We start from the raw sequence: 70,338 nt of genomic DNA, 5'->3' as shown, positions 1-70,338 counted from the left end.
TACCACAACTATGGTTTATTTATTTCAGTAGCATTATTTTATCAAATTAATTGATGATCAGTCTAAAATTAATGGTCCACACCTAATAACCAGTGCACACAAGTATACGCATCTAAATAATTGTTGACCCACTAGATTTTACAGTTTTATCTAAACGGGGATGCTAGTAAATAGGACAATATGTAGAGCGTCAAAACATTAAGGCTAAAGTGTAGTCAGTGCACGCTAGTAGCAAGATGTAGAGAGTTTTTTATTTAATGGTGTGGGGTTTTTTTTTCTTCTAGGGAGTCCTTAAGGCTTCATTTGGATCCTGGAAAGTTAGAAGGAAAGTCCAAGGGAAAAGGATAGAGAAGAAAAATGGAAAGAAAGAAAAAGGTTTAAGCTCAATAAATTTTTCTCACATGCTTTTCTAATTTATTCTTTCTTTCTTATTCTATATGACAAATAAAGAATTTGAAAGCATACAAATTTTTAAATAATTTTATTATCTTCTATTTTTTTCTTAGTATTTTCCACAATAAACAAAACAAGAGGAATTGAAATTCCTTCCTACCTTTTTTTCCTTCCTTTAGTACTTTCTTGTGCTCTAAATGGAGCCTTTCATAAAGCCTATAAACAAGCCTCTTGGTGGAAACACTGATTAATGCCTAGATATGTATTTAAAAAGAGTGAAATCAAACCACCACCCAAAGGAAATAGGCAGGCAAGCAATGCATGGTTTAAATTACTTGCATTCCAATAATTGATGACCAGTATGTGTTTTGCAATTTCAGTCATCAAACTAAGATTAAGAAACCTAAACAGATGAAAAATTTACTAGGCAATATACCTTAAGAAGTACTCTGTCACTATTGTTAATGTATCCATGCCACTTCTCATCAGATGGATAACCATCTGCAAAATCTTCATTTACAGGAGTCCTGTACACAATAAAAAGAAACCATGAACCAAGCAATTATACCAGAAGCCAAAAGAGCTACTATGCAAATTCAACTTGGCTCTAACATAAAATCACAGGGATGCTAAAAATCGGATATCAAAAGATTTAAACAATAAAAATACAAAGTTCCAGATTTCACCATCAATTTTGAAAGCCCTAGATATATCAACTCCCTTGAAAATTCTCTATCTCAGAATACTAAACATTGCATAATTTTTCATAACGCCTGAGCACCCAAAAGTTGTGGAATTTGAATGGCATTCAATCTTGACCCTTAAGGGACCCTATTGATTTTTTATTTTTTATTTTTTTACCTCGATCGTTTTCTCATAACGTAGCGGAAAAAACTGTCAGTACATCATTCCTTCACAATTTCTCTCCGACGCCAAACAAGAGAAACAAAATCAAAACCGACTTTTTTTATATTCATAATCTTCACTTCTTCAATGATTTGTTTCGAAACAGAACGCAAACCCTGTAGAAGTGAAAGTTGTAATCTTTCTACACATCAATAAAATCCTTCTCAGAAACTCAATGAGTTAAATTATAGGATCGTCATTGAATCTTTGTGATACGTTCAAAAGGTTGAAGAATTTCCTGGAATCGTAGAGAAAACACAGAGTCTCTCTCCGTTTAAACAAGCAACAAGTCCTACAAAAATCATCACTGCCCGGAGCTAAAAACATAAAGCCCAAAAAAAGAAAAATCGAAAAACACCTGGCAAAAAGTAGAGGGAAGAAAATCACCTGCTCTTGAGACAAAAGGTAGAGGGAATTGCAACAGCGCCGTCGAATATATCAGTGATGTGAGGAATGTAGAACCGCTTCTCAAAATCCTTCTGAAACTTCGATTTCCACTCAGGATCACAGAAATCTATCCCAGGATTCTTAGCCAGTGCACGAACACGACCATTCTTTAACACACTGCTCGACCTCCTCCTCGGAACAGCAACGAACTGAGTGAAAAATGTACGAGCATGTCGAGAATTGAGCGCTGGTAGTTGGAGTTTGAGTCCGTTCGCCGGCGAGAGCGCGTCCATGAAAGAGAGATTTCTGTGATATCAATTCAATTGTGAAAAAGGAGAGTACGGAGACTTGGATAGATAGAGTCGAGAATCAGCGAACTGTAGGGATTGGAATTGGAGGGAGTGCAGTGTGAACCAGAGAGAAACAACCGGAACCGTAGTAGCTGTGCCGGGACGGCCTGTCTTTAAAAGTATCGAAGCTTTTCAATTTCAACGGAGTAGATGGTTCTATGACCAAAATAACCCTCAATTCATAGAATATTACCATGTGCCTCTTCCAGTCTGCTCTTCGTTTATTCTATTTATAGAAAATTAGGAGTCGTCCCAAGTCTAATTAGGCTTTATTTGGTTACTGTTTTTTAAAACAGTTCTAAAAATAATAATTTTTAAAAACAGCTTTTGAAAATCATTCTCTCATAAATTTATAAAATAAAAGTATGTTTGAAAACCTAAAATTATTTTTAACATATTTTTAATATTTTAAAATATGTTTTAAAAATAATTTTTATGTACATAATTTTATTTTTAATCATTATATATGTTTATATAATTATTTTTTAAAATAATTCTTAAAAAAACAACTAAAAAAAATTAAAGTATGTTTTCTAAAAACACCATATTTTCTATTTTTAATAAATAAATAAATAACTATAAAACAGTTTCTAATTATCAAACATGCTTTCCAATTTTTTGTTCTAAAAAAAACTATTCTTAAAAATAGTTATCAAATGGGATCTTAATATTTATTTTTTATCTTTCCCTTTTTTGATTCTCATGTGAAAGCAAATTAATAGTAAACCATAAGCAATTCTAATTCTTTATCCTTTGTGGTGCAATTCATTATGGTGGAAGATATTCATTCCATATCAAAATTTAAGCATTCAATGAAATAGACGACATCAATAATAATTAAGTAAAAGACGTATACCTAAATACATTATAATTATTAAATAGGTAATGCTCATTTTATAATTAGATCTTATTTAATAGTGAGATTAAGTTTGATTTTATTTGAATTAATATGATTAACCCATACATTTATGATTCAATTAACTTATTTATTCAAATTTTGAATAAGTGAATTATGAATCAAATAGACTATGGTTATAATCAAGCTAATTGCATCAATATTAAAAAAGTCTATAGCCATAAAAAAAAAAAATAGCAAATTAAATTATCTCTAAAATGGTCTTTAAAATTATGGTCTCTCAATTCAATAAAATTTGGGTTTGACAAATGATGGGTTATACGTATTTTACTCGTTACACGTATTCAAAAAGTGACATATAATAAAATTAACTATATTTTGAAGGCTACAAAATTTACTATTACAAAAAAAATCAAATTTTCCTATTGCAGTCATAAGAGAATTAAAATAATTAAATATTTTTTTATAAACTTTCAAAGGAAACTCATCTTCCTATTGAAGTCAAGAGAAAATTTAAAATAAATATTATTTTCTTAATGAATGAGACAAGTTACCAATATCAAATAACCAAGTTTTTTTAATTAAACAACTTACTTTTAGTGATTTCAAATTTAATTTTCTAATTTCACATATAAAATAATGGTGACTTCATTCAATGAAAAATCATTTGAATAGATAAAAACGACTTTACAAGGGAAAGAGGCAAAATCAACTAACAAATTTAAGAAATCATAAAAGACTTACACATGTGTTTAACCAACCCTCAATTGAACATCTTTGTTGTCATAACTTACCATTGCATTGCAAGACTTCACAAAATTTGTGAAAACAAATTCAATTTAGATAAAATTCATATTATACAAATAGACTAAAAAACAATTTGTTTATTAAATGAATTACATAGATCATTAAAAATTTCATCAAATGAGAGAATAAGTTAGATCATCACTTGTTTTGTGATAATAAATGAGATATATTATATAAATTTTTTTATATATATTAATTCCAAATTGAGATATGAGATATATATATCCTCTATATCATAAATTTATTATTTTTTAAAAATTCTTATATTATTTATAAATTTTATAGTGAATGATATAGTGTTACATTTTTTATTTATAAATTTTAAATATTTCAATTGTGAATATTATTAGCAAATAAAAAAAAATTATTTTATAAATTTTAAATTGTTGAATAATTTCCAAGATTTTATATTGCTATTTAAACCGCATCAATGTTGTAACGACCCGCACCCAACTATGTAGATATTGTCCGCTTTGGGCTCAAGGGGGCCCTCACGGCTTTAAAACACGTCTACTTGGTTAAGAAGAGTCTCTACATATATAGCGCCAGGAACTTTTTCCCCTATCCATGTGGGACATCACAAACACCCCCCATGCAGCCAACTATGTAGATATTGTCCACTTTGGGCTAAGGGGGCCCTCACGGCTTTAAAACGCGTCTACCTGGTTAACAAGAGTCTCTACATATATAGCGCCAGGAACTTTCTCCCCTATCCGATGTGGGACATCACAAATGTTGTATTCAGGCACTTCATTAGGATCAAACTAGCGAGATGGAGTTAGGTGTAGAAAACTGAATTTGAGGTGGTAGTTATGGAAACAAGCAGGCCGCCCCATGGGCCATGGCAAGTCCAGGCTCTCCAGGGTAGGTGGCTGACCTGTCTGTTCAAAATCTTCACCAACTCGTGGAATCATAAAGCGGAGTTTCGCTTCTTAGCTATAAAGCCATGTGATGTGCCTGATGGGGAAAGACTCTCACCATCTGTTTGGCTACCAATATTTAAATAGAACAATCCGAGTGCTACTGGCTTTGCGGATCTGTATTTATGTCGCCAATATTCGCAATACACCAACCACATCACGTGAGTCTCATGTCTTCATATTTCTATACCATGGTTATCCCCGTCTCGGGTTGTAAATTATTTCGGGGAAAAATATGTTTTCATACCTTACATTAAAAAATTATAAAATATAAATTTTAAATAATTATTTACAAATAATTAACATTTTGTATATATATATATATATATTTTTATCAAATGTAATATCTTGGTTGTCGATTTTTTTTCTCACTTGGGCTCGTCCTAAACGGACGGACCTTGTTGAATATAAGGTTATATTATTTACGTATTGAGAAGTGTCTCGTCCATAGAGGGTCTTCTGGGCTTTTCATGAACCATGACTCTTTTGGGCTGAGCAAGGCTGCGCCGGTCACTACTTGAGATTGGGCTGAGCTACCAGTCTACTGAGGTATGGAAAATATAAGAATAAAAGAAGTAGGTGCTCCTTCAACATTATTCGAGCAGGGTAAGTGTCCATGGCCGCACACATCACACATGTGGGTATGTACCCCCTATATGGATTGTGCTTTAAGGGCAACCAAAACCCCTTTATTCCTTCCAAGTAAAGCACTGCATAATCAAGGAAAATCCTCTCCTTTCTTCAACTTACTCTCTCACTTAAAATTCAATTTCCTCTACAGATATTTGGCGCCTAAATTCGAATAAGCTAACTAAAATAACGTCCCTAACGGTCATTCCCTCTCTAAGCACCCAACTTATGTCCACTTCCTTCCAACTGTACCATATGTCCCACCCCTCAGGTCCAAATCATTCTACTAGGATTTAAAAAGGTTATTGAAGATGGACACACCACCACAAGTGGAAACATACACTACAAGATGGGGCTGCAGTGCCTTGACTCCAATACTGATTTACTAGGTTTAATGATCAGTTTCTGGTTGCCACAACTTCTATTCTTCCAATTTTCATCATCAAACTTCAGTGATCATCTTACATTTTTGGTTTTGCAGATATGTCTGTCTCTCCATTGAAGGAGTCTCGGAGTAGATATTTTTATGGCAGTTCCTGGCATAACCCTATGGTGAGTATGCATCATTTTCATTGTGATTTCACTTAATAGATGATAATTGATTACAGACATTGTGGTGGTATGGTATTGTTATGAGACAGATTGGTTCCAGTGAAAGCAGCCTGATGAGGGACGCTATCATGTCGGTGGAGGAGATGAAGATCCGGGGAGAGCTTGAGGTGGATATAGAGAGAGACTTGGAGGAAGAGATCAAAGATGGTATATACCATCTTGCTCTTCGACTGCACCGCCTTTACCAGCACCAGAAGGAAAGAAATGCCAGAGAATTTCTACTACATGATGAATCAGGAGAAAAGGGGAAAATACTTTCTGAGGTTAACATAATTATTAGAATGGATGGAGGAACCAAAATCGAAATCAAAGAGACGAAGAAGGAAGCTCCAGAAAGGAGTAGAACTCGGGCTTCTGCAACACAAGTTACCCGAGGAATGCCGCTGCCTGCTGACACCAAGAAATTTGATTCGGCCAAGTCTTTCAGGCAGACGGGAGCTAGTCCTGGGGTTGCTACGAATAAGAAAATCAGTAACAGCTCATATCAGGCTAGAATGTCTTATGATCGTAACCTCAAACTTGAGAATGCCAAGAGAAATAAGGGGAATGGAAGTGGAGACCACAATTTACTTCAACTTGGATGGAGAATCTGAGTTGATCATTTGGGTTGGTGGCATGAAAATAATGCGTCTACTGATTGTGCTATGTGACCATAATAAGCCATCGTTAGCATATGCTGTCATGTGAGAGTGTTGTATGAAATGCTTTGTTAATAAAAGTGTGAAACAATCTGGAAAATAAGTTCAAATTTGGAGTATTTTTTATTTTTTATAAAATTTAAAAAAATTAATTTAATGAAATTTAAATTCGATATTTGTTTCTACATAACGGATGAGCCATAGAAAACTAGGTGAAGGGAAAGGGGTGTAGTGGCAAGCATGAGTTCATTATGGGCCGGGCTAATGCTTGAGCATACTTTGAGCCCATTGTCTGTTAGCTACATGAACCGTAATTGCACCCAAAGCTCGACCCACAGTATATGAGTAGTTTCACTTGCATTCCTCTCTGGTTAGGCCCAGTGAGGACAGTAGACCAACTCCCTTGTTTTAAAACTACCGACACGTGACATTCGGCTATAGGGTGTTACTACAGGATACGAGCCAGAGGATGCCTGTATCGAAAGTTGAACAGTGAGAACGGCCCAACAGCGAAAATGGACTAATTTAAAAAGCCTAGAGACAATAGAATGGTCCCATTTGGGGCGGCTACATAAAACATGATGATTGACTTTATATCATTTGGAAGGCGCCAGAAAGCAACACTTCGATAATGTTGGTTGATTGAATACATTTCATGATTCTCCCTTCGTCAATCGAAGTTAATCCATTATGCCGTTGAGAAATGAAATTATAAGGTAGAGGGTGGAATATATACATATATAGGACGAGGAATGAGTGGGTGAATAAAGGGTATAGCTGAGGAGTTTTAATGACCAAGACAAAGACCATGTTCCAATAGAATGAGGAAGTGGAGACAGTGGAGTCCCACAGCAATAAAATTGGAATCACATGAAAAGCTCATCTGGGGTTGTCTGGACTTTGGATTGAGTAGGGACAGGCAATCCAATGGTCAATTCTAAATTAACCATTGGCGAGCCATTGAATCGTCCGACTCCTTCAACTGTCAAAAAGGTGTTCGGACCTTTTCTTTCCAATGGCAAAGTTGGCTTTCAAAAAAGTCGATAATCCAAACGAATCTTTGGAGGCCCCCCTCTTTGGCTTCTCCTGCAATATCTTATATAATGTATTCCTTCATTCCTCTCACTAGGACTCAGATCAGCTCACACATATATATATAGCCAGCTACATAAAATAATAGTAATACATATTTATTGTTCTTGTAGCCATCACCTTTATTAATACAACAGCTAAACCATCAATTTTTGTTAGTTTTTATTCATCGTTATCTTCTTCAACATACTGTTTCTAGAACCTTTTACAGCAAGAAGACCACAAAGTTGGGGGCACAGTCGTTTGCGACCATCTTTTATATGTAAGGATAAAATTGTAATGGTTTGAATCAAAGAGTTTGGGTACATATTTTGGATACTTACAAGTTTACATGTTCCTCCAAAAATACCTCAGTCTGACCCATGCTTCATGATGACGGGACAGCAATGATCTTCTGTGTCTCACTAGTCTTCTAGGCGTTGAAGTTGAGCTTCATTTTTTGCTAATATTTTTGTAGAATCTTACTTCAACTTAATTAATTATTGGTTCCGACATGTTTCTCGGGATGATAATACAGGCTCAACACAAGGACAGTTTCTTCAAATTAGAGTATTGCAGTCTTTGAACAGGCAATGACATCATTGTCAGATTCCGCCAGGTGGTTCCAGTTCCACCAATGGACGGGCTATGGCCTTATTTTCCTAGGTTCTATATATATATATATATATATAGGGAACACATAGAAGTCCATTCGGGGTTCATCACACAAGAATCCAATGGTAATAGGATCTCAACACAGCTGAGAGAAGGTTCACTGAAAAAACTCACAACAAATAAAATTTTTTGTCATGAATTTGTTTCTCGCAGTGATGGACGAATCACCCTTTTTCCAACTTTAATGAAAAATAAGGCTCACTGAGGCCATTATAATTTAATCTCAACTACATACAACATTGATTTTGCTTCTGTTTTCTCTCCCATTCTCCAGGTTGTAGAGGTTTTTCTCTTTTTCCAAACAAGCAAGCTGAATCCTTTATAGCGTCAGGACATCACACACATGATACGCGTTGTTTAATTTACACACATGCAGCTGCTACTTTCATTTAAATGTCGGTTATTAGATCTCTTAACTTTGTATCCATCAGCTACCTACTAACTCAGTCGTGTTCCTTCTGATCGGGCAACTCATGCATGCATCAGCATCAGAATCGTAATAATGTTGATGTGTCATCCTTGTCCCAGGATTTGTACATTTGATTTGTAGTTTGCCTTTTTATGTGTTCTTGTTCTTATTTTAGAAATAAGGTTTTTTTTTTCCTTAAAATTGTTTAGCTAAAATAGGCAATACACTTCCTTTAGAATTTTTAGTTATTACCCTGAAGAAACACTCACAGGCGGTTTAGACAAAAAAGAAGTGACAAATCTAGCATGGTTTAGAATTGGTGACAGGTTAGGATGGATCACTTTCCTCAATACGATGTTAAAACTTGAAAGTGACCCATCAAAAGGAAAGACTAGCAATTTCCATTATTGAGCTTCATGTGGTCAGCTAGATGAAGGGGCAATTTCAATTATGCTGATTATAAATCAGAAGCAGCCTATTTCCATAAAATTGATGATAAGATTCAATTACGGGAATCCATTCATTGACCGTATGCTGTTGGGGACGATCAAGTAGAAAAAATATGCATGGGCTTGGTGGGTCGACCAACGAGTTAAGGCAAAGCATGGGAGAAATGAAGCAAAGGTTACGTCATGGGAGACAGTGGAATGGCAAAACAGATGATTTTTCCTGGAAAACGCCTCCAGATTGACTATCATCCTGATCTACAGAGTTCCCGTTGCGGTGTTGGCTGTAACTCACTCATAATTAAACTAGGACAGATGACCCCAGATGAACGTGAAACGTACGAGCTTATGGCGACCTTGACTATAAACTATGGAGATTTAAGGGATCTAGACTTTAATACGAGTCAATATGAGATCTCAAAACAATTAAATGCAATCCGTGCAAGTGGTTGGGTTATGGGCACTTAGTCTCCAAATGTGGAAAACTTAACTGAAAGTGCATTGCCTATGTCATAAAAACCTCAACTGCGAACGCAAGTAACTGAATTCACACATAGTGATGAATCATCTGTTTGAGATAATTACAATGATGATGAAAGAGATGAAATCACTGTGAAATAAAAAATAGCATTCGTTGTAGTTGAATCCAAGTTCATTCCCACTTTTTCTTTTCTTCCTGGCTAGCCAAGACTTGAAAAGAAGGTAGTTTATCAAGGAGGGTTATCCAGCATGTCCACCACAAAAGTCGATAACATGAAAACAAGAACAAGTAGGTGTTCAGATGTGTACAAATTAAGAGAATGGTAGAAGTGCAATGTATGAAACTTTGAGACTCCAAGTAGGAGATCCAAAAAGAGACAAATTTGAGAAGAAAACCGCCTTACCTAGTGCATAATATTTCACAAATCGTCTTTCAATTACTCTCAGACTGAAATCCCACAGTTGGGATTTCTTTAAATGACCAAAAGATAAAATAGAGACAGTGGATCAATTTGGATATATAGGTAGAAGAGGAATTGGATGATTACAACTGTTTGATCTGGCTTATCTTTGACCAAGATGCCCTTGTAGGTGGACCACATTTCCAGTGTGCAGCTTTAACTGCTACTGGGCTCGCCCGGAACAAGCAAAGCATCTTGAAGGGTATGTCTTGTAGGCAAGCCTGGAGTCCAGGAAAAGCAAAATCGTCAACAAAAGTGTATGTTGCCAGTATACTTGAAACATCAAATCTCATATATAGAACTAGTGAAAGGAAACCAAAATAAGCACACCTCTCTTAATCTTACCCTAACCGAACAAACCAGACCCCCTGCTGTATCAAGTTGAACCATGAATCCTTAATTACTAACTAATAGCAGTTTACAAACGGCTGCTTTTGCCTGTAGGAGGAGAATTGGAGAGAAATGATTGTAGAAGAGAAGGAAGAAGAAGATCAGTGAAAAGAGATTCTTGGGATCTTAATGGAATCCGTGCAACAAAGCTGAATCTCAAGTGAGGCCAGGTAGTAGTTGAAATTTTGCAGACAAAAGCAGCGTGTACCTCTAGTGTATATATAAAGATTTTTCTTGATGGATGAGTGCCCACATGTTTCCCTTGGAACATGTAGGGAAAAAGAAAAGGAAAAAAAGAAGAGAGATTGAATTTAAGGGCAAGCTTTGGATCTATCGACTTTGGGAAACATGGACTCAACCCACGTTTGGATTGGAGCTTCCATGAGACCATACTACTGTTGCAGATACATTCTCTTTCCCAAGAGAAAATAAAACAAATAAAATGGTATAAAATAATGTGAAAACAATTTGGTACAGCTCTTTCCTTCCCAAGGTACCCCCTATCAATGATCAGACATCTGGGTTCTACCTTTTCAATCATATGGCCATGTTGAAGTAATATAAGGTATATTATTTTTCTATAATTTTTTAATGGAAAACCTGTAACTCTCATAATTTTGAAACAACTAACAAATGTTAGAAAGAAAAAAGAAAAGATCGGAAACTGCACTTGAACTGCAAAAGTAAATGGAGAGCAAGGAAAAACAAAGACATTGCAACAGAAATAAGGCAGAGAAGGGGGGCTCTTCCATTCATCCTTGTTTTGTTTGTTTGGTGCAACATTTAATGTGGAAAGTACCTCTACCAAAAGAGATAAAAGAGAAAAGAAAAGAAGAGAAGAAGAAATGCAGGCAAGCAAAGGCTCTGAGAGCTAGCACGCGAGTAAAAAGCACACACTCTTAACACAGACAGCGCGCATCCACATTGAATGGAGGACGAGGGATCTGTGTTGAAATTTTGAAAAGAAAGCGAGAAAAAGAGGGAGTGCACTCATTCAATGCCATCCATAATGCTTCAAACATGAACCTCCAACTCCCTCTTGAAGAAAATCACAAGCACACGCACGCGTAGAAAGAGATAATGTGAATGGAAAATGCAGGTTCTCACACGTCTGTTCCAAAGTTTATAAGATGACACAAATTTACAAATGAAGGCTGAAATTGAACAAGGTGAAGGAAAAATGCTTGGGTTTCAAGCATATCCTCACACCTAGCTCCAACCAGTTATGACACAGAAAACCTTAAGACCCCCATTCACCATCTTTCCACTCATGTTACTCACTAGGTACTGCTATAAAGAAACATCTACTGAAACCAAGTAAAGATTTTCCATGCACGAAAAGAGAACAACACATCAACAATAACCTACTCTAGATTTTGGAACAAGTGGACATATCATATCCATCCAAACACCAGCACGACAGAAGTGGAAAACAAAGAAGATAACAAGAGAAGGAAAGAGAGATAAAAACCCTAAAAAGGAGAAAAAAGGAAAGAAAGAGAAAAACTAAATTCCCGAGAAAGTAGAGTGCTCAGCAACAACAACATTTCCCACTTGCAACTTTGTAACCGGTTGGGATGAGCTTCCATTGTTACACTCACTGCGCAGTAGGATGATATAGGTAGATACAATAGATATAGATGATTCTAGGGTTTCTTACCCAGGGTGTGCTTGTTGTTGTGCATCCAAACCTTGAGCACATGACGTTTCACGCCCGTTTCGCTACAGAACTGCTGCACCACTGCCTCGTCATGCTTCTGAATCCTCCACCCCAAACTCTCTGCCAAACCGAACATCTTATCCTTTTGCTCCTGCGTGAACTTGGTCCTGAACCTCTTCTTTGATGACCCAGCTCCGCTAGGGTTGGACACGTCCTCTTGGTCATCCCGGCTATGGGTTCCGCCTCCACCCGATGTCGACGGCAGAGCCAATGGCCTATGGTGAGCTGCGACGTGCAGGTACCCCGCCGGCGTCCTATAGTAGGGCGAAAATTGCGGCTGGTGGGGGTGGTGGTGATGGTGGAAGCCTTCCCCACCGCCTTCCATCTCTTTGCGGTGGAAGTTGCGGTGGCAGTTGCAGGCCGCGCATTTCAGCGCGTCCAGGGTGCCTTCAGCTCCTGCCGCCATGAACTCTCCGCAGCCATCGACGGCGTGCCCTCCGATGCTGACGGCATGGTTCTTCAGGCACTCCCTGTACCTGGGCTTTCTGGGGGCAGGAGAACCCTCGCCTCCAGAAGTGGCCATTTTGACTCTGGTCGAGTTTCCAAAGGAGTCGTAACTGGTCGGCAACCCAATCTCTTCCTCGTGCTCTTCTTGATCCTCAAACTCCATTAATTTGCCGCTAATCCGTAATTAAGAACAAAAAGGGAAATTAAATTAGGCAAAAGCTGCGGTTGAGCGGTGGCACCGTCACCGGAGACGAAAGTCGGCGTTTTTCTGCAATTCTTTTTTGGAAAGAAAAGAATAAATAAATCAAGAGAGAAGATAAGAGGAGAGAGAGAGTGTGGCCATCAATTTCTCTCCTGCAAAAAGGGCCTTCTTCCTTGAAAGCCCTTGATATACATATACTTTCCCGTTTCTGAAGCCCCTCTCTCTCTCTCTCTGTTTCTTTCTTTCCTTCTGTCTTTCTCCCTCTCTCTACCCCAATCTCACATGGTACCCTTCCCAGTTTGACCGGCTACACCCGGTTAACGGGTAACGTTATCACTTATCACTTTTTCACCTCATCGTCTTTATTTTTACTGCACCGTAAAAGGGACTCTGGCGTGAGGTGGAGTGGTCAGGACGATGAGGTGGTACTGCTGTACAGTTCATGCAGAAGCCACGCACATTCTCTGTTGCCACGCGCCATCCACCTTGAAACCCAGTTTCCCACTCACGGGGTCTCTAATCTTCTCGCATTTTAGGTATATGAGTCCGGGTGGCGCGTGGTGTGGTTTGGCAGCGGCTACAAACAAAGAAGGAGGGGACTCGGGGCACGGAATTACTTAGGAAAAATTAAATTGTCGGCATTTAAGGCTGCTGCCTTACGTGCGCTCATCTCCGACATGAGTGACGCCCTTTGGGCGTCAACATGCATTTAACATTGCCCCTCTCCATAAAGAGATCAAATATATCGATAGACTGGGATTCATCCCCCACCGATTTTCCCTTGCGTCCAAACCACGCGCTCCCAATCAACACCCTTCTTCGGCTCATCATTTTTCTGTTTTCTTATATATATTCCATTTTACTCCACTTTTCCACTCTTTTTTTCAATAATTCACACAAAAATATTATAAAATTTAAAATAAATATTCCAAACTTCAAAAAATTGAAATTATGGAAATAAAGTCGTATTCCCAGTGGCCACTCTTGACATCGACCTGTACGTGAAGTCTGGGACTTAATTACAATTTATAAGGATAGCGATTAAAGTTAAATGTCTATGAATATTTAAAAGTTTTGTCATAATTTTTTTAAAAAAAAGTTAATTAAATTAATTATAAATGGGTATTTGTAAGTCACCTCCCACTGTAAATGGCTGTCGAATCGAGCATCCTCAATATGTGGTCATATCATGAAATGAATGTAATGTCAGTCACTTAAAATGATTAAGTCGGTGTAATGAAGATAAGTCTAGTCACAATTCTTGCTCGATGTAATGTAAAGAATCATTCCAAGTGACAATTGTTAGGACAAAAATTAAGATTTCATCCGAGTTACATAATTAATGAAAATGATATAAAATATAAAGAGATTAATATACCTTTTATAATTATTTTAAGAATTTTTTATCACTTTTTATTTAAAATTTTTTTAATAATTATTTAAAAAAATTATTATTTTTAAAAAATATATCATTTAAAAAATATATTTTTAATTATTTTTTATATATAATTTAAAAAATATATATATTTCAAGATTATTGATTTTTAAATAATAATAATAATAATTTTTTTTAAAAGGGTTTATTTTTTTTCATATTACTAAATTAAATTAAATTTTATTGAGGTTTAAAAAATGAATAAAATTTAAATTAATGTTTTTTTATTTTTTTTTCATAGTCAATAAAAATCATTTTTGAAAAGATAAAAAATTTTATCATTTTTTTTCAATTTTCACACTTTCTCTAAGTCTTGGGCTTAAATAGTGAACTTATATGAATCTAATCTTAATTTTTGGGTCCAACTTGTTTCAAAACACTTATCCCATGAAAGTTTCTGAACTACGTCAAAAACCTCTTCAAAGCTTTTTCTTTTTCATTTTTATTTTTCATTTTTTAATTCATATTAAAAAAACTGAGAATAAAAAACGTTGCTAACCAAAAAATATTACAATTAAAAACATTCTAATCGGAATCCTTAAAAAAAAAAGAAAAAAAAACATATCTATAACAACATCGTATGTATCGAAGGATACCATAAAGAATGGAAATGTATTAGGCCCACTGAGTTGGGCCTATGGCATCAATTCCACCGCTGTTCACACCACCGCAGGGGTGGCGGGGCAGCTTCAATCGCTACCACAGCGACCGCCGGGAGCGCCACCTGGTCGTCGTCCAGCATGCACCCACTGTCCTGGCCACCCCCAACACCATTATCGCTTCAGCCATATCCACCAGCACCATTACCCACCAACCCCATTAATCTCCTCCAGTTACTATCACGTACCCGTCACCTCCAACCTAACAAATCCATGGATGATTGCCCCCCACTCCACCCACCACCACCACTGCTCGGCCATCGCTGCTCCTCCATTATTCCCACTACGTCTGCACCTCAGGCAACAACATCACACCACCTCCCACCGCCACCGCCACCGCCACTGCAATCCCTCTACAATGCCACCTCAGCATTCACAAAGAAGAGAGAAGAGGCCATGGTGGCACTTCCGTCCGGCTATATCATTAAAACTCAACTTAACGAATTGTTTGAACGAGAAAATATCCTTCATTTTATAAACAAGTCTACTTAAATCTGAAAATGTGATGGACTTTAGCGCAGGGTGGAAGACAAAAATAAAAAAGGAAAAGAAATTAAAAGTTGGTTAATTCAATCAAACTAAAAATAAAATAATAATAATTGAATAGAGGAGAAGGGTTGTGAGTCAAATATCTTTCAAGTCAAAAGCGTGACCTTTTTCCAGAAAAGGTTTTGTTGGAGTAGTGGAAAAAAAAGAAAAATGTGAATTGAATTTGTTGGGCATGAAAATCAGAAATTGGAGCAGAAAAAGATGCAAAATAATTAGAAGCGTGGAAAATTTGTCCAGCAGGGGGGAAGAGGTGTCAATCTAAAAATCTAATCACATCAAAATCAGAAAATGGAGGATGAAATGATGGTAATATTAGGGGAAGTGACGACATGCCCCACTGTGGGGGCCTCACGTGTTGCCTTACTACAATGTTAAACAAAATAGATTGACATGTAAACTGAGGTGACTCAAAATGCCTCTCCTTACAACCCTGGCCGTTGGATGGCCTTTAAGTCACTTCTTACCAAATAATCAGACATTGAGAGAAAATTTCAGTCACTTCTTTAACTGTCAATTGTCAGTTCATTATTATTATTTTATAAGAAAAATAACATGCGGAGGTTTATTCATTAATCTGAAGAAGGATATGAGATTTGACACCGTCTTAATCCTCTAAGCGCACGCTTATTGGCATATTAGCATCTTCTTTTCACGGGCGGTGCGGGGTGCCCGCTCTCCCAATCTCACCCGACAAAACGCTTTTCCCTTTTTCTTCTTTAATTTATTTATTTTTTAGATCGGGGAATACATTGTTCTATCCCATCCTCCTCGTATACATAATTAAATCAAATTTTATTTTTATTTTATTTTAATTTTTTTAAAAATAAAAAATAAAAAATATCTTTAAAAAAATATTTTCTTATATTTGATTTTATCATAAAAATACAAAATAAATAAATATATGAAATAATAATTAATTAATTAATTTTATTATTATTTTTCTTGTCCTTTTTTTTTTAAATGATAATATGTTAAAAAAGGTTTTATTAATTTTTGTTTTTTTAATCTTTATAAAAAATAATTAAAATAAATTAAATGAGTTTAAGTCACATATAAAACTATTTTATTGATTTTAATTTTTTTATTTTATTTTTTGTATAATTTGTATATTATCTGCATTATATATTTAACAAAATGTCTAAGTTTTGATAAAATATGAATGAGTCGTGTACATAATAAATCACGGGAATAAAAATAAAAAAAATAAAAATTACAGGAGTAGTGGATATCTTATGTAAAACAAAAATATATAAAATATTTAAAGGAAAAATAAAAATAAAAATAAAAGGGGGAATTGGATAGAGAGACATGGGGGGAGAAGGGAAGGAGGTCATGTGATCCCTAAAAACAGCCAAGCGGAAGGGGTGGAGGACTGACGGGACGTGCTGACAATAAGAGTACATGGTGTTTGTCTCTCTCTCTCTTTCCCCTTCCCGTCAGCTGGCGGGAAACCACTCTTGAAAGCAAATCACTGTTTGTTTCATCCTGTCACACGCTTCCTCTTCCACGGCTACTTCCCTATACAGCACACCACCCACCTCCATCATCACCTCTCCGTTCCGTTTGTGCATGCCTGAGGCTGAGGCTGAGAATTGAGCAATGGGTCATGTCCGTTCCGTTGAGCTTTCACTGTTCTGAGATTTATATGGAAATGAGGGAGAAGTGGGGAATTGAGGGAGAGAGAGTATTGCGGGGAAAAGGGAAGTGGATGGTGACAGGACGATAAAAGAGTGGGACGACCGTGATTTCCATTTCTAATTCTTTGGCAGCCTTTCTCTCTCCCTCTCTCTCTCTCTCTCTCTCCCCCTCTCAACAGTGGCCCCCAGCTTTGCCTCTCCCACCACCATCATCCCACCAACATACCCATCTCCTTTGTTTTCTTTTGCTTGTTATATGCTTCCCCTATTCCTTTGTTTTTCTTATCATTTTCTCATGCTTGGATTTTACACCCATTATAAAATCACTCCCTTTAATCCACTCCATTCCCTCTTTCTATCCTATTTTTTCAAACCCTTAATGAGAAAAAGTAAATATAAAAAATTGAAAATTATATTAGGATTGCAGAGAAGAAGGGGATAATCAAAGACATAATGAGGACCACTGTGGATGGGATATGGTTGATTTTGAAACAGTTGTGGGTGTACTAGAGATTAGATTAGAGAGATGGTTGAGGGGTAGAGTGCCTGACAATTCCTCCCCCACCACCACTGCTTGGGTTGACAATACTTGTAAGGATAAAAGGTGTCTTCCTTTTATCTCTAAAACTCCCTATATTCATCATCTCTTTTTCTTCAATCTTAAAAATGAATCTATACCCATTTGAGGCGATGATGATGGTGCATGTGGGAGGAGGGAGAGGAGGAGATGAAAGAGTTGAATGGGATTCAGGGGTGTTCTTTTGGGGGTTGATAAAGCCTAAAGCTAAGAAATCAGTGACTGCTATATTTGGGCTGACATTGTCAAATGCTTCCTCCACTACCATCCAGCTTGCATCTAAACGGAAGATATTCCCTTCTCAATGACTATTCACAAATTCTTGCGTGCAATTGAAAACCTAACCCACCCCATCCCTCCCCTGCACCATCATGATAAGTCAGTCGTATGACATTTTTCCCCACTCTGAAATTGTACTCAGCTGCTTCCATCCTCTCATCACCTGGGTAAAAAAAGGCTCTATTTAATTATTATTTGGGCAGCTCTCAATTCCTCTTTCATTTTGTAACATTGCACCATCATGCTGCCAAGGGTTGCAGTTTACTGCTTTGTTGATCATCAACTCTCTCTCTCTCTCTCTCTCTCTTCATTTTTACATATTTGCGACACACTTCTCAAGACACATGTCTGCCAGGTTTCAAGGGTCCCATGTTGGCCCCGTCTACAAAATTCCAACTCCAACAAAATCCTGAATTTTGATCTTCCCCATCTCATTGTATTGTCCATGAATATATTTGATCAACTTTTGTGGACAAGAATATTGAATTTTTGGTAAAAGCGAAAATCCAATTCTAATATTTTCTAAGTTCTAAGTGGCAATGCATGCATGTTCCAGCTGTTAATACCATTAGTTTTTCGTGGAATTTAAAGATCTCGTTTGGGATGGTTTCTTATTTTTGGTTTACCTAAAAATTAGAGTCAAAGCTCTAAAAGTCAATAAATTGAATTTTTATATAAGAAAAAAGAGCTTTTGAACAAAAATTGATCCAAACATAATCAAAGTTTTGCATAACAAAGCCCCCATTCCGGTCTTTTAAATACGCGAGGAATAAATTTCGTCTTAATGTTAGGCTAAGACTATCAAGTTTGACCCAATTCACTTGATAAAATTAAATATTCTCCATAAAATTTGTAAGCATCGAGCCTTGTATTGGTTGGTGTCATTCCGGTGGACCGACCAAGAAAACCCTGAACCTAAAGGTTAACCACCATGGAATTTTCAAAAGAGCTCCTGTGTGTACACAGTACAGATATAGATGTATGTTTGTCTATTATAGGCCTATATATAATTTGTTGACTATGAAAACATTATTGCATAGCTTTAATTTCACTTTAAGACGTGATTACAAAAGCGTAATCTCAAGACACGACGTTCAGGCGTGCAAATGAAAGATATGGGAGTGGGGCATGGAAGCATGCGTTCTTCACAGTTCAAAGTCTGCTTGCTAAATTCATTATGACCTTGTATATAAGGTCAAGATCAAGCATCAATCTGCAGGGATTAGTGTAATTTCACTTAATTATCAGAATCACGATCACGCAAATGCCAACACAAACATCACACTTGCCCCACACCCTCTATATAGTGTTGCAACCAAGTCCCAACAGACCCCATCACAACCATGGAGGTCCATCATGTCTGGGCTTGACATTGATCTCACTTCACAATGGCCCACCTCCCCCCACAGCCCATGAATAAAACCTGCTCCTAACTTCCAAACTCCACAACTATTTGGCAAAATATGCAGTGATTCGTTTCCTTGTCTGCGAGAAATGTTCACATTTTTGTTACTGAAAATATGCGGTTTTACTATTTTTATGACCATTTCCTGTGGCCAACTGGTACATCTCCAACATCTTTCAAACCAATGTGTTTTTTCCCACATTCATAACTTGTAATCCACCATTTCTTTTCGGAAATTTGATAGCCCCACCTGCCTCTCTCTGGTCCAAAAGAGCAGGCTGTGGGGGAGGGGGAGTGTAATCCAATTACATGGTGGTGAGTGGTGACCACAACTCTTTTCTCTGGTGGCCACTTGCTTTTGTGTCAGTCAGTGATTAGCTCATAAAGGCATGGTGCACACCGTTGACATCCAAGGAGAGCATCTAGTAATTCGTTAATTTTTTTCCAAGCTCCCATCAAAGTCCCACCCCTAATGTTCCATCGGTTAGCTACAGACTTTCTTTATCAGTTTTTTTTTTGTCTCAAAACTCTCAAAAAGCATAGTCAACTAGGTGTGGAAGAGTCCATTTCAGCTGGCCATCACCCATGGCCAGTGTGAAAATGGCAAAGAATATATGGTCTCTTGGCACCGGCATTCTTTGGTTTCATCTTATGAATCAATCATCCTAGGCAGATGAAATGCCATATATGGACATGACCCAAGTAAAACTTCTCTTTGTAAAGCCCACCAGAAAGACAAATTTAGCAACACAGGTTTATCAAAAGGGCCTTGAATGCTGTGGGGGACTAAACCAATTTGCTGAGGGTAGAGATAGTAACAATTCTGTCAACGCATCAGGTCCAGGCTCACGAGTAGACCTGAACAATTGACAAGAGCATATACCATTACCACACACCTGTTAAATCCCTACGGCAAGACTACTTGATGGCCAGAGGAATAATTGGTTTTAGTGTTTTACAGTGTAATAGCTGTTATTTTCACCAGTACTAAACAGTAATTCAGCTGTTTCTCTGCCTCAATTACTTCCTCAAAAGTGCAGAATTCATGGATATCTGTGGACCAAGAAAGGTTAGGGGTCGTTCTCATATAAAAAGTTGCATTGCAATAGAGAGAAAATACACCTAAAACTAGCTATATAGGTTGCAAATCATTTTTAGAAACTGGGAGTCTGAGATGACCACTAGGTCATAAATCATACTGAGAAATTGCGGAAGAACAACATTTTAAGCAAACACAATCATCATATACTAAGAAAGAGATACCGAGACTAGTGCTTCCCCGCATGATGTTTTACTGTATTTTTATGGAAGAGTACCCGCAAATATAATGCAAAAACAGTGCTTTTTATCTTCATTTAATGCCCCACAAAAAGAAAAACCAAAATGAATGACTAAAATGTTAAGTGTGGACAGAAACAGAAAAGCACCAAATGGTCTTGGATGGTGCATCAAACATATCTATGTGTTGAAACTGAGCAAAACTACTCCTTATATAATCCTCAGGGTTGCTTGCATGTCTGGCATTTTTTCCCCTTACGAAAAAATTCTACTACGTCGCAGAAACCGAGAGTTAAAATTGTATTTTCTGTTGGATTATTTTCGTTCCAGAGTTTCCTTTTGAGCAGCATAATACAATTCTCTGGGTCAGCTTCTTTGATTAGATGGGTAGAAATTGATGTTGATGTTGTGTTGGTTTCAAGCTATTTTCAGAAGTGAAGTTTTGGGCTCCTACTGATGTGCACCAACTGGGCAACAAACCCAATCGGATTATAATTATGCCCTGATATATATACATATATACATCTTTTTTGTTCTTGTTGCGGTCATAAGGATGTGGAATGGTGTGGGAAAGGTTTAGAGGATTGATTTCTATCTACTGACGTGCCAGACACCAAGTGTACCTTATCTACATTTGAAGGACCCAACTCCATTAATAATGAATACTGAATATGATATCCCAGGGATTTGGAACCTTTTGCAGATCATAACTACGTTTGCAAAATCTGATAATGTCAGAGAAGCAGTGGAGTCAATGAAATAAATGCCAATTGAACGATGACTGCTATCGAGTTTCCCCCTTTCCAAACTGTCTTTGATTCCTCCATCTCCTCTTTCATATGTTTCATGGCAACACTAGGTTTTTCCTTTTGCACCACAAGCACAAAAATTGAGGCTGCTTTAAAATAACAGAAAACAGACAAGAAAGAACTGATTTTGGAGAGGCCAGTGCAATGCAGTTTGAAGCCACTGGGAAAATCTATTAAAACAACATTCCCCTTAACTGATCTGAATTCTTTTAAAAACTGGGGTATTTTACTTGGTGCAGGCTCTAAATATGACATCATTTTGAGATCCCCATAATCAAACGATAGGATGATGCTTTTGTATACCAAGGGCTTGAAGAAAGAGTCAGATGGAGAAATGAAAATAAATCGCTTTGGGGAATAGAGTAACACAAGTGATATGTTAACAGTTTGAATAAAGTGCTGCAGGTATTTTAACACAACTGGCGTTCTTATTTACAACAATCTATATGAACTCATATCAAGAGCTTCAAAAAATAATATCTAAGGGCTCTACTCTGGCAGGAAACGAAATATTAGAAATAATGATCATAAATGAGACGAGTGATATATTAATATAATGGTAACTGTTCATATGCTACAACCCAGTATTTGCATGATTCAGTAACAGGACTAACAGAATTCAAGAATTTGGCGGTAGAAGAAGAAGAAGCTACCCTCCATCAAATTGGAGGTTGTAATATTTGGTAAAGATGAAAAATCAACTTGTCAACAGACTACAATAGAACCATTTCCTACAAACATGAGCGGTCCCTGATTGTAAATGCAGGAATAGCATTGAAAACAATTACAAGAAAAATCTGAAGAACATTAAGGACCAATTCATCCATAGTTGTACAAAGCTATGGATTACACCTCCAATACATCTATCATATGCAGTTCTAAGCTAGAGCAACAAATGATGCATAAGATAATAATGATCAGTCGCTTAACAGAACAATATCAATAGGCTTTTTGACATGAAAATGTGTGAAATTTAAAAGAAATAGAACTTAGTATTTGTGAGAAATTCTATATCATGTAGCTGAATAAATTCTGCCAAAATGCAAAACTGCAACCATGTGGACTGAAAAAAGAAAGTCAAATATACACCAGTCCCCTATAAAATATCCCAGAAATAAATACTATATGACCTAGTTTCATCTCCAGAGATATCAACTGAAGGAGGGAGACATGCATTTTTCTTTTCTGCTCAGTTTTCAGATGCTCATATTTGTAAACTCGTTGGTAACATGAACTCAATACCACAATGTGGTGAAAGTTCAAGCCCAAGAGACAACAACTACACAGACTGTATGTCGTGAGTTTGCAGAGCATCCTGTAAGCACTGCACAGCACCATTGTAGTTTAGAAAGCCCATGTACCAAAATTCATGGTTGTCCACAGAGATAACCTGTATGTACTTTTCAGCAGGATTGGATCTGCTTGATGAAGGGTTAATTGCCTTAAGCTGATGCAATGGGATAACTACCTATTTACATGATATGAGAAGCAGAAAGGAAATTGTCAGTAAATATTACAGGGAACTCAAGAAGATCAAATTTTATAATGTAAATAAAAAGAAAGAAACAGACTATAACAACATATCAACCAAATAAGCATAGCTACAGCAATGCATTGAAAAATTTTTAAATTTCACTTCCAAAATATTGTATTTTCCAGAAAAAAGTAAAAAAAAAAAAAAAAAAGTCAAAGTATAATCAAAATGCAAATACTGACAGAACTGTATGCATTCCACTACATCCAACTAGCATTTGCCACATGGCATGCAGTATTTTTATTTATTTATTTTTTTTTATAAGTAAACACAGAATATATTAACACAAGGCAAAAAAGTCACATAGCATACAGGGAGTATACAAAGCGGCAAAGGCCTCACAACCAAAAAGAGACAAAAAAACACACCAACCCTTAAATGGAGGCTAAGCACTCCAAAAAGCCTATAAGGGAGCGCGACTCCACTCCACTATACAATTTTTCTCAGTCCCACACATGGCATGCAGTATTTTTTTTTTCCCATTTTCTTTTTTCAGCATTTTGGAAAATGCAGAACAGGCAGAAGTACTCACATTGTCAAAATGCAATTCAATACATTAGCAATCATGCAGCAGTTAATAAAACAACCACCACTAAAGTGCATATAGCTGATAAAACAAACATATACCTACATGTGTGTGGGGAGGGAGGGGGATAGGGGGATAGGGAGAGAGAAACAGAGGATAAAAACAACTGCCGCTAAAGCACATATAGTTGCTAAAATGATCAAATACCTGTGTGTGTGTGTGTGTGAGAGAGAGAGAGAGAGAGATCAACTATTTGCAATTTTTTTAAGACTTTCCTCAATATGTTCATAAACCCATGTTTTATTTTTAATTTTATATAGAAACGTTTATAGGTCTCAATATCTTAAACAAAGAAATTTTTTTGAGTTTGGCTGTCCAGAAAACAGGGAGTATAGACTGTAAATAATAAGTGGTAGTGTGGTGCTACCAGAGCACACAGTTTACATAATAATAAAATCAAGACAATTATTATTTTAAAAGAACAACACAAGTTTCTACGAATTGCACCAGGATTCACAAGAAGGCTTACTGAATTCAGGATCATTCAATCTTACGTCATTATAAACATATTTCCTGGCCTATCCCATTGGGTGAACATAAGTTGTGGAACTTGCAGAAAGGACTAGTTATGGGTCATACTAGATCCTATTCCGGAGTCGGAATTCAGATAGAATGTCACTAACCTGAAGCATGAAAAATGCTACTAATGAATTGTATGCAATGGGAGCAATATTGTCCATAACAGATTAAGGAGACCATCAGTGTCAAGTTCAAAGCTGGCAATAGATGAGGTGGATAATGATAATGATTCTAGAATATTTTCACAAACAACTGAAAAGATCAATAAATAAAAATTCTGTGCAGAAATTGTGTATTCAATTTATGGTGAGACTCTATTCATTTCTACCTATGATAAGATTCATGGTCAAGCCTTACAGAAATTTTAAAGTTTCTCGCTCTTGTTCTTCTTCATTTTATTTTCTGCACTGCTGTGAACATTTTCTTTCAACACAGAAGGAATCCTTACATGGCACTGGATTTTTGGATTGCACCCACTCAATCAAGATAACTACCAGAGAAGCAAGAAAATTTTGATTTTGAAGAGGTTTAAGATAAAAAGGTTTTGAGGCAGGTTCACATTCAAAGCCGGCAAAAGCCACCTAGAACTTATGGACCAACCAAACCCAACTTTTTTGACAAGTGACATGAACCTCAGAGATGATATGTTTGCCTTAAAGAAAAAAAATCATTAATTATCACTTTTTTTTTTCTTTCGATGGGAAAATAGAACATACATATTAAGAGGTGCCTAATAAAAAAGGGGGTCCAATCCAAGTACACAAGATGTATACAAGCATCACAAAAAATGCTAATAAACATCATATCTAAGCAAACTCCCATGTTGTCTATAAAATCCAAAAAGTTATCGATAAAATAAAATAATGTATGAGAATCTAAATCCCCACTTGACCACACAAATAAAGACTTTAAAACCAAATCTTTCAGCTTCATGCAAGACTGCACTCTTTCCAAGTGATCCAAACAATACAAAGAGGAATTGACCTCCAAACAGCCTTCTGTTTGGCTCCAATAAAATAATTGTGCCAGACGAGAAGGATTTCTCTAACCGAAAGGGAAATACAAAATACACTCCAAAAAGAGAGAAGCCCAGATACCACAAAAGAAAGTTTCATTTATGGTGAGTGAGAATGGGGGCTGCAGATTCCATACGCCTTCACACAGACAGCACCTTTTAACCAAGCTCCATCCATTCTTCATAAGCTGGTCTAAAGTAAGATTTTCTTCAAGTTGCTTCTCAAGCAAAGAAACCCATCTTAGAAGGCACTCCAAAGTTGCAAATCAGCTTAGCAGGAAAGGAGAGGGCCTTAGAGATAAGGGACAACTAGCATGAACTGATAGAAAATAAACACTTCCTATCAATTTTCTACATTAAATTAAATTGTTGTTCTCCACATAATTAAACACGAATAAAGGATCTAAAAGCTGCAACTATGATTCCAAAGTTCACACCCCATCCATTCCCATCCCAAAAATCTACATGACCTGAGCATACTTCTAGATTGTTATATTGAACAGCTCATGAAAATGATGCTTTTTAGGATCCTCGGCGCACCAGGATCAGACTAAAACTTGACCCTCATGCCATTCCCTGTAGACAATCCTGTTCTAGCGAAAAAATCAACCTTACCCTTCCTTGTGGCTTTCCAAAGGCTTGGGCCATAAGTGCCCTTACCTTTGCCTGAGCAACAGTCCCTTCCCATTTTCTTGTACGTCTCCACTATCACCTTTCTCCATAAGTTGTCACTCTCAGAGGCAAATTTCTACAGCTACTTACCCAATAATGTTTTGTAGAGGGGCTAAGGCCCCTCACACCCAAACCCCCTATGACCTTTTAAGAATAGATAACTCGCTATCTTACCAGATGAATTTTCTTTTCAAGAGGACTCCAGAGGAAAATCTCTGTGAAATCCTTCAAGCCTGATCCCCAATTTGCTAGGCATTACAAAATCCAATAATAAATAAATTGGAAGACTAGATGGTGGGCTTTTCAACAAGGTAGCTTCCCTTAGATAGATATTTGATTTTCCAAGAAGCTAATCTTTTCATGGATAAAGTCAACTGAATTCCACAAGACTGGGACGTGAACTGAGTGCCCACTAGCATAACTAAATACTGTGAAGGGAGACTTTCCCTGCTGCAATCCAACTCACAAGCTAAAGTTACCATATTCTTCACGTTTACTATGGGTGACATGTCATTTTTCTCCAAGTTGATTTTTAATGCCAAAATAACCTCAAAGCATAAAGCAATCCACCTTACATAAGATAATTTATATTTCCCTTGCAGAAGAACAAAGTACAATTGGCAAAAGGAAGGTGCTAGATCTCAACCTGGCCACCTCTAGGCTCTTTCACTTTAAACCCCTTTAATAGGCCCTCCTTTGACCATCATCTGCAGAAAGCAACTCCAAACTTTCATCACCAAAATGAACAAGGAGAGAAGAGGTCTTTGTGCCTTGAGCCTCTCAAGCTATGGAAGAAACTAAAGAACCATTGATAAGTACTAAAAACCAAGGAGTAGAAATGCAAAATCTTATTGACTTCCCATGTTTGATTGAGACCAATTAGCTCCAATACTGAAAACCCCTGGCCTCAGGCTTTCTACTCTTGAGTCAATGGCTTCATTGGCAAGGAGAATGACATCTAAAATTTTGTCTCCCCTTCACAAAAGTATTTTGGGAGTTGAAAAATCACCTCGCCAATGATTTTTTTTTTTTCTAAGCCTGTTAGCCAAGGTCTTAACTAGCAGCTTGTACAACCCACAAATCAAGCTGATTGGCCTTAAGTCTTTATACCCCATTCCACCTTTTTTCAAAATGAGAGCAAGGAAAGTAGTATTCAAGCACCTTTCAAAAGTCCAACAAGGGTGAAACTCACACAGAAATTCCATCACCTCTAATCAAACGATATCCCAACAACCTTGCCAAAAAGTCAAGAGGGAAGCCATCTGACACTGGGGATTCGTCACCAGACAATTCATCCAGTCCTTGCGACTTCCTCCTTACTGAAGGGTCTAACCAGCTATCTCTCCTGAAATTTATATTTAAATTGTCTTAACAACATATTTATCCTTAAACATTAATCTATATTTACTAGCAGTAATTTTATTAGGGTGAAAAATGTAAATATCTAATTTCTCCCATTTCCTACATTAACATTCCGTATTGGTTTCTGTATTTTTCCTAGCTCACATTTTCCAGTGTCTTCTATATGATTAACATGACTCCATTCTCTAATCTATGTAGTATGTTCTATTGGAGCTAAGAATATTTAATAATCTTATCATTTTTCATCATTTGCCCAACCCTTCATTGGAATGACTTGGAACTCCTTTGGCTACTAATTGGCCACAGCTAAGTCAAATCACTGTTATCCTAAACCCTGCCTCTCATGCAAAACCATACCACCAACCTGATCCAATAGGTCCTAAGAACTAAGCCTCTGTAAACTCAATCAAATTGACCAAGCTCAGCATGCTTGAATATGAAGGGACAATTGACTTTCAAGTTAAATATTGATGCCCAAGCTATTCTAGGTCCAAGTCAAAAAGACTTGGTACTAGTCAAAAAATGCGCTCCCTACTAATCATCCAAGTGATTTCCAACCCAAGGCCTAAGGCCATCCATTGTCAGACTACACAACTTAAAATTCACATATTGCAACAATCGCAATGATGAGTGTTGAAACAACCATGCCATAAAAAAAACCTTATACACAACTTATTTTAATTACATGCTATTATATGTGTGCATGTTCCCTCAGCGCAGGAGGAGGGGGAGGGTGTAGTGGAGATGTCAGGCAAATTTACATAGAAAAAAAAATAGTAAATTACACATACCTCCCTCAAGGTCATATATGAACTTTTCTTCTTTTTTAGAATATTACATAGACATGCCTTAGGTTTACAGTCATGCAACATAACCATCTATTACAGTAAACATATCATTAGATCAATGATGTCAAACACTAATCCAAATTTTTTTTATAAAAAAACAATGTTTACCCTATGATGAATACTTTCAATCTTGTCACATCCAATCACTAAGAACTTTTTCCTATTACCATCAATTAACTCCAAATTAGTTTTTCAATTAATTTAATATAATTACAAATTAAATCACCCTAAACAAGCTGAAAAACAACCTTAATTTCATCAATGTGAAGATTTCTTTAGTCATCAAATAATCTTAAATAACAAGAAACAACCATATCCTTGGTTAATCTTAATAAAATTTAAATTAATCTAAGGATAATCCTACAATAAACATTATTCATTTAGGATTAATCCAAATTAAATCTAAATCTAAATCAACTTAAACAATAATTTTCCACACCGCCATAGAATTCTTCCTTTCTCTTCCACATATTGATCATCTTCCAAAAAAACCCTAATCTAACCCCCATCAACTTTATCTCCATCATCATCTTCATTGTTGCTTTCTTCATCATCTCTTTATTTTCTTTCAGTTTTTGAAACTCTGCAATTAGCTACTCAAGTTTTCCTATCATCTTCATCCCTTTTATCAACTTTATATCTCCATCATCATCTTCATCCTTATCTTCATGTTCATATCTTCATATTTTCCTTTTCCAATTCTGGAAACATGGCTATGGCAAGGGTAATCTACCCTAAAATAAAAAGTGAATCAGTCTATATCAAATCCATTTTTTATTTTTTTTTTGATAAGTAAAGGAGAAAAACTGTATTGAAAAAACCGCCAAAACAGCAGCTTAAAGAATACAAAGAAGAAACACCCCCCCGCTCCCCAGCTGGTTGCCAAGAACGGAGGTGCAACCCAAACCCCACCCTCAATGGGTTCCCACCCAACCAATAAAATCAACTAAAGTCGAAGGACCATCTTTTATAAACAATTTCATCTCCGACCAAAGGAAATATACAAAAGAACTCCTAAGTCTTTGGATTGACAACACTTCTTCCTCAAACGCAATTTTGTTTCTTGCCTTCCAAACCATCCAAAAAAGACACAATGGGCTTGCTCTCAAAACTTCCTTTCTCTTTTCTCCCACAAAAGACCCGTCCCAACCCAAAAGTGTCGCCTTAACTGTGGCTGTGGCTGGCACCACCCACTGCACCCAAAAAAGAGAGAAAAGCAATGCCCAAAGAGTCCTAGCCTTGGTGCAATGGAGAAGAATGTGATCTATTGATTCTTCGTGCCTTTGGCAAAGATAGTATCTACTCGCTAGAGGCCATCCTCTCTTTTGAAGCTGGTCCAAAGTAAGAGTTTTTCCCCACGAAGCTTCCCACCCAAAAAAACTCACTCTAGGCTGCACGCAATATATCAAATCCATTTTTTGCCATGTCTACCCTACACCTTGGACCAACATATGAGGGGAAAAAATGGAGCAGATGAAACAAAATCATGGAGCACGAAATCGACCCATCCTAACCTTAGTGAAAACATCAAGATTCAACCTTTTTTTCGATGCTGAGAGAATTTCACATTAATCTTAGGGAATGTATGAACCCTGGTAGATTGTGTGTACATGGATGTACGTATATCCAACAACACATGTAAAAGTGTATGTGTATGAACTTCCAATAACAGAGTAGTAAATGTATTGCAAAATATCTTGGAAAATAGTGATCTATTATCTATATAATAAGCTATAGATTGCAATGAAACTTCACCTAATAGGTCAGAGTGAAAGACATCTCTCAGCTATCACTCTCCTGTTGTAGGAGGATTTTTCTGCTTTAGACCCTCATAATTTTGAAAACTGATACTGTTCAACTTACCTTATAATAGCTCCACTCCATCTGGTCTCCAGCTTTATATGAAAGAGGATTGTCACTACAAAATGCAAGCTTTGCAGTAGATACGTATAAAATTCCCATGACTGGCCCAGCTGATGTAGATAAGTAGCATGCAAATGAATTCTGAAGTTGCTCCTCAGGAACCGTCTCAAATGTGTGTCGAAAAATCTTCTCATAACCACCTTCTGCTAGAACCTTCGTTCCTTGTGCAATTCTCCCCATGGCAGCATCAGCAAAACTTGGGCTTGTTTTCACTAATTTAAAAGAAAAAAGGGGTCATTCAAGGAAAAAAAACAGTGATATCATCATGTTGACAAATAACTGACATAGCAACAAGTATATAGCTTGAGAAAAGTGGTAAAAACTACTAAACAAGAAACTATAGGGAGATATTAGAGATATACAATGGAAAAGACAATACATCTCGAAGGGGGGAAGAATTACTCTTATCAAGAGCACTTTGGCCAGCATACCCATCTACCTCCTATCCCTTATTCGCATTCCTAAGTCTATTGCAAAAAGGATTGAAAAAATTCAAAGAGACTTCCTTTGGGGGGGGGGAAGCTTGGAGGGGAAAGCTCACTTAATTAACTGGAAGCTGGTCAGCAGCCCAAAGGAGGAGGGTGGTTTAGGCATCCGAAAGATAGACTTGTTGAACAAAGCCTTGCTGGGCAAATGGGTATGGAGATATGCCTATGAGAAGTATAACCTTTGGAAAACGGTGATAGGGGTGAAATATGGTCAAGAGGGGTGTGGGTGGAGGACTAAGGAAGTTTGTGGGTCTTTTGGAGTGGGATTGTGGAAGGAGATCATGAAGGAGGCTAATTGGTGCTGGGAGAGCATTGAATTTAAGGTAGGGAAGGGGACTAGAGTTTTGTTCTGGACGGATAAGTGGTGTGGTAATGAGACGTTATCACAAACTTTTCCTCAGTTGTTTACCTTGGCGGGTCATAGGAATGCCAAAGTAAGTGAAGTGTGGGACTCTAGCCTGGGTCAAGGAGGTTGGAATCTCAGCTTGGCCAGAAATTTCAATGATTGGGAGCTGGATTAGATAGGAGATATGCTGAATCTGCTGAGGGACTTCAGGACTTCTCCTGAGGAGGATTCAGTGAGATGGAAAGGGGAAGGCATTGGTGTTTTTGGGGTTAAGGGTGCTTACAAAATGTTGATTGGCTCCTCAGCCTGTGCCTTCCCGAATAGACGCATTTGGATGGATAAGGTCCCAACAAAAGTGTCTTTTTTTGCTTGGGAAGCTTCGTGGGGGAAGATCCTCACCTTGGATAAGCTTCAAAGAAGGGGGTGGCAACTCCCTAACCAATGTTTTTTGTGTGGCTGTGAAGAGGAATATGCGAATCACATTCTTTTACATTATACAGTGGTTAAAACTCTTTGGGAGATTGCCCTTGCCATTTTTGGAGTTTAGTGGGTGTTCCCAGAGTCAGTTAAAGAGGTGTTACTTAGTTGGAGGGGTTCTTTTGTGGGGAAAAAAAGAAAAAATATCTAGAATTCCATCCCGTTGTGCATATTTTGGACGGTTTGGAAGGAAATGAATAGGTTAGCTCTCGGGGGGGGGGGGGGGGGGGGGGGGTCGTTAGATATTCAGAAATTCAAAAATTATTTTGTATGTAACTTGTGAAGTTAGGTTAGGGTGTACATTGGAGAGGAAACCTATTCTCTCTTAGGCTTTTTGGAGTGGCTTGCGGCCACTTGAGGGTGGGCGAGATTTCTCCCCTCTCTTATTTCAGTTCCTTGTTTTGGGCTTATGCGTATACCCCTTGTATACATGCGGCTTTTTAGCTTTTTTAATATATTTTGTTGTTTATCTATAAAAAAAAATATATATTAACATATTATGTATATTGACAGGGAGATACTAGAGATATGAAATGGCGGTATTAACATATTGATTGATTACTGAAAATCTCAATGGAAAACCATGTTGAAAGACAGTGATATATCATAGAATTGATGACTCGCTTCACTGTTACACGAACAATCATTTAGAACTCTATCAAAATGATAGAGAAGTTCTAATAAATGGAAAACAAACTTCAAGATGTCACATTCTTTTTTATTTTAGAATAATTAACTCGGACATTGATCTTCCTGAAAATTTTGAAAAGGTTTCCCACAAGATTGGAAATGGTCAACACAAGAAAGGAGGTTCACTATGGGGAAAAGAGTTTCCAATAAATATTCTCCACATTCTCAAAAGCAATTTAAGAGAATGTACAATAAGACTGAGAGAGACCTGAAAAGAGGATTTCAAGTCGGATCAAGACATATGAGAATAATGGTTGAAAAGATACGAGTCAAAGTCATAGTCAATTCAATAAAGCCTTCATCCCAATAGCTTGAAATTGATGTGTGTCATCCAGCTCAATTACAATATATTTTCTACTATTAATCATTGGCAATAATCTCATTTCTAATTGTCTCTACCAACCACCATTGTTCACTGACCCACTTTTGTGCTAGCATCTTCAAGATGAATCAAGTCACTCAACCATACTGCTATATTCAAAGGTCTCCATTGAACCTGGTTGGACCATCTGAATCTGCTTTTCCTGATCTTATTCTTAGTTGTGCCACCTCTATCTTCTTGCCGTCTAGCTTTCCTTGTATTGCCACTCATCCATTTTACTATCCTTATTTCAGACATGATCATAAGTTGAACATTTTATACCTTAAGCATTCAACATTCTATACTATAAAACATAACAATTTGTTCCCGTCCTATAAAGCTGCCCTTAATTTTGTTGGTATTCTATATATCAAAATAAACATCACAGTTCCAGGAAGATTATAAATCTGAATTAACACAAAAATCTGTCCATGTAATTATTGTTCTTCTTAATATTCCACCAAATTTGACTACAAATCTAAAATGCATACATGCCACAACATAGAATGAATATAAATCAATTAACACAAAAATCAGTCCTTGCAATCGTTGTTCTACTCGATATCCCACCAAACTTGACTACTAATCTAAAATGCATACATGCCACGACATAGAACTAAGTCCATACATCTATGAAAACAAAACAAGAAAAGAAATCAAGCAAAAATAAAAATAAAGAAAACTCACAATGCTGCCAAGTGTTCCCAGCCAGATCCTCTGCCTTTTTAGAGGCTTCTCCCACCTTCCTTCCCCACCTCCCTAGCACATCCCTAACCGAGTTCATCGTATCTGATTGGAAGAAAAAAGAGAGGACAACACAATTGCTCAGTACCTTTTCTGCAACTAAAGCCTTTAATAAATCTCTACCAAATCCATAAATAATCTCAACAATAAATCGTAACAGAGAGTTCTAAATCTGAATCTCGCACTTGTTTAAAAGAATTATCTCATAACACACACATAAAGAGAAGCGTTCCAGAAGTCAATTTTTCGTATTTGTTTCATAATGTATACGCCAAGCAAGAGAGACAAGGTCCCGAATCTTACTTTTTTTGCAATGAACGTTTCGAATCTCAATTATGCCAATATTGAAAGAGCTTAGAGATAATATATAGAGAGCAAGAGAACTTACTCTTGAAATTGAATTGCGGTGAATTCGAGGCCACGGAAGAACGATCCACATAGGGATTGGATCCATCAGAAGACGACATTTTCGGAGAAGGATACTCCGTCACCAGGTCCGAACTCCAACGCACTGACTTCTGCGTCACAGGCGCCGCCTTATGCGTCTCTGATCCCACCTCCCTATTCGATGCCTGAGCCCCATCTTTGACGTTCTGATCTATATCCGGCGACTGCGAATGCGAATGCGGTTGAGATTGAGACTGCGGCTGCGATTGAGATAGCTGCTCCGTATGCTCGCCGTTGGGCTGCTCCATCTCCAAAGCCGGATGAAACAACGAATGAAGAGTACGGTCCTGGCCGCGCGTGTGGTGACGCGTTTGTTTTCCGGCTGGTTTGCCCTAAATATATATAAGAGAAAAATGATTTTAAAAGAAAAAAAATGGGGGAATGCCTGAAAGGGCGCTGCGTCCGTACACGAGCGGGTCTGCTATTTTTAGATCTCCCACCTCCGATTCGCTGAAAGAGGCTGGCGTTTGACCGCTGGGGCTTGGTAATGGTTCCTCTACTATTCCTGAATTTGATATCGGATTTGATGACCTTGATACATTGATGCGCCACTTACCCACCAACACTAATATTTTTTATGCACTTCACACATCACGTGATGGACTTTGTTTTAAGATTGACTTAATGTGTCATGGTCTTGAATAATCTAGATGGTGATTTATGGATTTTATTTATAACAGCAGTTACTAAAATAGGGACTAAAACCACAATTTTAATTCAAAATTCTTATATGATTTGCATTTGGTTGTATGATATGCTGGACCTTTTTTGTTTACTTGTCCAACCACATGTAGAATGTGAGCCAATCAATTAAATCTTGGTACCCTGGCTCCCTCGAGGTGATGCATTACGGAAGAAAAAAAAATGTTTTTAAAAATTATTCTCAAAAAATAAGAACAGATTTTGAAAATATCCCCCACAGACACCCTAAATCTTGGTACCTGTGTCCCTTGAGGTGATGGATCACAACAGAGGTGTTGTGCCAACGAAAGCTTTGATGCCAACAATGTTAGTTCAAGAACACAAAGATAAAACAATCACACATACGGTACACGAGGTTTTAACGTGGTTCGGCCAACCATGCCTACGTCCACGGATGAAAGAGAATAATTCCACTATACAATAGAGAATATTATAGAGGATAAAACCAGATACAACTATTGGGTTCCCGAAACATCCCATGTTTCCCCACTCCTTGTATCCATACCTTACTACGAGCCCTCTCGCTCCACCAGGTACCTCCCGTTCTTCCTCACATCTCTATCCACCTCGTATAGTATCTATAGGCCCATCTCCATCTCATAACTTTTTCCCCTCATGACCTAGAATATTTATAGAGATATTTCCAACAACCTTCCTTATTCTATAAGGAAATCTAATATTACAATAATGTATCAACCTAGAAATATTCTATATAATATTCTTTACAAAAAAGGAATCTATACTAATTAGGAATTTGGGACACTTCCTAACAATCTCCACCTTGGACCAAATTACATGAAGTTAATCTTCAATCTCTCCATGACACAAACCTTTTTGTATCATATCACCACGAAAGAGCAATCGACTCCACCTTCAGTGAAAATTCCTTTTGTTTTCATCTTGTGTGTTTTGTGATCTTTTACTCTTCCAGAAATCTTCAACCCAAGCTCTGATACCAATTGTTGTGCCAACGAAAGCTTTGATGCCAACAATGTTAGTTCAAGAACACAAAGATAAAACAATCACACATACGGTACACGAGGTTTTAACGTGGTTCGGCTAACCATGCCTACGTCCACGGATGAGAGAGAATAATTCCACTATACAATAGAGAATATTACAGAGGATAAAACCAGATACAACTATTGGGTTCCCGAAACATCCCATGTTTCCCCACTCCTTGTATCCATACCTTACTACGAGCCCTCTCGCTCCACCAGGTACCTCCCGTTCTTCCTCACATCTCTATCCACCTCGTATAGTATCTATAGGCCCATCTCCATCTCATAACTTTTTTCCCTCATGACCTAGAATATTTATAGAGATATTTCCAACAACCTTCCTTATTCTATAAGGAAATCTAATACTACAATAATGTATCAACCTAGAAATATTCTATATAATATTCTTTACAAAAAAGGAATCTATACTAATTAGGAATTTGGGACACTTCCTAATAAGAGGTGAAGCGGCCCCTCCAGCCTTGGCATCACTACATATGAATGTGTCAGTTGGAGGCTGAAGAAAGATGCTTCACTCCCCATTTCGGGGAGTGAGCCTCAATCATATTCCCATGATATTGTCTTATCAATATTTTTTAGTAATTTGAAGAATACATGAAATATGTTTAGTTTTGTCCAAAAGTTAGGTCATGCGTGACCATACACTTTCATACAATAAATTGCATCTAATATACTGGACAAAGCCTTATCATTCATTATATTGGGACACGATTAAATTATTTTGATCCGATTACATCAAATAACAAGAGGCCTTTTTCCTAACAGCCACAAATCATCAGGAAAAAAGGAAAGGCTATCGTGGTATTTAATGAGAAGAAATCAAGTAACAAGTCTGCTGTCTCAGCTAAGCAGACCTTCTACTCTTCCTGCAACGAGATACTCCAAATCTTCTGGATGAATTGGAGCACGGTTTCCTGGGCCTTCTCATCTGTACAAGTGAAAGTGACAAAACTGAGGTTACTGCATTGGAATAAATTCCATTTTAAAATGTGTCGTATCTCCGGTTATAGCAGGGCATCCCCTGTAGTCCCTTGCTACAATCTCATTGATTAGTTGATCATCAGTTCAGCCTCATACTTCCTTTTTTTTTTTTTTTCCACACTGGGCAAGGCTGGATTCGAGGGCTGTTCAGTAGGATCAGCGCGCAGAAGCCTAAACTTTTCCAATCAAAATCTCATATACAGAAAAGGGCCAAAATAGAATTACTAACCAAGTCTTGGAACTGTGTGGCCCTGGGGATGATGAATTACAACAGGGTCTACAAATGATTCCAATAGAGCAGTCCCCTCTTGCTTCATGAAATCCGTCTCACCTACATCACAAGATGTGGTTAGAATGAAAATAATGGTGCTTCTCCACCCAGTCCAACCCCATCACAGTAGCAGACTTCACCATGAAAGCACCTTCGTATTTCATAAAACAAACAAAAACAGAAGAAAAAGGAAAATTTCAAGCATAGAAAGAATAGTTTTTCCATTCAAACATAGACCAGAACGCCTTTGTGCCTTTTGTAGCTAAATCCAATACAAAACAAGACTTTCCATCTGCAGAGTGTACAGAGAATCGAGAAAATACCTATAAAGTGGAGGGAGGGGCAGGGGATGGGAGGTGAAAATGCATTAGCAGCCAACTTAGGAGACCCGAACTTAGATCCTCCAAATTTAGCCCCTGATATTATTATCAGAAACTTGATCTTTGGGACCTTTGTAAGAGCCACTCCCTGCAATTCACCATACCCGAATTTTGTGCTCAAATTCAATGTCTTCCCATGTCAATATTCCGTTTGGTTTTCCAGAAAGTTAAGGGCCAAGAAAATAATACAAATTGAAGATGACTTCTTTTCTTGGACATTTTCTTAATCAAAATATAGATCTAGTGTACCTGTGCTTGCATCCCTGGCAAAGCAGCTGCCAAAATTGCACCCTAAACTCCTCAAAATGAAAGAAGTGAAAAACATCAGTGATAATTTCAGGAAGATATCAGTCAGAAATTTGTAGAACCCCCACCTGGGAGAAACCAAGTAGACCATGGAAGGGCCCATGCTTTAGCATGTAATCTTCTATGTAGGCAAGGCATTCTTCAAAATTTATATATTCCGTGAAATCCTATAACCAAACAACTTGGCTTCAGACAAATAATAATCAATCGCGAACCAGTAAGACAAAAAATCAGATTCTCCGAGAAAATATTTGACCTGGTTGGATTGGAACCATTCATAATAGGGAGGATCAAAGAGGCCTTCGACGTCAGATTTTCCTTGGGCTGGAAAAGGGGCATCGAGGAAGACGAGATCCAAATTTCCCAGCACTGTTTCCGGCCATTTTCCCACCAGTTTCTTGAGGATTTCGGCGCTTGTTCTGAAGCCGTGAAGGCAGAGAATTCTGGGTTTGTTTTGAAGTTGATTTTCCATTTTCAATCCTCCAGTCAACTGTTGTATCTTGGGAGGATATTCTCAGCAGAAGCGTGTCCGCCTGCGCTGGTGCTGAAGATCCCGCAGTTGCCTTTTCGTGGCACTTTTGAATTATTATAGCATTATGTGTTTGGGCCCCAGTGAGTAACCACCATTCGGGAGGTGCCATTTTTCAAGTCCACGAGTGTTACATCTACTTCTGATCTTAATTATAGGGACTATTCAATATCCTTTTTACAAACTAAAAGCACAATTTTCATTCAAAATTCTCATACGATTTGCATTTGGTTGTATGATATGCTGAACCTTTTTTATTTACTTGTCCAATCAGATGTAGAACACTAGAACGTGAGCCAATCAATTAAATCTTGGTACCCTGGCTCCCTCAAGCTGATGCATTACAACTTTAGGAAAAAAAATTGTTTTTAAATATTACTCTCAAAAAATAAGAACGGATTTTGAAAATATTCCCCCACAGACACCCTAAATCTTGGTACCTGTGTCCCTTGAGGTGATGGATCACAACAGAGGTGAAGCGGTCCCTCCAAGCTTGGCATCACTACACATGAATATGTCAGCTGGAGGCTGAAGAAAGATGCCTCTCTCCCCATTTCCAAGGTTCCAACACATCTTTGGCAGGAGTGAGCCTCGATCATATTCCCATGTTATTGTCCTAACAACATTTTTTAGTAATTTGAAGAATACATGATGGCTCTCAAACACGTCTGGAAAACTTGAGGGCAGTCTCTTGCAGGTTGCAACAATTCCCCGCCAGTCTATTGATGGAAAGCTTCCTCCTAATATTATGTTTCCTTTTGTATAAATAGTCGGAAAGAGATGTAGGTGGTGTTTGTTTTTTTTTTTGCTAAACAGTAAAAGCTAAAAGCCAAAATATTTGACTAAATGGAAAAAATAAAAATATGTTCAATTCAATTATATTGGATGATGTCAACATATTACTTTTAACTTAATAGAAAAAATGAAATATTTTAACTTTTTCTATTCAGTCAAAAAACAAACATCACCTTACATTATTATATATAATCATCTACATATTTTCACCATATGATAAATTATTTATGTTAATATAAGTCTCTCTCTAATAGAAAAAACTCTAGTGAACGAAAATTAGCACAAAATAATTTCCCTATCAAAATAACCTTATTCAAATTTTTGTTACTAAAACCTCGTATGAGTCAAAACTTGGACAAAGGAAAAAATGGTACAACGTATTCATAGCAATATCCTTTCCTTGTGTTGATATGATTAAACTTTATTTAACACTTCAATTTGTAAATCTCTCAATCTTCACATTATCTTAACTTTTTGTATGTAATAGACAATGACACTTCTATGAATAAATTCATATAATTATCATGAATGTTAAGAGATATGTTCAACTTGGTCCAAAAGTTAGGTCATGCGTTACCAACACTTTTATACAAAAGCCTTATCATTCATTATATTGGGATACGATTGAATTATTTTGATCCGATTACATCAAATAACAAGAGGTCTTTTTCCTAACAGCCAGAAATCATCAGGAAAAAAGGAAAGGCTATCATGATATTTAATGAGAAGAAATCAAGTAACAAGTCTGCTGTCTCAGCTAAGCAGACCTTCTACTCTTCCTGCCATGAGATATTCCAAATCTTCCGGATGAATTGGAGCACGGTTTCCTGGGCCTTCTCATCTGTACAAATGAAAGTGCCAAAACTGAGGTTACTGCATTAGATCTACTGCCTCTTCTAGATATCCAAATTGGAATAAATTCCATTTTGAAATGTGTCGTATCTCCGGTTATAGCAGGGCATCCCCTGTAGTCCTTTGCTACAATCTCATTGATTAGTTGATCATCAGTTCAGCCTAATACTTCTTTTTTTTCCCCCACATTGGGCGAGGCTGGATTCAAGGTCTGTTCAGTAGGATCAGCTCGCAGAAGCCTAAACTTTTTCAATCAAAATCTCATATACAAAAAGGGCCAAAATAGAATTACTAACCAAGTCTTGGAACTGTGTGGCCCTCGGGATGATGGATTACAACAGGGTCTACAAATGATTCCAATAGAGCAGTCCCCTCTTGCTTCAAGACATCCGTCTCACCTACAACACAAGATGTGGTTAGAATGAAAATAATGGTGCTTCTCCACCCAGTCCAACCCCGTCACAGTAGCAGACTTCGCCATGAAAGCACCTTCGTATTTCATAAAACAAACAAAAACAGAAGAAAAAGGAAAATTTCAAGCATAGAAAGAATAGTTTTTCCATTCAAACATAGACCAGAACGCCTCTGTGCCTTTTGTAGCTAAATCCAATACAAACAAGACTTTCCATATGCAGAGTGTACAGAGAATCGAGAAAATACCTATAAAGTGGAGGGAGGGGCAGGGGATGGGAGGTGAAAATGCATTAGGGATGCTTAGGGATACCCGGTTAAAAGGGATAAAATTCCATTTTCAATTCTCCAGTCAACTGCTGTCTTTGGAGGATTCTCAGCAGAACTGGTCTGCATGCGTTGCTGCTATCCCGCAGTTGCCTTTTCGTGTCACGTTTTACTTATTATTATTAGGGATACCCGGTTAAAAGGAATAAAATTCCCTACATATTGTAAAACTAACACCCACTTTTAATAGCCCCAAAAATGACCCAACTCAGACACAAATACCCTCAGCTACTTCAGCCCATTTTTTATTTTTCCCACTCATTCTAATTTTATTTCCCTCTCTTTACCTTTTTTTTTTATTTTTTATTCTTTTTACTCATACTTGAGACAACTATTAGATTCTTTTCAGACCATTTGGAACATAGCATGGGGTTAATCACTTTTCTTTTGATTTTCATTCTGGTACACTTCTTCTTTTCTTTGTTAAGCTGTTTTTTTTTCATTTGATTCCTTTTGTTTGCCGAGAACTCACAGATTTCCCTTCTTCTTTTTTTCTGTTTCCAAATCGAATAAAATTTGTGACACCCAAAGTTGATTTTCCCTTTCTTTTTCTTAGTTTTCAAGGCAACCAAACAAAGTATTGATGTTGCATCAGTAAAAAAAGGGGACCAAATGGTCATTCAATGTGCTAAGAAACAAGATCTTGAATTTTTCCTCGTGTTAGTATTAGAGACTTACGATTTTGTTTTGGTGAAAATGAGATTCAAGTAGTTGATTTTACTTCTTCAAGTATCTCTATGAGTACTACTCAAAATTTGGTCACATGCATTTATTCATATAAATTAGGAGTCAAATCTTACTTGATTATAATAACATGGAGCAAAAGCTTGGTGAGTCAATGCCTTGGTATTGAAATCGATGATTAGATGAATCAGTGTCTCTGTAAATTTGATATAAAGTCCTAGTTGTTCACCAAAAGAAAAGGGTCTAAGAGTCTCGAGATTAATTCCATTTAAGTCGACACATATTGGGACCTCTCTTTGGCAAAATTCAAATATAGGCTTGAGCCATTGGAGGGCTTCTACTTAGCAGTAGTGTTTAATGGAGAGATTGTTCTACTTCTCAAGGATATGAGGAAAAAAGCATTTAGAAAAACTAATAGTACCTTTGGTCTTTACAATGTCGTCTTCCTTACTAAGAAGGAATATATTTTTGGAAAGAAGTTGTATGACATGAAGGCTCAATTTCGGGATAATGGTCAAAATCATAATCTATCAATTGAGTGTGATACAATTGGTGTAGACAACCCCTTCCTCGCCATCCACATAGATAGTAAGATGGTAATGCAAGTGAAACGCCTCCGATAGAAGTTTCAAGGAAATTAAACCATCTTGATTGATAGGCTCCTAGTAGAAGTTTTTTGGGATGTCCATAATTGGTTGTTTGGTCTAACTATTGAAAATGCAATTTTCATATTTCAAACTTGCTTTGAGAAGTTGTTTGACTTTTTGTTGTAATTTTTAATTTTTTTGTAATAATGAATCTCATGGTCTTGGTTATGTATTCATACATGTTAATTATATTTTATATAGCAAAATGCTCAAACAAGATGAATTAAGTATGACAATAAATAGAACTAATTTAAATTACTAGAGAATGACATTCTTATTAATTATGCTAATGTAGTTGGGCATTGTGATATATGTAATTAGACATTTTGACATATGTAGTTGGGCATTTTGAAATGTGTAGTTGGACAATTTGATATATGTCAATAGAAATTTAAATGTAGCTTCATGATAGCGGGTTTTTAATTGAATGACAAGGTTATTACAAAGTTATCAATAATATTACTATGGACTTTCTAGGCAACAAATTATTTGTAGACATATTTGAAAAAAGTTGTGTCTATTCTAAACTTATCGAACTTAATATGGATTAACAGGTATCAAGTTGATTTTGTATAAAATCATTGGAAGTTATGTCCACAATCAACAATTTAAACTTAACCTAATTATCGTAAAATTGTTTTGTACACAAACTTGAAGGTATTTAAATCCTTAGTATTCACAAAATGCCTGAACGTAACTACCATTAAGTTAACTATGAATAAACTTAAAAGTTGTTAAGTCTAAATCTATTCCAAATTATCATATTTAATATGGACTTAACAAATATTAAGTTGATTTTGTATAGACTCATATGAAGTTATGTCTATAGTTGACATTTTAATTTTAACTATTGTCAAATGGTTTTGTATACAAACTTGAAAATAATTAAGTCTATAATCTTCACAAAATACCTGAATGTAACTACTATTAAGTTAACTGTGAACAAACTTGAAAGATATTAAATCTAAATCTATTCCACAGTTATTATATTTAATTTTAACTTAATAAGTATCGAGTTTATTTTGTATAGATGCATTGTTATCAAGTTTATTTGATTGTTTCCTTCTTTTACCTTTGTTTTTCATGGCTGCAAATGATGTTAAAAAATTAAAACAATTTCAAATCTCATTAAAGGTTTAAAATATTTAATAAATAAAAAAATAAAAGAAAAATATATGAAAAAAAGATAATAAGCATATACTATTTATCCAACTATAACTTTTAAGTGCTTTAAACTGAAGAAATTTAAAGAGAATTTATGTGTAAAATTTTGAAAAACATGTCGAAAAATAAAGAAACTAGACTAATCAAAGAAAATGGGTTGAAGTAATAATTGGAGGGAAAATGTGTTGAAAAAAATACACTCTTTAACGAGAGAAAATGTGCTGAAAAAAAAAGAATAAAGAAGGTAAAGGGGGAAAGTAATAGTTGAAGGGAAAATCGATTGGAGTTAGGGTATTTTTGTGGGTCACTTTTAAGGCTATTAAAGTGAAAGGTTACTGTGGACCCCGCATTTCGACTCATGCATTTCCCACTCGATGGCGAGCTCGATTTTTTATTTATTTGAAAAACGATTTTTATTAATTAAGAAAATAACTTGGAGTCGCCACTTATTTTTGTTTTATTTTTAAAAGGGTAAACAAAATAAGAAAGAAAACCCTAAGTGTGACTCCTTATTTTGGAAAAGGTGATCTACGAAAAACCAGATCCGGTTCGGGGGTCAGGTTACTTATCGGGAAGGTACGGTAAAGGTCGTAACACCCCTCTAAGTCCCTAAAGTTGGGTCTCTACTAATAAAATGAAGTTGATGTGGCAATCGATGAGTAAATCAATGAATAACCTGAACGATCATGCACATATAAGAATCGAGACATGCTTGGACAACGATTAAGGGGAAAATTGGTACATACTTGGGCAATGAGCCATCATGCGCTATCAATAGAGAGGGTTAGTGCACACTTTAGGAATAATCTCATGCATGTTAGAGAGTATGATAAATCAATCATGTATGATAATTAAATCAAACAATCAATCAATCACTCATAAAGTCACCCATGTTGGGCCCCCACCAAAGCCCGTTTGTTTTTACATGACTTAACGTTACAGACTCCATTATTTCGAAATTATGAAAAATTCGTTCATGCTTATTAAAATCAAGAGGAGCAGAAGATTGTTTGAAGACTAGAATGGAATTAAAATTATTTGAGAAAAAATCGGATTTTTTGAAATTTATTTGAAAAATTGGAGTCTCGAAGGTTATTTAAAAATTGGAATTTTAGAGTTTATTTGAAGATCAGACTTTTAGAAACTAAATGTGAGAACGGGAATTTTAGAAATTGAATTTGAACGAGGTTGGAAATTTAAAAAATGATTTGAGAGTTCGGGATTTTAAACGAGTGGATAAGCGGATGAGTGAATAAGTAAATGAATGGGATGGTGACGATGGTGAAATAATAAAGATCAGGTAAATAATTACGAGAGATGGAATTTTTAGAGATTGGAGATTAAACTCATAGATTGAAAATTTAACAAAATATTTAGGGACGAGATCTTGAGTATATGAATAACTGAATAAGTAAGTGGATGAGATAACATTAATAACGAGAATAATCGTTAAACGACGATATAGGGACGGTGGAGCTTTTGAGATTGGAAATTAGATTTGGAAGTCGGGTTCTGATGAATTAAACTTTAATGGTTGGAATAAATAAATAAATATGGAATAATAATGCTAATTTAATGAAAATAATATTTAAACGAATAAAAAATGAGTAGTGGGATTTTTGAGATGGAAAATTAAATTAGGACATTGAATTTTTGAAGAATTGGACTTTAAATAAATAAATAAATATATGATAATAATTCTACTTAAGGAAGATAACATTTAGACAAATAAGGTTTGAACGGACTGTTGAAAAATTGAATTAAGATATGAGATTTTTGAAGGATTAGACTTTAAATAATTAGATAAATATATGATAATAATTCTAATTGATGAAAATAAGATTTAAACGAATTATAGAATTTTTAGGATGGAAAAATTAAATTAAGACATGGGATTTTTGAAGAATTAGACTTTAAATAACTAGATGAATATGGGATAATAATTCTAATGGATGAAAATGAGATTTGAACTAATTATTGAAGAATTAAATTAAGACATATGATTTCCTTGAAAGATTTAGACTTTAGATAGCTAGATAAATATGGGATAAATAATTCTAATGGATGAAAATGAGATTTGAACTAATTATTGAAGAATTAAATTAAGACATTTGATTTCCTTGAAAGATTTAGACTTTAAATAGCTAGATAAATATGGGATAAATAATTCTAATGGATGAAAATGAGATTTGAACTAATTATTGAAGAATTAAATTAAGATATGTGATTTCCTTGAAAGATTTAGACTTTAAATAGCTAGATAAATATGGGATAAATAATTCTAATGGATGAAAATGAGATTTGAACTAATTATTGAAAATTAAATTAAGATATGTGATTTCTTTGAAAGATTTAAACTTTAAATAACTAGATAATATGGGATAAATAATTCTAATGGATGAAAATGAGATTTGAACTAATTATTAAAAAATTAAATTAAGATATGTGATTTCTTTTAAAGATTTAGACTTTAAATAGCTAGATAATATGAGACAAATAATTCTAACGGATGAAAATGAGATTTGAACTAATTATTGAAGAATTAAATTAAGGCATATGATTTCCTTGAAATATTTAGACTCGCTAGATAAATATGGGATAAATAATTCTAACGAATGAAAATGATATTTGAACTAATTATTGAAAAATTAAATTAAGACATGAGATTTTTGTTGAAAATGGGATTTAAAGTTTAGAATGTAGTAAATTCATCGAGACCCACACCAGTTAATTTATACAAAAGTTTTCATATATGGTGATTAGACATAATTAAAGAAGGGAAGATGAAATATAATTTATTTTGTGTTTCAAAAACGATATTCGATACTAATAATCTATCCTCCAGTTATGCTTAAGTTGAACTAAAAAAAAAGGTAAGTAAAAATATAATAGGATGGAAATAAAAATTAAATAATGCATTAACAGATTATGGAGATTAGAGGTTAAGAGATTTCTTTCTTTTTTTTTTTTTTTAGAATTGAGGCAGCCAAATGGGCTAACCCAAACATAGACTTGGGCCATGAGGGTGGCTAGTTTGAGGAGCAATGAGGCTCCCCATCAATACAAATGTGCCTGGGCTCCAACTTAAGCCCATACCCGCCACCATGGGCAAGCCCAAGGCTCCATCACCATCACAGCTTGGGCCTAATGCCCCAACTCAAGCCCAAGCCCAAGACTTCATCTTCTTCACAGCCTACCTTTCCACCTGCGTATCGTCTTCAGAGGGAGCTTCCACCACCGGCGGCTCGATGGAGAAAGGAGCCGTGGCGGCGGTCCAGCCTTCTTCCGCATCCTCGCCGACGATCACTCTAGACAATTCATTGACCACGACAACTTCATCCTCCTCGTCAACCTCGAACACAGTAGGGTTCACACCCAGACCCAACAGCAGCCCCATCACCACATGGCACATGCAACACTCGCGTCTCCCGAACACAATCACTGCATTCTCTGGCACTATTTTCGTCACACAAGTCACATACTTTATTCCCACTCCAGGGTTCATGGGGCCGTCACTCGGCTCAATTGTCGCGATTGACAGTCCGACGGAGCTTCCGCCGCCGGTGGTCGGAACCCATGTCCAGTACGGAAGTGCTTGGTGCATGGCAACAATACAGACAACGGAGAGAGAACAAAAAGAAAGAGAGGAGAGAGAGATGGGCTTGAAGATGGCGTGGATATGGGTAAGAGGTGGCCATGCTAAGACGAGAAGGCTTGAGGCTCACGGCGTGGTGTAGAGAGAGAAAGGTAGAAGAGGGTGCGCGGGGATGATAATCATGCATGAAAAAAAACCAAAAAGATCATATTGCTAAATCAAGCCTCATTTCACGAAAATCACTAAGCTGAATATAGATAAAAAAAAACTCAAGCCCATCCAAAGCAAAAGTGCGAACAGTAATCTTAGACACCTCGTAATGGACGTGATGAAGTGAACCTCACCAGTTTTTTTTTTTCAAAACCAATCAAGGAAACAGAGTAACCAAACCAAAAGTCATCCAAGAATGCGGAAATACATGATTAACAAAGAACGTACCTTGGGTGTCTCCTTGATCTGGGTTCCTCCTTCTTTGAAAACCCTCCTCTGCGTCAAAGATCCATCCCCCCTTCTCCTATAGCCAGCCCCTGTTTTTCCTGGATTCCTCGGCAAGCCCCTGTTTCTATCTTCCTTGGCAAGCCCCTACCTCATTTCCTGTTCATCCCATCAGCAAGTATGGGCTCCTCAACCACCACCAGGGCTGCTATTCCCCTTTCCCACCTGTCCTAATGCAACTCGTTTCCTGGCAGAAAAAAAAGGGTCCCCCTCCTCACTTCAAAAACTCTCCCGGGTGGTCCCTAGACCCAATGGAAAGGGGAATTTATGTAACCATACACCAAGGGGCAAAATTTTGCCTTTTGAAAACTTAACTTTTTACTTTTCAAATTCAATGGATTTTGTGAAAAATAAATCACCTTTCATACACTGTAATAGTGATATTGAGGAGCCTTCCAAAAATACCCTCATACACTTTGACATAATCAATTACTCAGCAAAGTCATGTTCCACTTAAGCCAGTGACATGGCTCATATGACATGTAGACACTCCATGTGGCAATATTTTTTTAAAAATATTTACTAAAATATAATAGTGAGATTTACCCGAAATCATTTCTTCTGTGTTGAATCAAAACCCTAAATCCCTTCTTCTCTCTTTCAACCAAACCCCCCAAATCCCTTCTTCTCTCCTGAACCAAACCCTAACTCCAAAAACCCATATTTTTTCACTTTCTTTCACAGCCACAATTCGCGAGAGGAGCTTGCAGTGAAAATAGAGAGAAGTGGTCCGAGCTGAGAGGAGCTTTCCCAGGTACGAATGTAATGGATTTATGAGTTAATTTGGGTTGGTATTGATGCTTGTTGAGATCTTTGACATAAAATTGGGTAATTTTTTAAAAATATCACACACGCACACAGATCCACAATTTGAGGGCAAAGGTTGTGGTTTTCAGCGTGGCTAAAAAATCATGGATTTAGGGTTTGTAGAATTTAAATCCAACCCGCCGCACACGCACACAGATCCACAATTTGAGGGCAAAGGTTGTGGTTTTCAGCGTGGCTCAAAAATCGTGGATTTAGGGTTTGTAGAATTTAAATCCAATGGCATAAAAACAAATAAAACTTTAGAACAGATCCAGAAAACACAGGGAGCAACAAAATAAAAGCATTTTTTTTTTTGGTTTTCCTTGGAAGTTTTGATGGATTTCTCTCGGAAATCAAACGATGATGAATTTTCCCGGAAATCAAATGGAGGATGGATTTTCTTGGGAAGCAAATTGGGGTTGAAAATAAATATTAATAACATGATTAGATTAGCACCTGCGAGGATTGAGAGTGGCAGAGGAAAATAAGGCATGATGCTTGCCTGGAGAAGAATTCAACAAAGGGGCTTCTTGATGCCTCACGCGTGGTGGCCGGACCCATCAAAATCTGAAGCATCAACCACCATTAGAACCACAGACCAAGTTCCAGAGGTTGAAACCAATCTCCTCCCAACAGTGTGCTCAAAATCAACCTCCGGCAACAAATTCTCCACCGTTGGGTCCTTCACCTTCCCATAATGCCTCAACGAATGGCAACGAGCATGTTTGTTTTTTAGATATAGTATAGAAATAAAAAGGAAACAAATCACAAGAACAATATTATAAATCAAAATTATTAATTATTAATTATAAATAATTAATTATCCATCTTTATTTTGGTTAAATCAAAATTTCAGTTTTTATCAGTAATATTTTATAAATTAAAATTAATTTGATAAGATAAATTATTAATAATATTAATTATTTAAATAAATTAATGTTAATAGAAAATTTTGTTACCATATATTAATGTTTTGAACCACATATTTCCATTTAAAAATCAAACATTTGTATTAACATTAATATATGGTAACAAAATTTTCTATTAACATTAATTTATTTAAATAATTAATATTATTAATAATTTATCTTATCAAATTAATTTTAATTTATAAAATATTACTGATAAAAACTGAAATTTTGATTTAACCAAAATAAAGATGGATAATTAATTATTTATAATTAATAATTAATAATTTTGATTTATAATATTGTTCTTGTGATTTGTTTCCTTTTTATTTCTATACTATATCTAAAAAACAAACATGCTCGTTGCCATTCGTTGAGGCATTATGGGAAAGTGAAGGACCCAACGGTGGAGAATTTGTTGCCGGAGGTTGATTTTGAGCACACTGTTGGGAGGAGATTGGTTTCAACCTCTGGAACTGGGTCTGTGGTTCTAATGGTGGTTGATGCTTCAGATTTTGATGGGTCCAGCCACCATGCGTGAGGCATCAAGAAGCCCCTTTGTTGAATTCTTCTCCAGGCAAGCATCATGCCTTATTTTCCTCTGCCACTCTCAATCCTCGCAGGTGCTAATCTAATCATGTTATTAATATTTATTTTCAACCCCAATTTGCTTCCCAAGAAAATCCATCCCCCATTCGATTTCCGGGAAAATTCATCCTCGTTTGATTTCCGAGAGAAATCCATCAAAACTCCCAAGGAAAACAAAAAAAAAAAAATGCTTTTATTTTGTTGCTCCCTGTGTTTTTTGGATCTGTTCTAAGGTTTTATTTGTTTTTGTGCCATTGGATTTAAATTCTACAAACCCTAAATCCACGATTTTTGAGCCACGCTGAAAACCACAACCTTTGCCCTCAAATTGTGGATCTGTGTGCGTGTGCGGCGGGTTGGATTTAAATTCTACAAACCCTAAATCCATGATTTTTTAGCCACGCTGAAAACCACAACCTTTGCCCTCAAATTGTGGATCTGTGTGCGTGTGTGATATTTTTAAAAAATTACCCAATTTTATGTCAAAGATCTCAACAAGCATCAATACCAACCCAAATTAACTCATAAATCCATTACATTCGTACCTGGGAAAGCTCCTCTCAGCTCGGACCACTTCTCTCTATTTTCACTGCAAGCTCCTCTCGCGAATTGTGGTTGTGAAAGAAAGTGAAAAAATATGGGTTTTTGGAGTTAGGGTTTGGTTCAGGAGAGAAGAAGGAATTTGGGGGGTTTGGTTGAAAGAGAGAAGAAGGGATTTAGGGTTTTGATTCAACACAGAAGAAATGATTTCGGGTAAATCTCACTATTATATTTTAGTAAATATTTTTTAAAAAATATTGCCACATGGAGTGTCTACATGTCATATGAGCCATGTCACTGGCTTAAGTGGAACATGACTTTGCTGAGTAATTGATTATGTCAAAATGTATAAGGGTATTTTTGGAAGGCTCCTCAATATCACTATTACAGTGTATGAAATGTGATTTATTTTTCACAAAATCCATTGAATTTGAAAAGTAAAAAGTTAAATTTCCAAAAGGCAAAATTTTGCCCCTTGGTGTATGGTTACATAAATTCCCCCAATGGAAAACCCTTGGTCTTTTAAGGGGTCTACAGTTACTTTTGTAATTATAAGGGATTTTTGTTCCTTTTAAACGGAATCCCTTATTATTATTTGTTTGGACCCAGGTACCGAAAAGTAACCACCATTCGGGAGGTGCCATTTTTCAAGTTCAGGACCATGAGTGTTACATTTACTTCTACTCTTTATACTCTGATACATAGCCGTTTGTTTCGATCAACGGTGTAGATCTCATTATGCATATTCATCGATTCATCCCATTATACATATTCATGTACCCTAACATTTTTCTCTTCGTGAATAGCACTAATAAAAATAATAATTATTATTATTATTATAAAATAAACTTTAGACAATTGTGTTTTGAATCCAATTAGGTCCAAAAATTAAGTTTTGGTTAGTATAAGTTGCATAATTGATGGGAATGATATAAAATATAAAAATATCAATATGCCCTTTAAAACTATCGCAATGTTTGACAAACTTTTTTTTTTAATCTTAAATCTTTTTTTAATAATTATTCTGAAAATTTATTATTTATAGAAAACTATTTTTTTTAAATATATTATAAAAATATATCATTTAAAAAAAATAAAATTAACATATTTAGTTATTTTTTATATACACAATTTAAAAAATATATATTTTCCAAAATATTTGATTTTTAAATAATAATAATAAAAAATTATTTTTATTTTTTCAGAAAATTGTGTATTTTTTTCCAAATCACTAAATTATATTGAATTTTATTGAGGTTTACAAAATGAATAAAATTTAAATTAATGTTTTCCTTGTTTTTTTTTTTCATATTCAACAAAGGTCATTTCGGGAAAGATAAAAAATTTATATCATTATTTTCAAATTTTATACTTCCTCTAGGTCTTGGACTTAAATGGTAAACTTATATGAACCAAAATTTAATTTTTTTGTCCAACCGGGTCTTAAGCACAATTGTCCCAATAGACTTTCCAGTATCTATCACATAATTTTTTAAAAAAAATAAAAAAAATTACATTAATCTCTTATTAAAATTTTAATTATTTTTATTAATTACTATTTGATAAATCAATTTAATAACTTAAAATCATTTAATAATTTAATTTAAGTCATTAAATAAATTAAACATATTTGATAAAATAACTTAATGATATAACTTAGAGTCAAAAATAAATTTAAGTAATAAATAAAAATAATTAACTTATTCTTAAGTGTATATCTTTATTTTACTTTTTTCTCATCATTTGGTCTAATTACTTCCATGATTACTTGACCTTAGTTATCTTAATTATAATTTATAAGGATAAATATGTTAATTTGATAATTTAAAATAAATCTTAAATTATTTTTATTAAATAACCTTAATATTTAAAGTAAAAATTAAATAATAAATTTTAAGTTAATATATTAAATATAATTTAAACTTAAATTCAATTTAAATTATTAAATAATAAATATTAAATTCACTTATTTTAGATCCAACTCTTATATAAAATATTTTTCATTATCATTTGATTTTCCAAGGATAATGCAATAAAAATAAAATATAAGGAAATAAATATAAAGATAAACATAATTTATTAATTTATATGTATTTTTTATATCTCTTTATTTTTTATTTCCTTCTATTCTTTTTTCCTTGAATAACTTTGGTCATTTTGATGAATTCAAGGTTAGGCTTTCCAAGCTCTTGTAAAACCTAATTCAGCCGGGAGGGGAAATCGTTTGATTCTTCCTTTTTGTTCTTCGTTCTAGGGTTAACAGTTCGTACATATTGCGCTTTCACTTCTCTGGATCCACACCAATGGCCAATCTCTACAGATCCAGGTTTCCCAATCTTTCCTACCATTGGATTGTAATGACTTTTCTGACATTGATCGTTAATTTTGATTCTAAAATTGTTCTGCAGAGAAGGTCTAAGCGCGAGACCAGTAGCTAATTCCGATGAAATTCAGTTGAGGATCGACCCAGTGCACGCCGACTTGGACGAAGAGATCACGGGTCTCCACAAGAAAGTTACAATGCTCAAAACAGTACGTTTTCTTCTCCATTTATGAACTTATGAGATCGGATTTGAAGAAGTTAAAAGGTTTTGGTTTTATTGTTTTGTTGAATTATTCGAAAGATATGCCCATTTATAGCCTAGAATAGAGGCTTTTATGAAATTCCGGTTTCTGAACTGTGAGTCTCAGCATATAAAGGTTCAATTATAATTGACCTTAGAGGAACTTGGATGGTGAGTAGTTCATTTCGTTAGAAGGGGTTGGTGGATACCTGATGGGTGTACAGTGGGCAAGGAAAATGTGTAATGGGTGGATCAGTTTATCTCATTGTAAGCTAGAGTTGGTGCTCAAGTGGAGGAAATAATTCCATCACATTGAAAATTGGTCTTATAGTTATGTGCAATGGGAAATTAAGAAAATATGCATTAGATTCAAGGTTTCGAAGGATAAGAAATGGGCCAAGTGAGCAGGCATGTAGGTTTTTTATGGAAATTTTAAAGTAACATGCAGGACAAATGCGAATCATGACATAATCCTCTTCTTTGAACTCTCTTGTCCTATGATGTGCATTGGTAGCAAGTTTATAATCTGCTTTATTCATAACAAATTTTCATTGTAACTCAACGTGTAAGTCACAATAAAGGCTTGGGTGGAATCAAAAGGACTGTAATTAGCAGGCATAGGAATAAGATCAATGGGTTGGTGAGGTGTGAGGTGAGAGAACTTCAAAAGGACATTATGCTTGTGGATTGATTAACTGAGTTATTGTAAAAAAGACTTAGGGATGGATAAAACAAGATCCTAATTTCCAAGTTTCTCACCAACTAGACACCTAAGCAAGTCACCCAAACTATGATTAACAAATTTTGTCTTGCCATCTTTTTGAGGATGAAACTAAAAGAATACTTCAAAGTGGTTTCAAATAATTTCTAAAGAGTCTTATGAGAATAGGTAACAAACTTGGCATTCTATCATATACTATGGTAGAAGGTAAACAATGTAACAATGTAACCTCATAATTTTGTTTAAAACAACTTTGTCATATGGAAAGCATCATCAATCTTAAAACATAAGATAAAATGGGTCATCGTAGAGAATCTATCCATGGGTACCAAAATGGAGTTATGACCTCTATCAATCTTGGGCAACTTGAGGACAAAATCCATGCTAAGATCACGCAATGTGTATGTGTATGTGAAATAGGTGATAGAGTGTACAAACTTGTGTTTCTTAGCCTTGCCTAACTGATAAGTATGATATTAGGAAACAATTTTAACATCTTTTTTCAACAAAGGCCAATAAAACCTATCTTCAACTAAAGCTATAGATTTATTCCTACCAAAATATTCAAGCTAGACCACTAACATGTAATTCCCAAATTAGAAACTCTCTTAAGTATGAGGAATGTACAATTTAACTCCTTTAAAAAAGATAACCATCCCAAAATGATGAGAAATAGGCATTATTTCTATTAGAACTATCTAAGAAATCGTGAAGTTAGCACTAAAATCCAAACAAGTAGGACACTCATCCTTAATTTGCTAAAAAAGATAACCTTCTATCTATCAATTCAATTTAGCTTTGTTCGTAGGATCCATCCTATAATGAGGAAGATTAGGTAATTGTTATCCTAGGGCTAAGTCTATAGCATGCTGAATGTCTCTCAATGGTGATAATTCATCAGAAAAGTCTTCAAGCATGACATCCTTAAATGTTTCTAGCAAATAAGTAACTTTGGAACAACAATTGAAATTGGACTCAGATGAAGTGTGAAACCCTTTCATAACTATGAGGGTATATGCTAAGCTAGTGTCAAACCTTGCATTCTAAAATGGCCTAAGAGGCAAAATTCGAATTCTTTTCTTAGGTTGATACTTATGAGTAGACTTATCGACAAGTTTGCACTTTTAAAGTGTTGGCTTATCAGGTTTTAAGAGAATTATTCTTCCTCCATGGCTAAATTCATCGGTATTATTTCACATAAAATTCCTCACATCATAATCATATAGTCATGGATGTCCTAACAAGATATGTGTGACACATATGGGTAAACATGATAGTAAATGCTTCTGAACAAGGTCCTAACTTAAGTGTAACTAGACACCTCTCTTTAATAGGTAGAGAAGTTTTATCCACCCAAGCTACTTTAAATGGACGGGGACGAGACTTAGGTTTCAGGTCAAACCTAGCAATAGTGGATTCAGACACCACATTCATGGCGCTACCCCCATCAATGACTAACTTACTTGCCTTATCCCTAAAAAGAGCATAAGTATGGAAAATACTCAAAATGTTTTCATGCATAACAGTCAATTAGGCTAGTCAAGTTACACCACATCACATAAAACCTCTTCATCCTCATTAACCTCAAAATGTTCCTCCTCACAATAAGGATTTTCCATGGGCTCAAGTTGGAAATACTCAGTCTTCTTGGGTTAAGGCGGTATCCTCTTGTTTTAAGGCAAGAGTATGTTGTGGGCCTTTATAGACTGTGTCTCTTTGCATGCATGATAATGATGGCACTCAATTCAGGATGTAGTTGGACAAGGACTAGATGAATTGTTTGAATTACTCTTATTCATTTAGCCTTAAAGGTTGAAGTAGTATTAGGGTTATGTCCATCATTTGGTCAAGGAAAGACAAGCTATGACCTATCGGCACTCTTAGGGATGGTACTAGGCCGAAGTTGACAGCAGTGGATAGGTAAGATAGGAGCATACCTCATAGGATAAGAACAAAGACAAGTTTCTAGGGTCTTACGATAAGCTTCCTTTAAGAACTTAAGAGAATGCAAACTAACCTCATGCTTGATTTCAACTCTCAAATCATTTATAAACCTTGTAACAATAGCCCAATAATCCCTGTGAATGCCATAACATAACATTAATTCCTCAAATCGAGCCATATATTCACTAACAAAGGAATTCGTTTCCCTAAGGTTCAATAGTTAATCTAACAAGTAATTTGTATTAAAAACTGGTAAGTACTTTTCTGTAAGTCTTGACTTCATCTCTTCCCACACAATAATAGGGTTTTACCTAAATAGTCAATTTCATGTAAGATTGATTGCTAATGATGCTTTGTAGACCCTATCTATTTCATCTCAATAAAACAAACTCGTTGAATGTGTTAAAGAGAATGATATACATTGTGAACCCAGATCCTATAAGTTTAAGCTTTTAGAAAAAGTGGTAGTTTAGCATGGTATATGACCCTTGTTTGGCGAGAGGTCATGTGTTTGAATTGCACCACATATTTATTTTCCTAATTTATTGATTAAACCCAAAAAAGTTCAATTGTGGTTGTTTACCTATGGGTTTGTGTATCTCCCCATGTGTGGGTATGAGGCCACTTGTGGGAAAGGGTGTTAAGGAGTATGATATACATTTTGAACTCAAATCTTGCAAGTTCAAAATTTTAGAAAAATTGGTAGTTCAACATACTGTTGGTCAAGTTGTAGTAGTCGCACCACTCAAAATTATTTTTAAGATTGGCTAACTAATCAAAAAACATATTTGAGTTTAAGCTACCATCAAATTTTGGAACCTTTATCTTGATCCTCCTAGTGATATAACTTACCTGATCATGGATATGCTTGGATTGATTGTAATGGTACCATGGAAGTAAAGGTTGATGTTATTGATAATGGTATCTATCCTAGTGTTCCCATTGCCTAACAGTATCCCATTGGAAAATTGTGACATAAACTCTCTTCTATCTCCATTGATTGGAGCACCAAAAGCGTCATCCTCATTTAGGGTTCCACCATTGATTGGACCTTTGTTTATGGGTGGCTTTCCTAGAGGCATGGGTAGCAGGCCCACTTGAGAATTCCCAAGTCTCCTACAATTTGGGGATTGATTGACTTTTGTCCAAAGTAGATTTATCTATTGTTTCTCCCCCATGACACTTTCTAGGATCTTTCAACAAATAACCAAGGTTCATGGCAAGTTTAGTCATAATATCTTTCACTATTGTCAAATCTACTTGTGGGATTGTCATAGTGGTTATAAGGTTTTTTACATCCCCTTGAAGGGCCAAATGGGATTGTTCTAATTTAGCGACCTTCATGTTTAGTGAAAACAAGGGTCTAAAGGGAAACAAAGACAAATTGTGAGGGGGAAAAAGTAATGCTGAGATGAAACATGAATTAATTAATTAATTAATACCAAATTTCTTGTAGACTGGGTGTACAACAATAAAAATAAAAACTCAAATAAAGGACTATGCAATAACTCCAAAGAAAAGCACAAGAGATACAAAATAGATAGGACATAAAGGGTAGATATATATTTTAAAGTAACAGGCAAAGGGTAATACAACCACAAAGGTAAGAATCTTAGCACACTACCTATTAAACCAAAGAACTAAAACTAAAAGCATAAATTTTCAAGTTTTTGGAAAATTAACCTTGAGATTTCCTAGTAGAATTGAGCCTTGAGATTGGTGCAAGGATTCCAACAATGCAAAACACATCCAAAAATTGACTTGGACTAAAGTTTAGTGCTTGTAATGAATTTGTAGCATAGTGGGGGGGAGTATTCCCAATCATTGTAGTATGATGGTAAGTATACCTATTGCAAAAACATGTTCAAAGTCAACCTTGGTTTGATACCAATTGATGTAGAACAATAGAGAGAAAGAATATAGGAGAGGGAAACAGAAGTAGAAGAGAGATTCCAAAGAAATTACAAATATTATTAATAAAAAAACCTCTGAAGTTTTTAACATCACTAGACCTATATGTAGATAAACAATCTTAACTCTAGTAGGAAAGCAATTTTAATAATCCTGATTGTAATAAAGCTTTATCACTAAATAAAAATGACCCTAAAATAAGTAATAAATAACAAAATCTCACTTATTAAATTTACACTTAGCGTAAGTGCATACTTTAACTTCTTCATCTTTATCAGTTATCTTGGGTTGCTCAGTTTAACATAGTGCTGGAGAAGATTTAGAGAGTGATACCAACCATTTGAAGATTTTTAGTGTCAAGCTTGGCGAAGGTGTGGGATTGTTTCAAATGTCAAAGGGGAAGAGGTTTTATAGAGTCATCTGATAGAGTGGGTGCTTTGTCCTTGGTGTGCACAAGGCCTCTGTGAAAATTGTCCAAGAGAAAAGTTGATTATTGTTTACAGTGTGGAGAGATTTGTGATTTGGGGTGTGTGTGAATTATGGGGATGAGGGTATAATTTTACTTGCTTAGATGATTTTGTTAATTTAACTTACTGTTTATTCTTTTGTGGTTTCATGTTAAAGTAAATACTAATAACTAGGTAGATCTTTTCAAATACTCATGTTCTACAGGTTAATCCAATCTACTTTTCCAAATGGAACTCCTCCAGCTTATTTTAGGTTGTTCATTAGCTCTTACATGCAAAGAATTATTTCATTTTTAAAGTTGTTTAAACCTCAAGTCTAGGCTCAAGTGGTGAAAGTGGGGTGGGATGGGTTTTGTGTAGGTTTCAGATCTTCTGATATTCTTGTTCAAGTATGAAAAAGATAAAATGAAATAAAAGAGAAAATCTGTTCATATCTAGCTGCTTCCCTGCAGTAGTAGTTCATGGTATGAACTCTTACCAATCCTGTTGGCCTCAGCATTTTGCTGCCATTTTCCCAGTAATTTTGAACTGAAAATTAGGCTGACCTGTAAGCATCAGTTTTGCCCATTAACGAGACAGCAATTTTTGATAAAGGATACTCATGCACAAATCTCAAATAGCACAAACAGCACCTACAGGTTAATTGTTATTTCTCTATGTAGCAGTTGCCAAGCTATTTTGTTCTCTTTCCAGTTTTATAAACTTTTATTCAAATTTTGCTTTGCAGGTAGCTCAAGAGATCGAGTCAGAAGCAAAATTTCAGAATGACTATATTTCTCAACTGGTAAAATTCTAGCTTGAAGTTGAAACCTTATTTTCTTTCCATTTCATTTTCTTCAAAATAATTTTCTCATCTTTGATTATATTATCAAAAATATGAAAAATAATTCAAATATAATTAAAATTAGTTAGAAGTTTATGCATTTTAAAATTATTTAATTTTTGTGTAATGAAGGAAAACGAATGAAATAAATTTAAAGAAATATATAAAATAATTTATTAAATTTAAATCTTTTTTTTTCTTTACATTTTCTTTTCTTCCACTTTTCTTCTTTATTTTCTTTCCTTCACATTTTTTTACCAAATTTTTCAAAAACCAAACATAGCCTTTATAAATCCACGTATTCTTATGGTTAGTGCTTAGTGGCACTCGAATAGAACCACTACTGAAGTCTTGGTTTGCATTGTTTTCATATTTTCTTTTGTGACGTACATCTTGTGGGTGTTTTAGTACTTCAGTGTGCCAATTTTGTTTGTTTCCATTAAACTTGCTGCTTCTGGTCCTTACAACAGCAAATGGCACTGAGCAAAACCCAAGCGGGATTGAAGAACAACATGAAGAGGCTGAACAGGGCCATGGCGCAGAAGGGTTCAAATCATGTTTTGCATGTGATACTCTTTGGACTAGCTTGTTTCTCTGTGGTGTACCTATGGTCGAAGCACTTACGAAGGTGAGGACCACCAAATTAGTTTTTCTACAATCCTACTTCCTCCAGAGTGTCGGTGGCTACTTCCAAGAGTTTTTGTAAACCATCAATCACACATATTAACTTTGATTTAAACTTTAAAGTAATGAAAGCTCGTCATGAAGGGATTTACGCAACTTTTTCTTCAAATCTTCAAGTGGTTTCCAAGTGTCTTGAATAGTCAAAATTTGTTCACAAAAAGTCTTCAACAAACTTCTGTAAATGGTTAAGTTCTTCAAAATTTTTAGTTTCGAGCTTTTAAATTTGCTCAAGCCCTTGGTCGACATTGTTCAACCCAAAGCTCGGATCAAGGCCCAACTAAACGCACATCGTCATAAATCACGCCAAGGTGAAAGTCATGTTAAGGGTCAAGAAAATATAAGTGAAAACTCAAGAGAGAACAACTTTAACCCTCACCTTGTAAGCATGACGATGACTTGCACGCATTACTTCTTAAAGTGAGGACATTCATAGGCATCTCAAATTTGGTGGCCTCAAAATATAGATCATCAAATTTGATGATTTAACACTTTGATTTTTCAATTTACCAAACCATGAGTTTGACAAATGATGAGATCTGACACATCATAAAACATGACATCCCACCCGTAAAGATTCTAACAAGAGACACAAGCGGCACAAGACGAAATTTTATAAGATTATAAAATCTTGTCTTAAAAATAAAAATTAAATCAAATCAAGGTGGAGTACATGAAATTCCACTAAAGAAGGAGACAAATTGAAAGGAGCCAAATGCAAATTAAATGTTGTAACACTTACAAATGGACCACCATAGATTTAAACTATTGTTACCACTTACCTACCCCAAATTGATTATATCATATCATAAATTGTTTTTCAAAAAAATAAAATAAAGTAAAATAAAATTCACTATCGACAAAAGTGAAAAATAAACATAAAGTATTCACAGAAAAGAAACTTCTCCTAACTTCTATTCCTTCATTGATTTTATTTTTATCATACTAAAGTAAAAGCATTCTTAAAAAAGTACATTTAAAATATGATAGGGCACAAGGGCTACAACCTATTGCGTAAGACTGGTAACTAGGCAGTATCACATCCTGAATTTTCAAGTTTCAAACACGTTGTGGTTGTTTAACAACAAAGTTGACATATCAAAAGTGTCCCGCAGGAGTCGTGACAACCTAATTGGAAATCAGTGAACAATCACAAACAAGAAGAATGAACTTTCGATTTATTTTATTTTATTTTTAAAACTAAAAGGTTGATCACACTCAAAGTGGAGTCTGACGAGTGAGCTTCTGAATTTAGACTTTGTTTTATTTTTCCGCCTCCACGTTTCCTTTACCAACAATGAAGCTTAATCACAAATCATACACTACCAAGTGCCATGTGCCACTCAAGAAATTTGCAACGTACCATCCATATCTAATATGTCAAGAAAGACACAAAATAAGAAGGGAGATCAAATTCATAATCCACAAGAACATTTTCTACACTCAAGGACGACATTAACATTCTACCTTCCTGATAGACAAGCAGAGTAACATCATCCTTTATATTTATATGGGGATAAACATTCTAATTGACCTTCCCATCCTTCAATTTGATTGGAATTGGTTGTCATGGCCTTCAAATCATACTAAAATTATCAACAATCATGAGCCTAAAGCTCCAAATTTATGGCCATCCATTTTCTCAAATTACGGCCATAATTTAATCTTTGCCAGCTCTTGCCAGCCCTTGTTCATAATTGTAGCAACATATAAGTTTGATTATTTAAAGTACGCCAACAACTCCCATGATTGGCCCACTGCGCTTGTCCCCATTTCCTATTGCACAGAACATGCGTACCTTCGCCTTCACTGCTTGCCAGCTGTCCCACATTCCCCCACCAGTCACACGTGCCTCTCAATAACGTCCGGTGTGTTCTTCCCTTCCACTCTACTTCCCCTTACATTCATCATGTCTCTCAAACTTTAAAATTCAAGGCACCACGTGCAGACACACAAAAACAGGCATTCTGGGCAACGGCTCTCTAGCATGTTTAGTTGGTCTCCATTTGCGATTCTTTTTTTAATGATATTTTTTCTCTCTCCCCCAATTATCTTAATCCAACGGCTATAATACAGCTAATCCAAATTGCATTAAAATAGTCGGGTAAGTTTCGGATACGACAAAATGTCCCGTCTAACCTACAGTGATTTGACACGTGTAATGGGACCCGCTTTTGACCTGGTCCCTTGTGGTGGGACGGTTCGTTCAAACGCTGCATAAAGGCGGTGGCTACGTGTCCAAGCTAAGGTTTGGGAACAGTGGTGTGACTGTGTGAGTATTCACACACCAGAGATTGGAGGCATTCAATCATGCATGAATATTCAAAGGGTACTCCTGGAAATCAACCGACTTTTGAAAAGGTTAACGCGGTAGACAGACTGGGAAGAAAAGTTCTAAATATTTTATTCGCACGTTCGGTAGGGTAGATGGAGACATTTCACTGACCATCATTAACCGACACATGTTCATGTTAGGGATATTCTAGTAATTTATATCCTTTTTAGCTGGACATAAGTGGAAATTAGCTCAGTTGAATAATTGAGTCAGATTACGATAATAGCCTTTGTTATGACGGGTGTTGGGGTGTGATTGGTTGGCTTTTAGGTGCGCCTTCTTGGTTCAGACCTAGAAGCTTCTAAGAAGAGGGGGAGGAGAAATAGTCCCAACTCATACACCAACATCTCTGAGTTGAGCCCATTAAGTTTATATCTATAAATATATGCAGTTTCAGAAGATTCTCAAGCATTATTGATTAATATCTCTGGTTTCTCAAACCCTCCACTTCTGCTCCTCTCTTTATATTCTCATACTTTGGACGCTCATCCTCACCTCCCATCTTCACCTCCTGCTCTCTTTCTCTCTGTCTCTCTCTATTTCTCTGTCTCTGAAACTTTCTTTCTCTGGAGAAGATGAAGATGACTTCCACTGGGTTTAAAGTTGTGATGATGCTGGCTTTGTTGGCCACCTCATGCATGGCACAAGCTCCAGGAGCATCTCCAACACCGACACCCACACCCCCAGCGACCTCGCCTGCACCATCATCTCCGCCGTCCACTCCAGTTCCATCTCCGGCACCATCCTCTCCACCTACTTCATCTCCAGCTCCTTCTCCCACCACTGGCTCAACCCCATCACCCACTCCTTCTCCCTCCTCCACCTCACCTTCCACACCCCCTACTACTACACCATCTCCTTCTCCCAGCATCGCTTCTCCTCCGGCACCGCCGACATCCGGTTCCGGTTCACCCCCTACTGCAACCCCTACTGAATCACCCAACGGCAGCTTCGCTGATGGTTGGTTGAACAGAGTCGTCATTGCCGGAACTGCCCTGGCCGGATCATTCGTGGCGGTGGCCATGATCTAGAGCGGGACCTGACCCACGTGGATGAGGGTTGGCATTTCAGGCCTTTGGTTTTCATGGACGGTTGAGATCTCTTTGTGTTCTTTGTTCGGTGATTAGCCCACTTTGTATTATTTATTTTATTTTGCCTGATTATGTTTGTTGATTTTATTGGACGAGGATTGTTTCGGTGGTTCATTGCTTTTTGTGTCGACACGTGTACCAATTTGATCTGTTGGATTATTATAGACATGACTCCGGTGTACATTAGCTGAATAAAACACTTCCTATTCTTTCCTTTGATTTATCATAATTCATACACCCTGTCTAATCCTTTCTTTTCGGCACTGACTCAAGCTACTATTTGAAATCATGCCTCTCCGAAATTACGGAAAGCCTCTGTTTGTATCAGGCCACTTGCCTTCTTGTGGTCAAAAGATTGGTTTAATTTTTCAAAGTTTCTTCATCAGAAGACAGACTTTAACACTGCATCATACTTCTTCTCAAAGTAACCGGCCGGTCGATTCGCACTTTCCACCTCAAGCTTCATGCCCATTTTCTAATTACTTAATGAGTAGGGCTGCCATGATGCCATCCCATCCATACACACATGCTATTCATTTTTTCTTAACTCTCAGAAGAAAATGGGTAAGATTTAGAACTCCCTATTTTACTTATAAATGGTCTCCATCAACCAATTCTTCGGTCACAAATAAACAGAACTCGGGCACTAACCAATTTTCCACGTCTGAATGCTGAATGATTTTAAACAGCTGTGGAACTAATAATAAACGTACATGAGCCAGTGCGTAGAAATCAATCGCTTAATTGAAAGTCCTGGCGGTTTCTGAGGATGGCAGGAGTGCAGGACTAGGGCTTTTTTCAGTAACTCGTATAAAATAAACCTTAAAATAATAATAAGACTTCGACTAAAAGACAAAAGGAAAAGTTGTTGGAAGCAGCAGCCCATCACCTTCGCATCTTACAGCTGCTTCAATGTCGTTTGCCATGGATTTTTTATATTTTTTTCTTGGTTAAAACAATTCAACCGACAATGTTTTGACTATGTTTTGGGGGCCATTTGAACCTTTCTGTAGGGATATGATGAAGTCATTCTATTTTTGGGTTTCACAGGTATCCAAATGTATTCGTCTTTATCAGGGATAGCATTAGTCATTAGAGGTTAAGACTATGGCAACGGATTCGGGACCCAATAGCTCTTACCTTTGGCGGAATCAAATTGGTGTTTGTGATTGTCATACAAGAAATGAGACAAAATATATGGTCCAACTCAATAGAATAACATAATCTCTTGGTGACGGGTAGGGCGGCCACATTGAGTTTGGGTTGATGCCCAATTCGAGTTCAATCCAAGTTGACAACAATTAAAATTAAATCTAATCTGATTTCCAATTCCAACACAAATCCAATCCAATCTCCTTTTTCTAAATTTACATCGATTAGATTATACTGCTTATACTATTTTCAATGTTTTTTTATAACATTTTTTTAATATATTTATATCAAAATTTAAATAATAAATGAGATAAAATTTTAAAATAATAACTAACAAAAAAAAATGTATAAGTAATTTTTTTTTCTTAAATTTTTTAAAAATTGAATATTATTATATAAGATAATATAAATTATAATTATTATAAAAATGTTAAATAAAGTTTAAGTTAAAATTGATATGTTCAACCTAAATTGAGTTTGAATAAAAAAAAACCTTAAACCTAGTCACTTGATTAGTCATAATATTAAAAATGATTATTTAGACCAATTGAATAATCAGATTAGATTTGGGTTGAATTAAGTTAACCTCATCTAAGTTACACCCGTGGCAAAGAATTATTAATAATAGTTTGCCTAAATGAAAATTGAGGCAAGAAGGTGAATTTTTTTTTATTTAAGAACTATTGGATTCAAAATGATTTTTTAATCAAATATATTACTAATAAAAACGTCAGATTAGGCAATAAATCAACTTACCAACATCAAATTGTAATATGAAGCAGGATAGAACTAAAGTACTGAGTCCAACCCCTTTTAATCAAGATTTCCATTGGGCCCAGTTGTGTGTCTACCTATTTGTAAGCGAATAAGGCCCAACCGGCCCATACTGAAGAACAAGAACCCATCCTCCTGTGTAAGATCTTTTGTACTTATCCAAGCCTACGAGCATCAATCAAACCATTCGACCGCAATGTTCTGGATCTTCCAGAAACATCTTCTAAGTTTCTGGACTGGAGACAACGGATCATTCTGGACTTCATTACATCAAGTGGAACGTGTCTAGCTCCTTCGAATTCAGGCCACTTATCTTTTATCTTTATGCCCTCAGAAGCCAGAAAATATTTTTAAAAAGGAGGGAAAAAAAAAAAAAAAACACCCAGAAGACAATTTTGAATGGACTACAATACGCAAGAAAATCAAGAAGTAATGAATTTGCATATGATTGGGAAGTGTGGGAAGCTGAAAAGATAAGACAGAGGTGGCAGCACAACATGACAAATATGATTACCTATGTTCTCACGTAGCATAGAACTCACCAGCTTTGACTCGGGTAACCATGACATTGTAATACACAGATCTGACACAGCCTTCCCATCGTGGAGAGGCCTAGTGTTTTTTATTATCTTCCTTTTCGGGAGACTCTGGGCACCACAAAAATCAATGACATGTAGGGCAGTTTCCATAATATTAGTCTGAACAATTAATTTTGTAGTACCATTTTCCAAAAAATGGACGACAGGATTCTGTTCAAGGGTTTTTAATCGTTTGACAAGTAGTTGAAATTAGAGGAGTTGGAACACGTTTTGACAGGAGCTGGGGGAACTAGAAATACCTATTAATTAATGTAACGACAAGGTTGGGGAGAACTACAATACCCAACATCCATATAAAGGACCAAGTTAATGACCTAAAATCACTTCTTTTGGTTTCAGCTCTTCTCTTAAGTTTTCTCTCTCAAACCTTTTGGGGGGTGGCATCTGTCTGATCATTGAAAATCCAGGAATTAGGGAGAAAGAATCCACGGTCGCAACATGTCCACAAACGGGGAAGTGATAGAGAAAGACGCAAAGGTTCCCTTATTGCAAGATTATTTATCAAGCTATGGAGAAGAGAGGCATGATAGGGATCTTGCAGGGAGGATGTGGGAAGAATCGAAGAAGCTATGGCACATAGTGGGGCCTGCGATATTCAGCCGAATTGCCTCCTACTCCATGCTTGTGATCACCCAAGCCTTTGCTGGCCACCTGGGTGATCTTGAGCTCGCTGCTATCTCCATTGCCAATAATGTCATCGTCGGTTTCGACTTCGGTCTCTTGGTACACACGACTCTATCTCTTCTCTCTTTCATGGGGCCATGGCCTTTTCTGTTATCGATTCTCTTATGTGGGTGCTTTGGCTTTTTTCCTTTTCTATGATTTGTCAGCTGGGGATGGCAAGTGCTTTAGAAACGCTATGTGGGCAAGCTTTTGGAGCCAAAAAGTACTTCATGTTGGGCGTATACATGCAACGTTCTTGGATAGTATTGTTCATGTGTTGTGTTCTCATTCTGCCTTTGTATCTATTTGCTTCTCCGATCTTGAAGCTGACCGGACAGCCCACAAACGTAGCTGAGCTATCTGGGGTTGTGGCCAGGTGGATGATCCCTCTTCACTTCAGCTTTGCTTTTCAGTTCCCTCTACAGAGGTTCCTGCAGAGCCAGCTGAAGAACGGTGCGGTTGCTTGGGTGGCTTTGGTGGCTCTTGTTGTCCATGTGATCGTAAGCTGGTTGTTTGTGTACAACTTTCAGCTGGGGGTGGTGGGCATAGCTATTACTTTGAATTTTTCTTGGTGGGTTCTAGTGATTGGGTTGATGGGTTACACCGTATGTGGTGGGTGTCCTCTCACATGGACTGGTTTCTCCATTGAAGCCTTCTCTGGTCTTTGGGAGTTCGTCAAACTCTCTGCTGCTTCTGGGGTCATGCTCTGGTCTCTCTCTTGCTCTTATGATCTTACTTTTACAACATTTTCCCTTAAACCTCTCATGATCGCTTTCTAATTCTTCTGTAATTCCCATATGCCATAAGAACAGCTTGGAGAATTGGTACTACAGAATTTTGATACTGATGACTGGAAACTTAAAGAATGCAGAGATTGCGGTGGACGCTTTGTCAATTTGGTATGCACCAACAATAATTTTTTCAAGTATAGTCAGTTTCCCTTTTCTATAAGCACATAACTCTCGGTCTTTAATTGGCTTCTACTTTTTCGGCAGCATGACAATAAATGGGTGGGAAATGATGATTCCTCTGGCTTTCTTTGCTGGAACCGGGTAATTTCCTTTTCTATCCTTGTTGTCTTGGATGATGGATCACGGAAGTGATGGAACCCATGTGCCGTATTGTGAGCAATTTCATGCCACGTTCCTTCCGCTCCGTGGCTCACCATAGATAGGGTTTGGTTGGTATTCAAAATATGAGGTCTAGAACACCAATCGACTGAGTCATTCGTGGCAAACTCAGAGATTGCTTTTCGATGGTATTATTATTAATATTATTATTATTATTATTATTATTATTATTATTATTATTATTTATGGCGGTTCATCAAATTTTGAAAATAATACTTTGTCAACCTAAATAAGGATGTTGATGGATAACCTTATCTTAGGGTCCGTTGCAATATGCATCTCAAACGTATTCCTAGTCCGTGATATCTTCAAAGAGACTTAACACCATAAATTTTGAAATGAAAGATACTAGAATGCCATCGTACAGAGCACTTCCTTTAAGAATGGTTTATAGGTTGAGAGAAAGATTTACTTCATTCCTTTTTCCTGACATAGACTTATCTTTTATATTCATACATAAGACAGACAGACAGACATGGTTCCAATAATAATATTTGGAACTCCATCAACATGGGCCGAGGCCCTAGGTTAGGTATGCCGAATGAGTGGGACAAAAAAGAGTAATGAGAGACGGGTCCAGCAGGAGAAATTAGGACCAGTAGAAATATGGGTGAATGGAAAATGGTGAAGTTGGTGAATGATGTGTCTTTCTTCATTGGGTTGCATTTTGCCAAGAAAGTTCAAGTAATCTTTAACCTGCCGACAAGCTTTCGAGTTTCAACATCAATAGGACAATTATTTCTTTCGTGTCAAAAGAAGCCACTTGCTGACAAAATTTTTGTATTCTTGATTGATCAAATAGGATAGGATCTACACATAAAATACCATTTATAATTAGATATAATATTCTTGATTATATTTATATTTGGTTTGTAAATAAAATAAAAAAAATATAACGGTAACCCAAGTTTATAAAATCCAAACTTCATTCATATATTTAAAAATAGTTAGAATTTTTTTTACTTTTAGCTCAAAGGTATTGCTAATTTTGACATTTAAGTGTTACCTTTTAATGATACAGAGTGAGGGTGGCAAACGAGCTGGGTGCAGGCAATGGAAAAGGAGCCAAGTTTGCAACGATTGTAGCAGTGGCCACATCCATTGTGATCGGCCTCTTCTTCTGGCTACTCATTATCTTCTTCCACAATGAGCTTGCCCTAATATTCTCGTCGAGTGAACCAGTCTTGAAGGCAGTTAACAAGCTCTCCATCCTCTTAGCCTTTACGGTTCTCCTCAACAGCGTTCAGCCAGTTCTCTCTGGTAAACTCTTGTCGTCTTATCTGTGATTTCTTCTCAATCTCATGAATCTCTATGAGAAGTTCATTTGCATGCACTTATATAACATTAGGATTTCCTGGACAGGGGTGGCTGTGGGATCTGGGTGGCAATCTTATGTCGCTTATATAAACCTAGGCTGCTACTATCTGATCGGGGTCCCCCTCGGCTTTTTGATGGGATGGGGCTTCCATCAGGGAGTCATGGTAAGAAATTCTGCAAAATTCAGATTTCAATTCATGCTTACTTGGTATGGTCTGACCCTACTGCATATGGACATGATTAGGGTATCTGGGCTGGTATGATCTTTGGAGGGACTGCACTGCAGACCTTGATATTGGCCATCATTACCATTCGGTGTGACTGGGAAAAGGAGGTAAAAAAAAAAAATACTAACTTGTGCGGTTTTTGAATTTTAGTTATGCTTTAGCACATGCCAAATCATATGCATTTCATTTGATTTAATTTGGGTTGAAATTGCAGGCAGAGAAAGCGAGCCTGCATGTAAAGAAGTGGGCAGAGTCGATTTAAAGCTGTGATGGGCTGGCTTATTGAATTTTTATTTGGCATTTTTCCTTGGAAAAAGATTCCACGTTTATACCATGTTGTGTAACTCCACCAAAATAGTCCGAGTGTTATCATTCTTAGATTTTTGCAATCCAAATTGACTATTGGGATGAATTGATATTTTGTTGGTCAAACCAAAAACAATTAATTGGGTTTAGGGGAGGTTAGCTGTGTGTATTTGACAATTTGTGGCCTGACACACACATTGGTATCCACAGCTGATAACTGGCGGCCCAATATATGGATGGTTAAACCCAATAGAATTGCCTAACCCCCTCCCATCGAAACCCAGCCCAAACCCAAACATAATTGCAAATGATATTCTTTTGTCAAATTTAATTGAATTTGGTTGAAGCGGCTGAGTCGGGTGCCTTGGGGCAGTGTTGGGTGTAGAGGAAGCATGCCACATGATCACATACAGTGACAGTTGTCCAATCTCCATTGCATGCAGTTTGGATATATACTGACTACAGAGTGGGAAATTGAAGCTCATTCCCCTGCTGCCAATCAACGCTGAAGGCTGATGCCACCGACAAAGGTTAGGTTAGCTTTGCTTTTATGACTGGAACCCACACTACCCACTACCCTCTGACCTCTCCGTGGGGACGACACTCTCAGAGCAGACCACCGTGAGCATTTCCTGGGATTGAATTCTGTCCTTACTTGAAGGACTTTTTTATAAAAAAAAATGGATTTTAACTTTTTGTTAAAAATAATTATTTTTGAATTTCGGTTGTATTTTTTATTTTATTTTATTTATTTATTACTTATTTAACATAGTGGAGGATCAGTTTTTATCAATAAATAATAAAAAACATAGTGGAGGCCATTTTTTATTAAATAATAATAAATAAATAAATATTTAAGTTAAATAAGCAGGATTGGATGATTCTAGTAGTTCCCAAAGTCTACAGAATAACCAAGTCAAGTCAACCCGTTTCCATTTGATTAGTTTGAAATTCAGCAGCCTTTTTAGTGAGGTGTCGATATCGTTAAGGTAGTTTTATAGCCACTTTATTGTGAAATTCAAACTCTACCGAATCTAGTGCTTTTCCCAAAAAAAATTAAAAGGACTTAATTGACAGTATTGTTAATTAATTATTTAATTAATAACGTTAATTGACATAACTATAACTAACATGGCCTCTTTTAGAATAATTTTTTTTCTAACTTTAATTGAAAACAAAATCTTAATTTTTAAATTATAATATTGATATTATAATTTTTTTATTAAATATTTTTAAAAAACTTAATTTATATATCAAAATGGAATCTTTGTTGAAAATAATATTTTTTCACCTATGCTTTTTTTTTTTTTTTGCTATGATCACAATGTGAAAGTATATGATAAAAGTGTTTTTTTTGATTTTGAAAGTTAATTAAAAATATGGAGAGACTTATTATGGAATAACTTTGTTAAAAAACAAACAATACGTGTAACTAATTGAGGGTTTAAAATAATTTATTCTTGAATGACTTTTTGGAACAACACATGTATAGTTCTTTTGTGATTTCTCGTCCTTATGGGGAGATTTTGTGATTTTTTTTAAAGCCTTTCTTTATTGACACCATTATAAAGAAATTAGATAACTAAATTTGGATTACTCAAGATTTAGTTGTTATTCAAAACACTTGGTTATTTGATTTTGGTAATTTGTCTCATTTATTAAGAAAAATTGCCCACAAAAAAATATTTATTTTAAATTATCTTTTTTTTTTTTAAATTATTTTATCTACGAGACTAAATCTTATAGCTTTGAAATTTCGTCTCTTATCATCTTTTAAATATATGTCACGTGTGTAGAAATCACATTTTTTTTAAGATTAATTTAGTGATAATTTAATTTATTAAAAAAAAATTGATGTCTATAAATATTTTCCTACTAAGGAATTTTTTTTTCTTTTTAAATTATAAGCTTTTAAAATAAATTTAATCAACTATATGTATTTTTTTTTTTTATTGAACTTTTCACTTCTTAAAAATGGATCCAAATCTAACGTTAGCTTTACTAATTCTCATTTGACAGTGGAAGCAAGTAATAATAGAACATCTCCTGAACACATTAAATGATTAAAATATATCAACAACCAAATAAATGATTAATTTTTGCAAATTAAATATAAACTTTTCTAGTGGAGACAATGATGACATTTTAATACAAGGTTGGAGATTCTCTTTACAACTGTTATCCTTTTT

General features: G+C 36.0%; 9 protein-coding genes and 1 long non-coding RNA gene across 10 annotated transcripts in view; 4 read left to right on the top strand and 6 right to left on the bottom strand.

Annotated features, from left to right (window-relative positions):
• The window catches only part of LOC100853702 (ATP-dependent 6-phosphofructokinase 5, chloroplastic), an 11,181-nt gene extending 8,975 nt beyond the window's left edge, over positions 1-2,206 (bottom strand). The window contains exons 1-2 of the mRNA XM_059738553.1: positions 1,687-2,206; positions 830-920 (exon numbers count right to left, since the gene is read on the bottom strand). Of these exons, the coding sequence (XP_059594536.1) occupies positions 830-920; positions 1,687-1,979 (384 nt within the window). The 5' untranslated portion in view covers positions 1,980-2,206. The remainder of the gene's footprint in view (positions 1-829; positions 921-1,686) is intronic.
• Positions 2,207-5,399: 3,193 nt separating this feature from the next.
• On the top strand, positions 5,400-6,609 carry LOC104878165 (uncharacterized). Its single transcript, XM_010648028.3, has 3 exons — positions 5,400-5,638; positions 5,731-5,801; positions 5,891-6,609. Exons 1-3 carry the CDS (start codon positions 5,599-5,601, stop codon positions 6,452-6,454), a joined length of 675 nt encoding a protein of 224 aa, XP_010646330.2. The 5' UTR covers positions 5,400-5,598; the 3' UTR covers positions 6,455-6,609.
• A 3,353-nt stretch (positions 6,610-9,962) lies between these two features.
• LOC100853773 (zinc-finger homeodomain protein 2) lies at positions 9,963-13,100 on the bottom strand. The gene is made up of 2 exons (XM_003635009.4): positions 12,092-13,100; positions 9,963-10,262 (listed from the first exon to the last, which is right to left on the bottom strand). Exons 1-2 carry the CDS (start codon positions 12,759-12,761, stop codon positions 10,198-10,200), a joined length of 735 nt encoding a protein of 244 aa, XP_003635057.2. The 5' UTR covers positions 12,762-13,100; the 3' UTR covers positions 9,963-10,197.
• Positions 13,101-22,312: 9,212 nt separating this feature from the next.
• Positions 22,313-34,012, bottom strand: LOC100258780 (GLABRA2 expression modulator). The gene is made up of 5 exons (XM_059738551.1): positions 33,881-34,012; positions 33,382-33,772; positions 32,937-33,038; positions 29,828-30,099; positions 22,313-22,896 (listed from the first exon to the last, which is right to left on the bottom strand). The coding sequence occupies exons 2-5, from the start codon at positions 33,686-33,688 to the stop codon at positions 22,708-22,710; spliced, it is 870 nt and encodes a 289-aa protein (XP_059594534.1). The 5' UTR covers positions 33,689-33,772; positions 33,881-34,012; the 3' UTR covers positions 22,313-22,707.
• A 1,811-nt stretch (positions 34,013-35,823) lies between these two features.
• Positions 35,824-37,680, bottom strand: LOC100241561 (uncharacterized). The gene is made up of 6 exons (XM_059738552.1): positions 37,359-37,680; positions 37,171-37,269; positions 37,046-37,087; positions 36,740-36,884; positions 36,375-36,476; positions 35,824-36,092 (listed from the first exon to the last, which is right to left on the bottom strand). Exons 1-6 carry the CDS (start codon positions 37,572-37,574, stop codon positions 36,022-36,024), a joined length of 675 nt encoding a protein of 224 aa, XP_059594535.1. The 5' UTR covers positions 37,575-37,680; the 3' UTR covers positions 35,824-36,021.
• Positions 37,681-39,009: 1,329 nt separating this feature from the next.
• Positions 39,010-40,074, bottom strand: LOC104878166 (uncharacterized). The gene is made up of 3 exons (XR_785074.3): positions 39,939-40,074; positions 39,575-39,676; positions 39,010-39,267 (listed from the first exon to the last, which is right to left on the bottom strand). It is a non-coding gene; the product is annotated as an uncharacterized LOC104878166 (long non-coding RNA).
• Positions 40,075-45,704: 5,630 nt separating this feature from the next.
• Positions 45,705-46,115, bottom strand: LOC104878168 (monothiol glutaredoxin-S5). The gene has a single exon (XM_010648034.2). The coding sequence runs from the start codon at positions 46,113-46,115 to the stop codon at positions 45,705-45,707; it is 411 nt and encodes a 136-aa protein (XP_010646336.2).
• A 5,352-nt stretch (positions 46,116-51,467) lies between these two features.
• Positions 51,468-58,654, top strand: LOC100263950 (bet1-like protein At4g14600). The gene is made up of 4 exons (XM_002263330.5): positions 51,468-51,770; positions 51,853-51,976; positions 57,779-57,835; positions 58,345-58,654. Exons 1-4 carry the CDS (start codon positions 51,748-51,750, stop codon positions 58,504-58,506), a joined length of 366 nt encoding a protein of 121 aa, XP_002263366.1. The 5' UTR covers positions 51,468-51,747; the 3' UTR covers positions 58,507-58,654.
• A 2,486-nt stretch (positions 58,655-61,140) lies between these two features.
• LOC100853358 (classical arabinogalactan protein 2) lies at positions 61,141-62,204 on the top strand. Its single transcript, XM_003635002.4, has one exon. It carries the CDS (start codon positions 61,466-61,468, stop codon positions 61,919-61,921), a length of 456 nt encoding a protein of 151 aa, XP_003635050.1. The 5' UTR covers positions 61,141-61,465; the 3' UTR covers positions 61,922-62,204.
• A 2,450-nt stretch (positions 62,205-64,654) lies between these two features.
• Positions 64,655-68,255, top strand: LOC100267226 (protein DETOXIFICATION 27). Its single transcript, XM_059738550.1, has 8 exons — positions 64,655-65,229; positions 65,337-65,878; positions 65,982-66,068; positions 66,165-66,221; positions 67,321-67,559; positions 67,662-67,780; positions 67,861-67,950; positions 68,058-68,255. Exons 1-8 carry the CDS (start codon positions 64,945-64,947, stop codon positions 68,103-68,105), a joined length of 1,467 nt encoding a protein of 488 aa, XP_059594533.1. The 5' UTR covers positions 64,655-64,944; the 3' UTR covers positions 68,106-68,255.
• The last annotated feature ends 2,083 nt before the right edge of the window (positions 68,256-70,338 follow it).

Source organism: Vitis vinifera, chromosome 7, assembly GCF_030704535.1.
Source record: "Vitis vinifera cultivar Pinot Noir 40024 chromosome 7, ASM3070453v1".
Lineage (NCBI taxonomy): Eukaryota > Viridiplantae > Streptophyta > Magnoliopsida > Vitales > Vitaceae > Vitis > Vitis vinifera.
The sequence above is the reverse complement of the archived record's forward strand: the minus strand, read 5'-3'. Positions and strand labels throughout refer to the sequence as shown.

What these genes read in the sequence shown, in the direction of transcription:
- LOC104878165 (XM_010648028.3), top strand. Translation starts at nt 5,599, where the DNA reads ATGGGGCTGCAGTGCCTTGACTCCAATACTGATTTACTAG. An exon ending in CTCCAATACTGATTTACTAG is followed by an intron (nt 5,639 to 5,730) that starts GTTTAATGATCA and finishes TTGGTTTTGCAG; the next exon opens with ATATGTCTGTCTCTCCATTG. An exon ending in GTTCCTGGCATAACCCTATG is followed by an intron (nt 5,802 to 5,890) that starts GTGAGTATGCAT and finishes GTTATGAGACAG; the next exon opens with ATTGGTTCCAGTGAAAGCAG.
- LOC100853773 (XM_003635009.4), bottom strand. Translation starts at nt 12,761, where the DNA reads ATGGAGTTTGAGGATCAAGAAGAGCACGAGGAAGAGATTGGGTTGCCG. An exon ending in CAACAACAAGCACACCCTGG is followed by an intron (nt 10,263 to 12,091) that starts GTAAGAAACCCT and finishes CCTGGACTCCAG; the next exon opens with GCTTGCCTACAAGACATACC.
- LOC100258780 (XM_059738551.1), bottom strand. Translation starts at nt 33,688, where the DNA reads ATGGAGCAGCCCAACGGCGAGCATACGGAGCAGCTATCTCAATCGCAG. An exon ending in TGGGAACACTTGGCAGCATT is followed by an intron (nt 30,100 to 32,936) that starts GTGAGTTTTCTT and finishes CTTTTAAATTAG; the next exon opens with TGAAAACAAGCCCAAGTTTT. An exon ending in TGGAGTGGAGCTATTATAAG is followed by an intron (nt 22,897 to 29,827) that starts GTAAGTTGAACA and finishes TCATGTAAATAG; the next exon opens with GTAGTTATCCCATTGCATCA.
- LOC100241561 (XM_059738552.1), bottom strand. Translation starts at nt 37,574, where the DNA reads ATGGAAAATCAACTTCAAAACAAACCCAGAATTCTCTGCCTTCACGGC. An exon ending in GTCTACTTGGTTTCTCCCAG is followed by an intron (nt 37,088 to 37,170) that starts GTGGGGGTTCTA and finishes TGAGGAGTTTAG; the next exon opens with GGTGCAATTTTGGCAGCTGC. An exon ending in CCACACAGTTCCAAGACTTG is followed by an intron (nt 36,093 to 36,374) that starts GTTAGTAATTCT and finishes TCACTTGTACAG; the next exon opens with ATGAGAAGGCCCAGGAAACC.
- LOC104878168 (XM_010648034.2), bottom strand. Translation starts at nt 46,115, where the DNA reads ATGCACCAAGCACTTCCGTACTGGACATGGGTTCCGACCACCGGCGGC.
- LOC100263950 (XM_002263330.5), top strand. Translation starts at nt 51,748, where the DNA reads ATGGCCAATCTCTACAGATCCAG. An exon ending in GCCAATCTCTACAGATCCAG is followed by an intron (nt 51,771 to 51,852) that starts GTTTCCCAATCT and finishes ATTGTTCTGCAG; the next exon opens with AGAAGGTCTAAGCGCGAGAC. An exon ending in AAGTTACAATGCTCAAAACA is followed by an intron (nt 51,977 to 57,778) that starts GTACGTTTTCTT and finishes TTTGCTTTGCAG; the next exon opens with GTAGCTCAAGAGATCGAGTC.
- LOC100853358 (XM_003635002.4), top strand. Translation starts at nt 61,466, where the DNA reads ATGAAGATGACTTCCACTGGGTTTAAAGTTGTGATGATGCTGGCTTTG.
- LOC100267226 (XM_059738550.1), top strand. Translation starts at nt 64,945, where the DNA reads ATGTCCACAAACGGGGAAGTGATAGAGAAAGACGCAAAGGTTCCCTTA. An exon ending in GTGGACGCTTTGTCAATTTG is followed by an intron (nt 66,069 to 66,164) that starts GTATGCACCAAC and finishes CTTTTTCGGCAG; the next exon opens with CATGACAATAAATGGGTGGG. An exon ending in GCTTCCATCAGGGAGTCATG is followed by an intron (nt 67,781 to 67,860) that starts GTAAGAAATTCT and finishes GGACATGATTAG; the next exon opens with GGTATCTGGGCTGGTATGAT.